Source organism: Rutilus rutilus (assembly GCF_951802725.1).
Source record: "Rutilus rutilus genome assembly, chromosome: 10".
Classification (NCBI taxonomy): Eukaryota; Metazoa; Chordata; class Actinopteri; order Cypriniformes; family Leuciscidae; genus Rutilus; species Rutilus rutilus.
In genome coordinates, this window is record NC_140215.1 from 14,697,559 (window position 1) to 14,758,506 (window position 60,948).

Here is a 60,948-nt window from a genome sequence, read left to right on the forward strand (position 1 = left end):
TCCGCTAATTTTCCTCCATCCGTCCTCTCAGATTGTTTGGCTGAGATTAAAGAATGGTTTACTTCAAATTTTCTAAAACTTAACACCAGTAAAACAGAAATTCTTCTAGTTGGCTTAAAAAACAATTTGTCGAAATCTACATGTTCATCTGTGAAAATTGACAATTTACCAGTCTCTGTATCTAAACAAGTTAAAAGTCTGGGGGTCATTTTGGATAGTACTCTCTCATTTGAAGCACATATAAACAGTGTAATTCGCTCTGCTTATTTTCATATACGCAATATCAATCGACTTCGTCCGGCTCTCTCAGTAAAGAGCACGGCAATTCTAGTCCATGCTCTAGTTACATCTTTTTGATCGTATTGATTTTTGCAACAGTCTTTTTTTTGGATTGCCTTCAAAGGTACTCAACAAACTCCAACTAGTACAGAACTCGGCTGCCCGAATCATCAGCAGAACTCCCCTAGCTGAACACATTACTCCCGTACTACAACACTTGCACTGGCTCCCGGTAAAATATCGTACTAATTTTAAAATGATTCTTCTTACTTACAAAGCACTTAATAACCTTGCCCCTTCATACTTATTAGACCTTCTTCATATTTATACTCCCTCTCGGACTTTAAGATCGTCTTCTTCACTCACACTTGTTCTCCCTAGAACTCGCACTACTTCTATGGGGTCCCGAGCTTTTAGTCATGCAGCTCCTTATTTATGGAACCTGCTGCCACAGGATGTGCGAAACAGTGAAAGTCTTCATGTTTTTAAATCTCGCCTTGAGACCCATCTTTTCCGGCAGGCTTTTCTGTGAATATTTTATTTATTTTAATACTGGTATCCAAGGTTTTAATAATGAGTATTTGATTACTGTTGATTGTTTTATTGTGTTTGTAAGGTGTCCTTGAGTGTCATGTAAGGCGCCTATAAATAAAATGTATTATTATTATTATTATTATTATTATTTGCTGTCTTTTTTATCCTGTTTCTTGTTTGTGAAGAGCGATGATATCTTCTCTTAACTTTTTGGACAATTCCTTTGACTTAGCCATTCAGTCAAACGTGACATTAGCCAGTTCAGATATTTTATGTGTTCTAGCTCAAGCACACCTGGTGCAACTAATGAAGCCCCTGATTAGTAGCATCAGGTGTGCTTGAGACAACACCTGTTTTGCAGATTTGTGCTGTTGTGAGGGACTCCTATCAGGGGGTTGAATAATTTTGCTACTGCAGAAGTCAATAAAAGTTGCATTTTCAGTTGAATTTGGGGAAACTATTTGTTGTGTTGAGCTATTTCTATTACTTTTGTTTGATTTGTTCATTGCAAATAGCTTAAAGTTAATGTAAATTTTGCCAATAAACCTGATTTGCAAAGGGGGTTGAATAATTTTGATTACAACTGTATAGATTTTAAAATATATTAAGACAAATATATATTTTGAGAAGTTTTAATTACATTTCCTTTATATTTATACAGGTATTTGACTATCAAATATATTTAAATACATTTATATTTTTAAAAATACATTGTAATATTTATATAATATTTCTATTTTTATTCAAGACTGGAAATATATTTTCTTGCACCCTGAAATACATTTTGTAATTTATTTCGACATTTGAAGGTTAAACCAGAACCATTTTTCATTTTGAAAGCTGCACTGTTCTTTTTAAATGCTTTATTTTGTTAAACTTCCACGACCGCTGTCATAGTGAACAGCAGTCAGAACAAAGTCCCCCAAAATATTTTTGTCCAATGTTGCAGGTGGAAGTATTTCTCTCCACCTCACAAAGACCTCCAGAGCAGCTATGAAGACTAAACAGTACATTAGCATTATGCTAACATAGCCCAGGATTAAGGAACATAAAAGGCAGTAAAGCCTTGGTAAGACGGTCTTCAGCAGTTGGCAGCAGGAGAAATCAATGTCAGAAAGACAAGCAAGGCAAGTCTACTTGAGACACTCTAACAGGAAGAAGAATAGCTGGGCCACACAGAAAGAGAACCTCCTTTTCTTAAAACACTACATTGCACATAGTAGAAACTCAATAAAATACATCCAAAAAGTGTGTATTTCAGCCTCTGATGAATCAATAAATATCATCATAAATGCACAATTAGGGAGAAATTTAAGCAAACTTTTTTAAAAATCTCAGGGATTGGCTGCCATTCAGTGCTTTTCACCTGTCAATTTTGACATTTCTTAATTTTTTGATGCTTTCACTACTTTTCTCCACTCCACAATCCTCTACGGATGTTTCTACTGCAGCCTCTATAGGGAAAGAATTGAAAACACTTATTTCTGCTGAGTATTTTATTTTATTAAATTTTATTTGATGGAATGCTAAAAAGAAGGTTTTCGAAAGTGATGTGAAAGTGTCTTGAGATCACATGCATCTCTGCAAAAAAAAAAAAAAAAAGCAGATGAGTGTGCTTTCTGACACAGCTACATGGCCTGGCTGCAATATTGAGACAAGTGCACGGCATATGAATGCGGATCACCCACTGAAACGCCTACAGCACAAAACATTCCTACACCTTCATGCCCGTCTAAACAAAATAAATCAATCATGTTAAAAACCCACACAGAAACAAGCCATGTCAACACTAGGCCTGATATTAGATGGATCGTAATTTTCTAAGTAGATTTTCATGTTACATCCTTGGCCATTACAACAGAACACAAATACAGTGGTGAGCTTTGATCCCAGCATGGTGAAAAATTTATGAAGAACAAGATGGCTAAGGGATACCAGATCGAGGTATCAGTAGGCAGGACAGAAGGTTCTTGGATGTGCACAAAAATGTGCCGTCACACTTGTCTGCTGCCAAGAGAGAGATGAAGGGCTTCCAAAAAACCTTTAAATCACAAGCTGTAGGAACAAGACACATTTGAGACATTAAATACCTTAACACAATCTGGACGTTAGGTTTTTGCAGTTCAGTAAATTCATGTTCCATTTGTTTATATTCGATGATAAAATGTGTGTGTGTGTGTATATATATATAGTGTCAAACGTTTTGTTTTTACGTGGCCGCATAAATAAAAAAAAAATGTACGCATCCATTTTCTGATTCCCTTTCTTCTATAATATGGGTGGCAGTAAGCGCAAATATATGCATTTAAAATGAGTATTAGGAATGGAAGTGTTTCATATACTTACATACTTTAAAATTTGGGTTTTGGGTCAGACAAAAACAAACAACAAAAAAGGTTATTGGAGATTTTGAGTTGATGAGCAGCCCTCATGCATTCAGTTCCACTTGGTTCCACACAGATAAGACAGGAATTTTAACACACTCAAGCGTGGACTAATTAAAACCCCACACTCTGTGTTGCCAGAACAGGAATCAATATGCTTATTTAATTAATCTATACATCACACAGGCACACACAAGATCAGCCCCAAAACAGCTCACTTGGCTAAAGAAAAGAAAAAAACAGAAAGAGAAAAGACAAACATTCTTGGCTCTCCATTGTGCTTGACGATAACATTGAATGTTTGAAACTGCTAAAAGTTTGTTCCTTGAGGGCTTACAAAGTCAATTACATACAGAAACACGTATACTGTGCACGCTATATCACAAACATGGGCCCTTTTCACTAATTGAATCGAGTTCAATGGCATTAACAAAAGAATCTCATTATCTATCCTTCTCCAAATGCTTTGCCCTCTGGAACTCTTTCACACTTTCAGGCTGCTCAGAAAACTCGGCTCCGTAAAGCAGGTCCCAGGCCTGTGAGAAGTGCTAATTTGTAAACGTGCCTGTGAAAGAGAACAGAAGGTTATTAATAATTCCCTTGACCTTGTTCGAATCAGATATCACAATGAAGGGTAATGTTCAATAATTGATTTACTCAGGCTCAGTTGTCTCTTTAAGAATGATGATTTTTAAACATGTAGACACTTTCGCTATAGTTAAGGAAACGGTCTTATAAAGGGATACTGGCAAAAACTGCTTGAGATTTAAAACCGAATGTGGGCTTACTTTTCTTGAGGCCTGGATTTGATATTCTAATGCGCAGTTTCTGGCAAATTGCACTGAAACCCCTGAAGGGGTCTTGAGGGGGTGTTCTAAATTCTGTCATTTAAAATGCAAAAGGTTTCAGTTATATATAAAGCAACAGAAAACATCGAAAGCCGATGTACTAATAAACTTTAGACAAAACTGCAGCAGTGATTTAGAGTGCATCTCTTCATATGCCTCAGAGAGTTCCTTTGTAAATGATGAGATGCTAATTTGTTACATTTATTTAAAAAGCAATTCAGAAATCGAAGAATTAAAAGAATACAGTTCTTGAAAAGAAAATCATTAAGCAGTTTGGGGGGAAATTAAAATGGTAAATAACAAATTGAGTTCAGACATACAATGTCATGCAGTGAATGTAAATATTTCACATATATTTGAAAAGATTTATACATCACATTAAAATAAAAGTTTTAAAAACCGCATAAAACAAACAAGAAAAGAGTACATTTCTAAACGTTTTAAAGGATATTTCTTCATTCTTGATTCGTCATAGACCCTCCTACATTGGCTTTGATCTCAAACGAGGATCTCGACCACATATTTTCTCTCTCCTCAGCTGAGACTACAGTTCACTCCCCTTTCACTTTCTCAATTCAGTCTTCCCCTCTGTTATCTAACCCTCGTTTCTTTTATTTCTCCTTTTGTTTTTGGCCTCAAAATCCAATTAGGCTTCATCTGAAACACCAGCAGTGTGGGAACTTTATCCATTCATGAGGGGAGATAACTAAACTAATTAAGCCTAGGTTCCTCTCTGAAGCTCGCTTGAATGTGCAAATTAAAAATGAAGACACAGCCTAGATTAGATTAGATAGGCCATGTAAATAAGAGGAGGACGTTATCTTTAAATGCCACTAAATTGTTTTCTGCTCCCTCTCGGCACCCGTTTTTTACACCTCCTCTCACAGACACTTTTAATGACGCCACGGCGCAGGGAGGGAGGGGAGAGAGGGCAGAAACAGTGAGAGATCTGGAAAGCGGGGCCATCTGGGCACACTGGCTGGGTGTTAGTAGTGCCAAACAGGAGTGAATGAAGGTTGGGGTGATTTTCAGCAACATGTGAAGAAACGCTGGCTGTTTGCTCTAATGGCCTCCTCTCCAGCAGAGTAAACACAAACACTAAGCCTGCTGAGTCCTGTTTACTCCAGTTAGCTGCCCTCTCTAGCCCACAGGACCACCCTGTGCTCTCTAACACACCCACACGCTGCAGCCAGGCCCAAATAAGCTTCCTCTTGGGGCTTATGGCGCGTCCAATCAATGGACGGGGGACTGGACAGAATGCTTCTGTTTGAGAGAATGAAAGGTTGATTAGGAGAAGATCCAACATTGTCTAGCACAATGTGTTCATCAGTCAGTATGTTAACATGCACTATACAACATGACACAATGCGCCATTTAATATTTGAAGGATTAAATGCGTGTCAGGCATTACCTCCAATCCACCAATTGTAGTCTGATTAACAGTGCATACATTGCCATTCAAAAGTTTGGGGTTAGAAAGATTTTGTTTTTGAAAGACGTCTCTTATGCTCACCAAGGCTGTCTTTATTTGAACTAACATACAGCAAAAACAGCAATATTGTGAAATATTATTACAATAATAAAAAATGTTTTCTGATTTAATATAGTTTAAAATGTAATTCATTCCTGTGTTGGCGAAGCTGATTTTTCAGCATCATTACTCTAGTCTTCAGTGTGATCCTTCAGAAATATGCTGATTTGGTGCTCAAGAAACATTTCTCATTATAGTCAATGAGGAAAATAGCTTTGCAGCTTAGTATTTTCATGGAAACCATGATCATTTTTTTCAGGATTTTTCGATTAATAGAATATATATATTTTTTGTTGTTGTAACATTACATACGTCTTTACTGTCACTTTTGATCAATTTAATGCATCCTTGCTGAATAAAATAATTTAGACAATCACATTAGCTAAGTCTATTAGTCCAGACTGGTATGAACTGCAAACGACAATTTTAAAAAGACAAATTATTACTTTTAAACCGCATGTAAAAAATCCTTAATGTGAACAGACACACAGGACCAAGTGTGAAGTCAAACTGTGAAAATGTTAATGTGAGCTTTATATCTATTCAAAATCTTTAGAACTACATTATATTCTTGTTTTCCAGCCCCTGTTTGCTAGGAAATTCTGGGAAAATTCTAATTAATTGCTTTAGAAATGTCCCTTTCACACAATCACAACACGTACTGAAAGCAAAGCCTACCAGCAGAGAGCAACTTAATTTGAAGCTTTGATCAAGTAAAATTAAGAGTATGACAACTGACCATGTTTAATATTACATGGGATACGTACTATCACAGTGAAGAGGCCTAAAAAAAACCATTTACAGCTCTCAAGCATGATCAGATGAACACAGAGTAACATGAAGACCCAGTAGGATGTCAAACACGAAAATCGTGCGTTTCAGAGGCGGATGATTGAGTTCAACGGGACTTGATGACAAGATGATTACAGTTATTATGTTGGCACGCAGAAACATTTCTAACAGGAGATTCAATTAAGCAAGCATCAGTACTAGTAAATTTAACCCACAAACGCAGCACTACAGAGCCGTAAAACAGCAGCTGTATTCGTAGGAACGAGCCTCCGAGGTTTCTTTTCTCTCTCACTAGCCTTACAGGCCTCCTTGATAGTCCTCTGCTCATGTCAGCCACTGTCAAACGAGTATCATCAGGATCATCCTGACTGTTTCACTGCAGAGAGAAAGAGAGGAAATGTGAAGGGTGATGTGCCAATGGAAGGGGTGAGGGAAGAGGAAGTTGTAGCATGAGATAGGCAGCAGGGGGAGCAGCTCTTCTATTGATTGGAGGTAGTGATAGAGGAGGCTTCAAACCTGCTGTGGGGCGGCCGGGCGAGACCGGCCAAAACACCCAACTACGGCTTCACTTCAGCGGGCTCTGGAGGGGCCGTCTACACAATCCTCCTCTGTCTCCCCACTGCTCTTATGTGGAAATCATTGGCTTTGTTGCTAAGCAGGGAACAGATGACAGCGGTGTAAATAAACTTCATCCCGTATCGCCGTCTTCTAAATTGACTAATCAAACATATTGCAGTTTTAGTCAAAAATGGATGCTAGAATTGTGAAAAGAAATTCAAAGACAATTAGCCAATATTTTGACAATTCAAAAGCTGTAATGACTAAAATGGATGTGCATGTGAGTGAGATAAAAACTACATTTCACTGTAAGAAATTAAACAGACTCCTCTGACAAGTCTGCAATTGAGTATTGGACAGCATAGCAACGGAGATATAAATGAGACCATCTGACCACGATTGATACCTGACTCATTCAATTCCTGGAAAGATTTATCTGTTTATTTAGTATAAAGTAAAAGTATTTGTCATTTTAAATTGTGAAGTAAAAGGCACCTGAATGGAAGGGGGAAATTGGCAGAAAAGGTAATTTCCTTTCATTAACTCGTCTGCTCTGGTAAGTGCTTGTTAAATTTAGGGTTCACCAGATCACACTGAGGTGTGTGTGTGTTGTGGCCAAAAACATCTGCTAATGAGAGATTCCTGATGGAAAATTGGCTGGCGGACAGAACTAGGCGCAGCTAAAATCTCAAAATTTCTCGGTGGGAAATTTTCTCTTGGCATGTTTAATTCGGTCACTATGGATTTTAAATGTATTTGCATGCATGTGTATGTGTGTGTGTTTGTTCTGCATCTAGGCCTTTCCCATCCCCATTCATTTTTAGCTATGCAAGGGCATTCAGGCGAGGCCACTCAAGTCAGGAAGTGTTAAACTTGCCAAATACAGACAATTAAGAGCTTTTGACACAAAACCGAGAACTGAGAATCTGCAGAGCTGCTATTGAACGAGGTTTAATACTCTTTCATACTTTCAGAATTACACACACATACACATACCGCAGGGTTGTTCACCTCCTCATCTTTGTGTTAGCCTCTAACCCCAATATTTTAACAACAGGAACGCAAGACTTAAATTGGGTGAAACAATTTTTCCACAGCCGCTAACCATATTAAATCACGGCCCCCGGAAGAGGCTTTGCTTTTGCAGCAGCATCATTAGGGCTTTAAATGTTTTCAAAACATCCCTCATTAGCAACGGCCCTTCCACTCCACCCCACCCCCCCACCCCCACACACACACGTACATCCAGAGTTCCTGGATCTCATTTCATGGTAGGTAAGAATTTGCAACAGCGGCGACGTATCAAAAAAGGCCTAATCTGTTATTCCCAGAGCTGACAGCTAACTGACAACACCTAGTCTTTATAAACACACACATCAGTGCCGATGCCCCTGTGACGGAATGACAGACGTGAGATGAGTCATTTGAGGTGGCTGGAAGAATAGACGTGTGTTGGTGTGTGTATGAAACTCTCCTCACCTTGACCAGCCCACGCGCATGGGGGCACGACACTGACCTTGGCATCTTGGCGATTAATTTGCCCCTGATCTTGTCTCCCATGGTTTGAGTAGCATGTGTGTCAGGTCCGATGAAGGTGACACCTTCTGCTGCCTGCCGAGATAATAAAGGCTTTACCTTTACAGCTCAAGCATATCAGGTAGAAGCAGAGCATGTTCACTCGCGTGTAAATATGCGTGTGTGAGTGTAGGTGGGCAAAGAAATTCCACTATATATGCTCATTCCTACCCATTTTCTTCAGAGCAGCTCGTCGTCATACGAACAAAGCTGGAGATATTAGCTTGAAACAGAACGGTGGGTACCGTGGCAGACTTCCGGGCCCATCTAGATCAGAGAACAGTGGTAGTGACGGGAATGGTTAATTACAGCCTGACGCCTCGAAGAGACTCTGAGCTGAGCAGGAAGGCAGGCCGGTGGAAATGTGATCTGCACACTGAAGATGAAACTGTGGAGAGCACAATGTCTGTCTGCTAATTTCTGCTTGGATGATCCTGCACTCGGACATCCCCAATGCATTTCGGAGGTCATACGGACTGAGAGGAAGTTATACTGTAAATATAAAAATTGACATTACAAGATTACCAAATTACCAAATTATGGCCCGGTTTCACAGATAGGGCTTAGATTAAGCCAGGATTAGGCCTTAGTTCGATTAGGGCATTTAAGTAGCTTTTATAAATGTGACTTTACTGGTGTGCATCTTGAGATAAAACAATGGCACTGACATATTTTAAGATATATCAGTGCAAGTTGCTTTCAGTTAAAACAGCTCAAAAATGCATTTTAGTTTGGGACTAGGCTTAAGCCTTGTCTGTGAAACTGGGGGTAAATACAAGGAATATTTATTTATTTGATTTGTTTACTTAACAGGGAATGCAGAATAATATTGCTACAATTTCAAGCAGCCGATGCTATATATAGAGGCTTCTAGCCTTCTAGGCTTATTTGCAGCCCCAGTCCCTGGTGAGGCTTTAAAAAAAAAAGTAAAAATAACAAGAAGCTGAGACTATCTGCAACCATCAATGTTCACAAACCTGGTTTTGTATGAAACTTTTTTTTTTTGCATTTGCATTTGCATTTTCAGTTCAACTGTTCCAAAGCAGTGCACATTTAATTAAAATAAGGACTGCAAATTTAGTTTTTCTCTTCGATACAATGCAATTCTGATTAGTTGCACCTCTTGTAGTGATCCCCTTATTACTCTGTTTGGATATTAATTGGCAAATGATATCCGGCGCAAGATTGTTTATATTAAAAACATTTTAATAAGAGACTAATTTATAACCTTTTCAAAACTAACAAACTATATTTTTGTAAAATATTACAATGATGCCATCTAATTTATTTCTTGTCCAAAAAGTTTAGTGTTTGTTAATAGTCAATTAATACCAGATTATTTTTGTATTGTTGACGACAGGAGTGATTTCAAAACTTACTGTGTTTTATATTATAAAGAAATATTATCCAGAAACTATTGCACACAGTAAGAAATTAATACAGTATATATATTTTTCTATGATGATGATGATTTTTTATTATTGATTTTAAATGAATTATAAATTAATAAATATCATTATTAATATTATTTACACATAATTAATATTATTTTCTATTTTCTATTAGTTACAGTATATATATATATATATATATATATATATACACACACACACACACACATTTTATATTTATATAATTTTTTTACATTCCCAGAGGAACAATTTCTTCTGCCTCCCACAACAGCGCAGACTTTAGCCAACCGTGATGTTGTGACATCTTACAAATTAACCACAATTAAAAGTTCATGCTCTCCAAAATGTCACTCACTTTCCCTTCACAGGTCTCTATTTACTTAAAACAAACCAGAGAGGGGCTGGAGGGGGTGACAGGAGCTGTTCTTCCACTGAAAACAGGTGTTTTACTGCCAATAACTGTGAACAACCACATTGCAGCACACTCTGGCATTTGTGTGTCTGTGTGTGTGTGTGTGTGTGTGTGTGTGTGTAAACTGTGTCCAATACCACTGTTATCATGCCATTGAGGCCCTGCAGAGGTGGATACATGCCCCCTCCCCAACACACAACCTTTACTTTAACTCACTTTTCCCTCATCCCCATTTACTACAGACTCGTAACATAATAAAGGGAACCTGGAGAAGTAATCCTCAGAAATCTGCTTTCCTCTCTCGACTGCTCCTTCAGGCAATACAGCACGAGAAAACACTTCATTTGAATTCTTAAACTGTACAAACTGTGAATGAGCTCCTTTTAGCTGCAAATGTCATTACATCTCCATTTCCAGGGGAGAGCAGTAGGGGAAAAGAGGCTCTCTCACATTCATGACAAACCCTTTTAAATAGGGCACAATGGGGCAAGGGGGCTGATGAACCCCCCACCCTCAAGAGGCAGGGGCCATAATATCAAATGTATTTACCTGGCACTTATGTTGCAAATGGGGTTCTTTGCTCTTACTCCACAAAACAAATACACACTCTCGAGTGGCGCTGACCCTTTTGAGTGCACTTGTATCGCTGTCAGAATTTAAAAGGATGAAAAATGAAAATTTGGTCATAATTTACTGACCACCACGTTGCTCCAAAAATGTATACATTTCTTTCTTCTATAGAACATAAAAGATCTTTTTTTTCTTTCTTTTTTTTTCTTCATATTATGGAAGTCAATGGTTGCCAAAATGTTTGGGTTACCAACATTCTTCAAAACATGTTTATTTTTTTTTTGAAAAAAGAAAGTCATACAGGTTTGAATCAACATGAGGGTGATTAAATGATGACAAATTTTTCATTTGGGGTGAACTAAACCTTTAAACCATGAATTGTGTCATGTTTAAAATAAATGACAAAAGTAGAAACTCTCTGTGATCATGTTTTTTTTTTTTTTTCACTGCTGAAAGTCTTTATTCTTAAGAAACGGTCGGAAAATCCATTCAAGACTGGTGTGTGCTTGTCACAATGACATGTGAGGTGTCCGTCCATATTCACAAACAGCAGTGAGAAACATTAAACATGACATGAGAGAAATCTTGACAATCCTAAAAGCCGCAAAACACAAGCACAACATCTTGCGGGAAACCAGCCAAACCAAACATGGCATATGGCAGCCATTAAAGTGATCCGGCATCAGAGCCGACTTCAGCCATTAAAAAAGCCACACACAGTATTTCTGCTTGATCATGTCACTTTAGCAGATCTAATTGGCTACGTTCTGTCCATGTTTCACAGCAACAGTAAACCACACTTCCCAGCCGGTCCCTTTCATCTCAGCAGAATTACATTAGCGCAGCTGTGTTCGACAGAGGCCGCAACACATCACGACAGCTAAGAACACTCGGAATGATTAGAAAAGCAATAAATCCCAGCTTTCACGAGCTGTGCATTAGCACGTTATGATATTTAAAATCACAGCCTCATCACTGTCAGCCGTCAGATGGCATTTGAACGCAAGTCTAGGTATTTTGAAAATTATGAAATGTGAAATTTGAGGTTCAGGTTTTCAGCCCATTTTCTGAGCTACGTTGTGAATTAGCACATGCTAGCAGGCAGTCAGGGGCTGAGACGATTAGCGATGCATTGATATTCCCTGAGTGTACGTCCATTCACGACTTCACTCTGTTCACCCTGGTAGCGATCGGATCAAAGGAAACTTTCCTCGAAGCACATCTGATCAAACTCCGCCGTGCTTCAATCATACACAGCCACATTTGTATTCCAACAGTCATTCTACTCAAAGATGCTATTTACAATACTATACTTGTAAACCAGCACAACTGTAGGACTTAAATGTATTTAAAATCACAAGTTCTATATATATATTGAGTCGTTTCTAGATGGAAATCGCCAAATAGCCAGTCATTCAGTGAATCTGAATAGGGCAACACACACACACACACACTCACACATGTTTGACTACCACTGAGCCTGGCACAAAAAAGGAGAAAAAAATGGCAAAGATTAACTTATTGAGGTCTCCATTGCCATAGCAACACAGAATAGTTTTGATGCGTCTCCCTTCACAGTCAATGAGGTTTGAACGTCTCACGGAGCAGATAGCTTTTCCGTGGCTTGTTACTAAGGGGGCTATTTAATGCAGATACTGCTGTGCGTCTGAGCACAGATGGCTGAATACTCGAGCATGGCCACTTTGAAGAGAGCTCCCGTCCACATTTTCAGGGGGCCGCTTTGCAACATTGATCTGAAAGGGGGGAATGGTTGTTAATAATGAATAAATCAACAATGGGGAGAATAGCCCAGGCAGAAGCAGTTAAAATGGAATAGCGTATGACTCTGGAGTGATGCAGAGGATTAAAACATGATGGTTGTCATCGCTCGCTGTACGATCGGGCCGTAGTGATATGACACACCAGAATCAAGTAAATATGGGTTTGGGAGAGATTCTAATCAGGCGGACGTCATCTTAATTGAGCTGTCTGTCAAACTGAATACTGTTGTTCTGTTTTTTGTCACGGCATATTACTGTATTACTCATGCTCGTACTGGACAGCGTAACGGCTTCGTTTAGTCGCTCTGGCGTGGAGGAACACGCTGTGGGTTTGGCCCATTCAAAATAGTGCTCGCTAGCTGTCATGGAATCGTAGTTGAATATTTTATTTCCTCTTTTTGTGGTTTATTTTTGAATATTGTACGAGCAGGGAGAAATATAAGAGAACAAAAATCTCCCTCACATTTTTTGAGTAAACAACGTGCTCATTAACATGCTAATTTTCTCACCAGGAATATGAAAAGTTGTGCAAAATACACTCCATTTGCAAAAACACTTCCGTCCTCACAAAAGAATTTAATTACGCCGTAGGACACAAGCCATTCAGTGCGCACCGGCAGCACTGAGACAAAACAGACACACACCAAGCATATATCCAAAACATAGCAAACACCTGCCCTCACTGAAAATCCCCACACCTGTGAATGTTGCTGTGTGAACATCCATGTTTGACACGTTTTCCGCGGTTGTTCATACACGCACCTGAAGATATTGTTGACCCTGTGGCAGTGCCGCCACCCCTTTCCCGTCGCTCGGGCCTATCCCCCCGACTCTGAAGGACGTGTCCGACAGGTGAGTGTAAACAATTCATCACTACTGTGACACCTCCACATCTGCCAGGCACAACAGGGCCAGGGAAGCTGTCAGTCACCTCAGCCAGCCTGACTCCCCTCAGCCTCGCTGGAGCAGGACCACTATTACAAGCAGATGTTTCCTTTTATGAAAGCCGCATGCAAGACTTTCAGACCCCTTGGAGACCTATAGGAGATCATAATAAATATCATTATTGCATAGATTTACCAAATATCTACACAAATATAAAGTAACACATTATAATACATAATATGTTTTGCTTGAATATACCGTTTCTTTTTTTTCTGTATATAAAGGGACCATAAATTCAAGAAGCACAAGCTATCAAATATATGCAATAATAATAATTGTAATTGTTATTGTAATTATTATGATGTCATTTCTTAGGTACAGTTGTTTAGATTCTATAGCATTAATAAAATAAATACAATCAACAAACATACATTTGTCCTATTGTATTTATTTGATTAATATTACAGTATTTGTTTAGCTAAACTATACCTACATAATCATATTCTAAAAATATTGAAATAATAATAAGTGAAACTCATCAAGTAACATCTAGTTTGTCTATAACTTTAGTAGGTCAGTCGGCGGCTGAATGTATTCTATCTCTGAAAGACATCGACCTCTGCTTGATATGAAAAGCTCTTAATTACAAGTGTCACTTTGTGATGGCCACCATTGTCTAAATACACATAGAGGCCTGAAGGAAAAAGCACCTACAGTGCTGGAACTGTGGCAGGGTAGTATTTTCATACGAATGAGGCTGACTAACAGGTGATGAGTGTCAGACCCACAAGTGGCCCATTGTCACACAGAACAAGGACAATATGAAGCTGAGTTGTTCCATGCCCTCTCCAGCAGGGGCTGGGATCATGTGCGACCACAGCCATCCATCACCCAGGCTTTAACAATAACGCAGAGCTATGTCTCCCCATGTACATGTACTGACCCCCAAACCCCCTTAAATACACAATGATATAGTAAGCAAACTAATACAATTACAGGACATTCCAGATACACACCCTCCGTCGTACGCCAACCTCATAATGCACCTTATTGTTACTTACTGTGGCTTTTTTTTTTATCAATTTTGATGTAAATCAACCCCACATGGTGGTACAACTCAAACTAGATCACGTACTTAAGTACTATACGACAGATTAACAAAACCATTGGCATCAAGGTCTTACAGGTTGAGAAACTCAAGAGCAAATACTCACAGGGGACTCAATAACAATGCTGGGGTCCTGGTGGGCCACAAAGCCCATCGAGGCCTTTTGTTTCCAGAGGAGGGCTTGCATGACAATTACAGACTGACAAGCAGAGCAGGGGGCCAGAGGAACCTGGGACAAGGCCGTATTGTTCCTCTCCCTGTGCACAAGGTGCACCTCCTTCTTACCGACAGGAAACAGAGAGCCGACTAAGAATAATCTGGGCAGGCCAGAGGGTTTTCAAACCAAATTACAACTAAAAAAGGCCTTCATTTAACAGTAGAGCTTACCTGTTTTGGTTTGGGGTGGAGAGTGGAGGAAGGAGAGAATGAGGCAGGGAGTAAGGGAGAAAGAGACAAAAAAGATAGAGAAAGCCACTGTGTGAATTAACCCGCCATTTTCCTACTCTTTAAAAGGTAATAATTATGGAAGCAGCTGGAAACTTTTGCGGCTAGAATGAAAAGCTAAAAGCATAGCGCCCATTTGATTTTTGTTTGTTCTGCCTTGAATAGCCATTGGCTGGCCAGCAGAGGGGTTTCATGGTTGCAGGGGGACTGCTCTTCTTTAAGGCTTTTTTTTTTCATGCCTCAATTTTTTTTCTTATCTAACACATACAAATTGAAGCAAAAGGAAAGACATGTAAATGTTGTGACATACAGAGGGGACTGCGAGTAAACAGAGGTAGGTGAAAATTGGGCAGGGTGGGGTAAAATCCCCTCAGGTAACAGAGGCAAAGATACCCCTCCCCTTTTTTGGAGATTCGCCCCCTTTTCAACAAGCTCGTCAAAATAGCGAATGCGCATACGAAAAGCTGGCATAGATGGTGAGTGTCTGATTATTAACATAAAAGCCAGATATAACAAGTTAACAACCATGGCCAGGAAACACAAAAGAGCCTCTATTAACTGGATGTTTACAGTTATTTACTGCTACAGAGAGTCCTTTCCTCCTGCTTTTCTCTGGACAATAGATGAAAATGGCCTTTTTAACATATGTCAAGAGCAGTGGTGAGGATTTCCACAACTAAACTGCTGAGGGCTTGACCTGAGTCCAGGTTCCCTTTAGACTGCTGGGAGGTTGGACAGCATACTTGGTTAAGATGTGAGAAGCCAGACCAAATTAACCTAGAAGTCGGGCCATCGGCCAAAGACTGCAGCTGCAGACAACAGGTGTCTCCATCAGGGTTGTGTACAATTCAGAACTAAATTGAGAATGGCTTTTAAAGTCAATATCTGAATTTGAATTGAGCTAGCAAATAGGATGTAGAATTAAATATAGAATTAGAAAGTATAATTATAATAAATTGATAGATAGATAGATAGATAGATAGATAGATAGATAGGATTAGTTTCAAAGCTGCACTTGACAGAACAATCTATGCATTCACCAAGAAAGTATACCCATGCATTAAATATAAAAAAAATCAACAGTTAGTGTATCAGACTCAATATCATGATATTTTGTGGCAGACAAAAATCTGGCAGTCGTTTGTAACTGCTAGGCCTTTAGGAAAAATCCTTTCATTATATGAATAACTTTTTAAGCCGGTGATTTTCCATATTGAAATACTTTCCATTGTACTCACAGTTTGACAAACTCCAGTTTCAAAAGCTGTGCTTGCCTCATTTCATACAATGTTTGCCACAATGCTAATCTCACTTGTTGAACTAGGAAGCAAAAACAGAGCCAAGTATTCTAACATTTATGTCATTTTACACTCCAAAAAAAGTATTTGATCCAAATGAGAGTGCTTGGCCTCGGGGAGTTTTTTTTATTTTTTTATCTGAACTAAAAACTAGTGATGTTACATATGACACTGAAGCTTCGATGCGCGTATCACATAAGCGACACAATTTCTAGTGAAGCCCCGTATCGAGGCGTGTGTCGGTTTACTAGAGTCACGTGACCGATGACAAACGAAGCCTCACTTTCTGTCCAGTCACGTGCGTGTTTCGCTTCGGGTGTCATAAGGCTCGAACTTCAGATCGTATTTAACGAGTCATTGTTGCCTCAGTCTGGTTGATATTTTCAATTATTGATATTGACATTTAATAACAGATGATCCTATCAGACAATGTCCTTATTCATTGTGTGTGTGTGTGTGTGGAAAGAAAGAGAGAGAGAGAGAGAGAGAGAGAGAGAGAGAGAGAGAGAGAGAGAGAGAGAGAGAGTAGGCCTACATTAAATTTTATTGAATCATAAGCTTATAAGCTATTATATTTTATTGTCACACTTTAATGGGAAAATGATTTTTTTTTTAATGAACAAATCAAACACAAACATGTAAGGCTTTTATTTGTACACATAACATTGAAACTATGGAGTGTGTTGTGGTTGCTTCATCTGCCAGAGCTTCTAAAACAGGCTTCTGGCTGCTTTATTTTAAATAAGCGCCAGATGGCGCTGTTCTCAGCGCTGTTCTCGACACTCTCGAAGCTTTGAATCTTTTCCCGGAACAGTCAGGGGAAAGCCTCAGTGATTCATGAGGCTTCATTTCCCCATCCCTACTAAAAACTAACGATTTCCGATTCCTGAAAGAATCAAGGCTTGTTCGACTTGAACCGGGGCTGCACAGACCGATCGGTAAATGACATCAAAGTACCGCGAGAACGATTAGAGAGCAGACAGCTCCGTATGCTTTTGAATCGCTCTCGCGGTACTTTGATATCATAAATTGATCGGTCTGTGCAGCGCAGATTCAAGTCGAACAAGCTTTCACTCTTTTGAGTCGAATTGGAATAGCATAACGATCTGAATCGGTTCGCGATTCAGTCTGAGAAATTCATACAGTTACTCTCTGAAATCTTTGGAGTGCTTTCTCACTTCGTATTACCGCGATACTTTTGGAAACAAAGAGATGGCAGGATTAACTATTTACCTACAATTATTTAGCCTACCTTATATAATTGGCTAGTTGCACGTTGCCGCCATGTTTGATTTCCGATCAACGAGTGTGCTGAGACACTTCCGGTTTCGGTTTCGCTATATCACTTAAAATAGCCTTCTACTAAGATCCATATTACTATCACACGAGCCAATGGCAATTAATGCGGATGCTGCATAGGCTATAGTCAGATTAATGAATGAAATACAACTGTTCATGGACAGAAGATTGTTTTGGACTCATGCTGCAGCATAGGCAATTACAATTATGCCTACTGTAAATATAGTTAGCATTCACACGTTTGTCCTGTGATAGGCTAAATGTATCTCTATAAATACTATTTTCTAAATTCTGTGCATATATTTTATACTTACATCAATTGCTCAATCAATATCATCACATATTTTACATTTTTAACTGTAGTTACCACAAACAATTTAATATAGCTAAGTTTGTGTATTTTACACGTAGTAAAATACTGTTTGTGCTGCTTATAAACACCAGACAGATATGATTTATGAAACAGATGCTCTTTACTCATCTCACTTGCACAAAATAAATGCAGCAATAGAAAGCATAGAAAGGCACAGGTGAAATACGCTGAAAATTATAAGCATTTAAAAATTTGGTCGGGTTGAAGTCATCCCTCCGGATCTTCTGCATCCACTCAGTCCGTACCGCAGCGTCAACGGGGAATGCATGAATGCTGACTTCTTTGTTGTAACATGACGAAACGGTACATAACGGAAGTGCTGAGGCTGTCACCCTCTGAAAGGCAAGTCGCTTCTCTTGAATCCTAAAAACACTCCTTGTGAAAAATTATCTCTCTGGTAATGGAACTCGGTCGCTGTTGTGTCTCGCTCTCGCTGTCCGATCACCGGAAGTTTTCACCGGAAGTACTGGCCCACACACTCTTGTGCACTCCGTGCATCCTGTCAGCGACGAAGAAGGTTCGATACTTCTACGTGCAGCTTGTTAACCCCTGTGCTGCAGGTAAGGCTACATTTTCCTACCACAGAGTATAGTAGGCCTATACCAAAACACTAAACACCATTACCATGTTTGGGGTTGCCTGCACTCTTTTTGATAAGTTGTAACTTTGTTTATTATCCGTAAAAAAAAAAAAAAAAAAACTATAGCCTAGGAGTGTGGATTAGAACCCAGAACCTCTGACACGCTTGGAAAAAGTTCTGCCACTGACCATTAAATACACACTTAAAATTGTCGGATCTATTTTTTTATTCATGTGAAAATTCTCAGCACTAACAACATAAATTAGACCCCATTAAACGACAAATTAAACTCAATGTACATTAAACGACAAATTAAACCCAATGAACTATTTAAATTGATTGCTGGACATCGTAATGTTATTGTACATACATCTGATTTATGATTTAGCATTGTGTTAGCAACACTTGTTTATTAAACATTTTTATTTATTTACATTAGTAAGTTACAGGACATCGTCTTTCAAAACATGACCTGCGCAAAAGAGAAAAAAAAAAATTTATGCATCATTGTACCCAGCACTTCTGAAAATGCACTTCCGAATGCGTCTCTGTCCCCAGCACATTTCAAACCAGACTGACTCCCATGGACACAGCCATCTGATCTTCTAACCATATACATATTGGGAACTATATTCTCAGAAGGCGAAGCACTGCTACTTGAGTGATTTGCTCGCAGCACCTGAGAATCCCTGTGGTGAGGAGCGGAGAGTTCACTCAGAGTTGGAGTAAATCACTCCGCAGAAGTAGCTGTGCTTCGCCTTCTGAGAATATAGTTCCCAGTATGTATACGGTTAGAAGATGGCTGTGTCTCATGTGACCTTGTTATTTGCACACGCTGTGACTATACAAATCGTTGGCGTCATTTTTTCACTTATTGCAGTATGCTAGCTGGAGCCGTTTACCTCCAGTCTTTGTGCTAAGCTAGGCTAGCAGTGGGTGCGTCAGACAGAGTTACGGCACACACGGAGATGAAAAGGGTATGTATGGACTTATCTAACTCTGGGGGATACGGTGAATAAGCTAAAGTCCCAAAAAGTCGGTGTCTTCCTTTAAGTATAAAGCACAACTTATGCAAGTAATGCGACGGACTGCTGATATTTACTTCGCCATGATGCACTATGCCACTTCTGACGTCATAAATTTCGTAAATTGCGCATTGGGGCAAGTACACTGCGTATGGCCATTTGGCCGGAAGCTAGAATTTGACTTTGTGACGTGTACATTTTTTTTTTTTTTCTTACACAAACTCATCGTTTTGGTTCAGATGACCTTTATTAACCCACAGGAGCCATTTGGAGTTCGTTTACGATGGATGGATGCACGTTTTTGAGCTTCAATCTGTTGGTTGCAATCTACTGCCATTATAAAACTTGGAAGAGCCAGAATATTTTTTGATATAACTCCCATTCGCCTGAAAGAAGAAAGTCATAGTCATATACACCTAGGATGGCTTGAGGGTGAGTAAATCATGGGCTAATTTTCATTTTAAAGTGAACTAATCCTTTAATGTGCATGTAGGATTTTCCAAATTTTGTGGTCAGACCTTTTTTTTTAACTCGATGGTTGATTGATTGATATCTGTGATGTTTGCTATATTTAAGTCAACATAAAATGGAAGTTGCAAAGGTCTTTTCTTCACTATTGTGATGTGTATCTGAGTGAAATGGCTTTTCAAACAAAACAAAATGTAGGGCAGGCCTCAGGACTTTATTTTGTCCATCAGGAATTAATTGTATTGTTGTCAGCCATTTGGATTGTTGTGGTTTGCTATTGCTGTGATCTCATGTGATTGACAGTTTGTCTTTCTCTCGTGTCGAAAAACACATGACTAGAGGAAGGGGGTGATATGTTAATTCCATAGTGTTTTCAATAGGAAAATACAAGCTTAAAATGTGGTTTGAGTTTCAGATAACAAATGTTTTGGACCCCATTTACACCTGTATTTAGAGCTGACCACTTGAGATTGTATCACCCAAAACGGATGATAATACAATATGTAAATGGACCTAAACCACTAGTTTTTTGTTCCCAACCTGTTAACCAACAGTTGAAGGCAAACCTTGGACAGCCTTACCACCATAATAGTGCTTGTGGTTTGAACAACACAGCATGTACTCCATTAGGAAAAGATTTGCCTCTTGTTAGTAGGAATGTTTAGCAAGCAAGTGACCTTGTATTTGACTAGGACTATTGTCATTGCAATTGTCTTATGATTGGCGTTACCAGTCAGGCCATTGACTTCATTAACACACGAATTGATCAGCCATTTTCGTTTTGTAAGTGCAGTTTATTGGGTATAGCCACAGCTAAATGTTAAATAGAATGACTCATGGGAAAGCATACAAATAGAGCCTCTACTCCTTTGCTACTCCACATCTTCAGGTCATCGGATGAAAGAAGCACCGGTGAGCTCTGAGATAAAAGATAAAGATGACAGAGCTCTTTAGTGCCCTGTTAAAAAGAAAAGAGAACAAGACGCCACTCATCCTCACCAGGCCAGCTTCATTTGCTTAATGGCACACAGCTTGACTAGGACCAGCTCCCCTAATAATGCTCTAACAGTGCAACAAGGCGAGAACTAAGATATGGAAAAATTGAAATTCATATAGGCAGGCTGAAAGCATCTCAGCATTGATCTAGCCTCAGCATGGGTAAAAAGCTGTGCTCCTTTAATCAGGGCAGGCCAGGAGCCTTTGGCTGCACAGAGGTCCCTCTCAAGATAAGCTTGTCCTACTGTACAGCTAGCTGAGATGAGGAAGAGAGAGAGTGAAGCCTGGGGGCCTGAGCAGAGAGGAGAACCAGGACTGAATCTCAAATCAACTCATTATTCCCTACCTGCTGCACCTTTGTCGTGCATGGAGTGTGCATCTGTATTCAAGCACCATTGCAGGACCACAGTTACTTTTTTTTGTTTTTTTTTCTAACCAGGGAACAAATGTGATGTTCCTTTTGTTTTGGGCTAAAGGCATGGCACTAATATTATTTTTGTTGTTTAAAAATGAATTTTCCATGTATACTTGAATACACCTCTTCTAAGATTTAGATTATTATATATTTTCTTTTTGTTAATTTTAATATTTTTTGGTGCAAGTCAAAATGTCAAGGTTATACAACTTTTCTGATATAATAATGAAAAAAAAAAAATATATATAAATAATAGGTTCTGGTTGTATAATGTCATGTTGTGTGACTCCCCAATAACTTGAGGGAAGAAAACTATATTTATGAATTGATGGTATACATTTTGCAATTTACATTACACATGACATTTTCTTAAACTAATGATTAAAATGACATTTTAAAGTCATTAAATAATTTTTTTCTTAACTTATGAAAATGTAATGTAATTTTTTTATATTTTTTTATTTTATGTCATTGACCCTTGTGCCCTTTTGACCAATTTTCTATTAGTTTGGACGAATTGTTCTTTCTTTCCTCCTTTTGACCCTTCCTATTTCTTTTTTCTCCTCTGCATGTGTGCAAATGAAGTTTTCAACCTGGCAATCACACCTTTAATTAAATTAAAACAAAAGGTGCTAAGGCTGTTGATTGTCATGGCAGAGGACGAAGGAGGGGAGGAGAGGGTTGCAGAATGCAATGAATATCAATGTGTGATGAATGACTGGGCTCCCCCAGCTGTCATCTAAAATAAATGAACGTGAATATTCAACTCTTTCCCCTCCACTTAGCTTCCATTTAGCTCTGATGACATTTCATTAGCTTGTCCCATGGTGCTGTGAAACGATAAGTGATCCGCGGAAAGCTGTTTCGCCTTCATGTTTATTCTAAAACAATACTGATTCCGTTCTGCCACGCATTTCCTTTTCTTTCTTAGTTTTGGCGTACGTCCTCACGACCAGCACAGATCAAAGTTTGTGTCATTTTGCTGAGTGTTTTAATTTGTATCGAATTGATTAGCAGAACAGACCTGTTCCTCTGGGACAGAGGGTTTTGCGTTCACTCATTGCAACAGTACTTTGTAATATGTGTAATATTTTGGCATCCAGAGTTTCACTACACATGGGAAAAAGAGATTTTAGCCAAGCTTTAATTGAAATCATACAAATCCGTGCAGTGCTAGAAAACATTGTTGGACTAGCGTCAGGACTTCAGACTGTGACAAAAATAGCTGTAAATATGACAAAAAAAATAAATCTGCAACAGTAATTGAAAAGTCACTTTGAATGATTCTTGTAAAGCTGTCAGTCAAGAAGATTCTCAAACTCACTTTGAATCAGACACACTGAGTCAGGGAATCATTCAGAGCCATTACTAAGTTAACAACTTCACTACAAGCAAGGAGTTGTATATATTAGAGCTGTCAAGCAATTCATTTTTTCTTTTTTTTACCTAATCAACTACATGATGTGCCGATTAATTAATTAATTAATTGCAAATTAATCACACATCAAATTTGGCTGAGAAATTATCCCCAAAAGATAATTCTAAAGTCATTATTGCGTTTAATGAAAAGTATAAAAAGTAGTTTTAGAAAGAAATATTTGATTTGATTCAACATAGAATTTATTACACATAAATGTTTAGGCTACAACGGCCTTGATTTCATTTATCTATTTTTTCACAAGCTGCGTCTGAATTGTTATTTAAATATATTTACAGACCAGAGATGGTTTGGTTACCAACATTATTCAAAATATCATCTTATGTTCCGCAAAAGAAAAAAAAAAAGTCATACAGGTTTGAAATGACATGAGGGTGAGTAAATGTAAATAAACAGAATTTAAATTTTTGGGCAAACTATCCCCAAAATATGTTTATTTTTTAATTTTTTATAAAGTGATACTTTAAATAAGAAACTAAAACTGCCAGTAGGTGTCAGAAAATGTCTAAATGAGTAAGTCATTGAGTCATTCATTCGTTCGATTCGTTCAAACGGCTGATTCATTCAGGAATTAAGTAAATGGCTCTCTTTATGAATGACCATTAAATAATTGGTTTACCGATTGATTTGCACATTCTGAATTCATTCATTCATTTGCGGATTCATTCAGAAATGTGTTGCTCGGAGACGCACAACAGTTCTGCTCTGGCTTTACAGGTAATATTTCTGTTGGCAAAATTTAGACCATAACAAAACAGTAAATACTGTGCCTAAAATAGGCTATAACACAATATTAACTTTGTATTTATTGACCTGTTGTGTAACATCAATATCCCATTTGTACTGGCTAAAAGAAGGTCTGTGGTTAACACAAGTTAACGTTTTATTCTACGGCATAAATATATCAGTATTACCCCACTCGTGATTTTTTTTTAAAGCTGTTATGTGTCTTGAAAAGGTGGTTTCTGACAAGTGGCTAAATGGGGCTACAGAGGCAGTCGTGGAGATTAAACGTCATCATTACGTACAGGTAAACTCCACTTTTACAACCTTGTTATGCTTATGATTGTACTCTTATATATTCTAACTCAACCTTTCTGGAAAAATGTTTTTTAGATAAAAACAGAGTTTTTGGAAGCTTAGGAAATTCACGTACAATGAAGTTGTGGAACTCGTGTAGTTCGTTTATAGACATCCTTTAGCTTTTTACTTCTGGCGACTGTGGCGATTTGTGAAAATCATCTTGATGGACAAAACGTGTTAAAGTATCATAAACTTTTGTTGATCACAGAGCTTGTTTTTTGCAATAATCCCAAAGCCTGTGGAAAAATCCTAGTTGAGGGAACCAGTGTGATGCTAACTGCCGGTTGTAGGCCTATATATATATATTATTTGGAAGTAAGACTGTAAAGTGTGTGACACTATTTTTTTTGTTTTTAGTCTGGCAAATGTAGACATCTATCTTTTGCAGATGCAAGGTACGCTTGAAAGAGCAGCAAACTGTCTTCTTTCTCTCTTCATTTGCTTTCACCTGCTCTTAGCCTATCCGCTCCACCACACCAATGTCAACACATCCTCTTCATGTCAAGACAGATTGGTGCATTATCCCGATGCTAAGCCTTGCATTTCAATCATTGCTTTCCCATTCCTGCGCCACGTATTGATTTTGATAAAAACAACTTGCTAATCCAAATAAACAACATCTCAGTGAGGCATTCAAGCTAACAGAAATATTAGCACAGCATGATCCCTTGGCTGGGCTAGCCCAGGGTCTACCAGAGCTCCTGACCTGGCAGGGGGTTGCAGTGGTGGGTGGGGGCAGTTGTGTGTGTGTGAGGGGGATGCTTTTGCATGAACATCAAACCAGCAGTAGTGGCAGATTCCACTTCATTAATGTACTATAATTTAGTGACTGTCAAATTTGCACATACATTTCTTGGCAGATTTTTATTTTAAGCTGTAAATTGAATTCACTGCCTCCCGAATTAAACGGATAGTTCATCCAAAAAGGAAAATTCTGTCATTGTATTACTCACCCTCTTGTCGAGACTATTTTCTCTGTTGAACACAAATGTGGATATTCTACTCTAAAAAATGCTGGGTTGTTTTAACCCAATGTTGGGTCAAATATGGACTAACCCAACGTTGGGTTAAAAATGCAATTAAAAAATGGACAAACCCAGCCGTTGGGTTACATTTTTAATGTAACCAATGCAATTTGTCCATTTTTTAATTGCATTTTTGTCCATTTTTAAACTGCATTTTGTAACCCAACGTTGGGTTAGTCCATATTTGACCCAACATTGGGTTAAAACAACCCAGCATGAGCCCATATGAATGTCAATGCAACATTGCTAAAACAACATTGAACTATTGATTTTCATCGTATGGACAAAAAAAAATATTATACTGTGACATTTTTCTAAATATCTTTTATGTGCTTCACAGAAGAATGAAAGTAATACAGGTTTGAAACAACATGTGGTTGAGAAAATGATGATAGAATGTTTAATCTGTCAACTGTCCCTTTAAATTCGTGCTCTGAATGAGTTGCACCGAAACTAGCCTGACTTGGCCTCTCATTGCCATCTAAAAACAACATTAATCAACTGTGATAGGCCTACATGACCCTCAAACTCGCCTTACTGCTAGATTTACCTCAGACAAATTCAAGTGATGTTAATTTTAAGTTTAGGCTTCTCCCACCTCCTCCCACAGGCCCTTAGCTGCCCCAGTGACCCCTGGGCTAGTTCCACTCACTGCTGCAGGGGAGCGTGTCAGCTTGGGGGCCATCTCGATCACCCCAGCATGCCATGGGGCAGGCAAGGCTCTGCACAGCATGGGAAAGAGAGCGTCCGTGCCGGTTTTAAGGTCATGCTAATTGCCACACTCCTCTGTCGTGCCGTCACTTAGCGGCGGAGGCTGCATTCAGAGTATGGTGCAGGTGTTGGGTGCCCTTTAAACCTTTAATTAAATATCACTGTAAAAGGTTAATGCAGAAAGCCAGGTATTACAGCCTGCAATGAGCGTGCAACCGTAAAACTCTATTCAAGTCTGTTAGCGTGTGAAGGATTGACCTGACGCTTATTTTATCAAATGAAACGGCAAGACGAGTCAGAATAACACAACTATTTTGTGACGTCTAACAGCATTCTTTTAATCTAATGAGAAAAACCCCTGTTTGAATAAACTGTTGCCTGCACAATTAGATATAATATTCCAGCATAAACGTGTGAACTGGACCATCTGTATGATTTAGATCAAATATTTTTGCTGCTATATAAAGAACAATTGTCACCTTTTGATAATCTAATCAGGATTTTGTGTGACCTTTGATAATGAGATCCATCTGCCAGTGGCTTACAATAATGCAAGCGAGGAAAAAAAAGAAAATACAAATGCAATACAACTTCTTTCACTAGGCTGAATTCTCACCAATTTAGTACATAATTAAAACGTGACAGAAAATAATGCCAAACAATTACGAATTACTAAACCTTCACAAGGACCATAAATTGCAGACTAAGTAAAGAGAGAAACGAGACAAAACCACTGTATGTGAATGAGGAATGATTTGGAAATGTGGCCAACAATTCTTAAATTTTTAGATTCCACCCAGCCACAAATCAATAGACTCAATGTTGCACACTGTGGAAATATTTGGATATATTAGGAAAATATGTCTCTGCCCGAATTCTGAGCTGTGATATGAGACTTTATAAATATTTGCAGAGGAAATTTTACAGTGTCTGTTATTCAGCCTTTTGAGGAGAGCACAGCTGTGATGGAAGAGCATGTATGATTGGTATGACATTAGGTTCCAACACACAATTAACGTAAATAACCCTAATTAACAGCTTTTTTCTGAGATATGGAAATGCTGCCAAAAAAAATATCTACCGTACCTGGATCCTGTTGTCAAATCCACTCGATAAACCTCAAAAAAAAATTCTATAAATTTAAATTAATTAAAGGGATAGTTCATCAAAATATTAAAATTCTGTTGTTTTTTTTTGTCACCCATATTGTCTCAAACTTTAAGGACTTATAAAAGATATTTTGAAATATTATGACATTTATTTTGTCCATCCAATGAAAGTCAATGGAGTCAAATGTTGATTCTGACTTTATACCATTCTTCAAAATATTTTAATTTGTCACACGGCATTGAATGTAAGTAAAGTATTTTCATTTTTGGGTGAGCTATCCCTTTAAATGGTAGCTTTTCAAATCATGATGTAAATATTAAGATATTAATTATGCTAATTAAGTTATTTAGCCAGTAAATTAAATCTGTCAGTCTATTTTTTTTAATCGCGTAATTATCACTTACCTTCTTAGTCTCTCTCTAAAGGCATATCATGAGCATCTTATTGCAGTGTATTCAGTATGCATCGAGTGTCTGGAGGCGTCAGCCATTTTCATATGGTATTTTCATACCATATTTCAGCAAGGCAGAATAATCTCACTTAACATAAGAACGGTCCTTCTCTCTGGTGTGCTGCATTGCCCCCTGCTGTGGTTTTGTTGTTTCTAGTTTTGTTAAATAATTAATTCTTCCTCACAATTCCTTCCATAATCTATAGCTCACCATAACCAGGAGTAACAGTGCCAGAGCCTTATCCACCCTGCCATGACAATGAAAATATGGACTTTGTGTGAACAAACATCTGTGGCATAAAGTATTAAAAAACAATTACTAACGTTTTCATTGCAAAAACATCTTAATTTTTGAGATTTCTATTGTGGCTCCTGGTTTTTCAAGGTTCTTTTGTGGCCCACCAGATCAGGGCATGAAGAGCTCAGTAATTTAATTCTCTTACCATCCACCTCCCAGCCCAACCTCCGGACCACAGCTTCTCTCAATCTCTTGTTTTCTTTTCAAGCCTGTATTTGCCTTCTCCCTCTCTCCCTCTTTCTCTATCTCTATCTGGGCTGAGCTGCCTCCCCGTGGTGAGGGTTGAATCCAGGGGCCACCTGCAGCAGCCGCCGCTAGCGCAGCCAGACGCCGTCGGCCCCCTTTGATATCTGTGCGGCAGCCACCCCAGCCACATTTACGCCCGCGCACCAGCCGCAAAAACCACCAGCTAATGTGGGATATCAAACAACAGTCGCCTTCTCTTTCTCGCCCGTTTTTTGTCTGTCTCTCTCTCTCCCTCAGCCTTCATTCTCTCTTTTTCCCTCTCGTTTTCCGGGGGTTTGAATTTGGAGTATGTTTAAGCCGCCACACCAGCCGGGCTCAGGCCCTTTCAGAGGCACAGCTTGGGCTCCCCGTCTGGCCCATGGCCTCTGTGGCCGCCTCTATATTACACTGGCTTTTGTTAGCGGCGGCCCAGCCAAACAGGACCAGCCATAGGCCGCCATTTTCACCACCACCTGAGAGGAGATGAGAAACGGGGGAAACACACACTCGCACACAATGAAAAGAGCCGCATTTTTCAAGTGAGCTCCTCAGGGAAGCCAAAGCGAAGATGAAAAGAGAGTAAGGAGGGACGGAGAATAAAACGGAAGAAAAAAAATACTTTCATAAATACAAGTCTGACCAATTGTCGACATCAGTGCGCAAAATTAAAAAGAAATTCCGACTATTGCAACATGTTACCCCAGTGAGTGACAGACTAAGGCTATCCCCCCCCCCCCCCCGTGTATATGTTAAGCACCAGTAATTGGCTGAATTGAGAGGATTGGAAATATGGTTCGGTCACGTCTGACAACGTTTATACTTTTCAGACCAAGGAAGCCATGTTCACGGAGGGATACTAGCAGGCACCCCAAGAAGACTGGGCTAATTAAATGAATTGACTAAAAGGATGCAATGAATATCCCTGCACAGCATCAGGTTAAAGCCCACAAAATTGAAGTCTAATATAAAGAGTTTCATATCAATTTACTTGAACAGTAGAATGTATAATATCAACTGTCTCTGTGGTTAATTTCTGTTTGTGATGTATATGTGCGCACTGTTCTCCAACCATACCATACAACCAACCTGATGCTAATAAAAGATATTTTCTAATATGTTCTTGAATACAAACTGCAACAATAGCACAGCTTTCACTTTGACGTGCTATTCATTTCAATGACAACTGGGGGGAAAATCACTATCAGGACAATTGACAAACGTGTGGGCAAGCCCCTCGGTCTTTTACACGTAAACAAAAACATACACATGCTAAAAAATAAACAACTAACAAGTGATGTGTGTGCAAACACCTACTTACAAAGACGCTAACACACCACAGCAAATGCACACGCACACCTGAGGAACATGTGGTGATAAACTTAAGCTAATTAAGTGACAGACAATTGCACACAGGGGAGACATTCCTAGGAATCACTATCAACAACTGGATCAACATGGCAGGGAAGAGAAGGTGTTTATTAGCCAGTTGTTCGTACTTTGCTTCGCACTAAAGTGTCAAAATGACTCATTGTTTCTGCGATCTCGGGTGTCATGAGGAACATTTATATTAGATCCAAGGACAGTTTAGGTGGAACTGCTGGGCTAAGAAGAATAAAAATTAATTTAAAGACATAGTTCACCCAAAAATAAAAAAATCTATCATTTACTCGCTCTCGTGTCATTCCTCACCTGTATCACTTTCTTTTTTTAGTGAAACACGAAAGAAGATATTTTGAAGAATGACAAAAAAACACTAAGACATTTGTCAAAATATCATTGTTTGTGTTCAAACAGGTTTAGAATGATGGCTAATCTAGAACTAGCTGACAGTGGGACTTTCTTGTAATTTTATATTATTAATATACATTTTATCATTTATTTCCTGTCTGTTAGGAAGACTGTTTTTTTCTAGGAAATGCTGCTGTTACTGTTGAGATCAGTCAAACACTTTAAGAAAATCTGTGGCCCTGTGAGTATTTAAGTCGTAGATTGAACAATCATGCTGAAAGTGAGATTTTGTAAAGGTAACTGGGGGGAAAACAGAGAGAGACATTACACAAGGGCTGTCTGATGCAAGAAAGTAGATGATAATTCTGTCAAAGCGGATAGAGTGAAATTAAACTGACATCGTCAAACGTTATCGCCAGAGATTTGAGGAGATATCAAGATAACAAATGCCTGTCAAATCTGTTAAGAGCTGAAAACGTCTGATGAAAGCGCACACCTTTGCGGCTAAAACATCTATCACAAACAATAAATGTTAATTCTACTGCTATCTACCAGATAGATCCCAGATAGATGCAGATCCATTGTGCTACACAGGAGGAGTTTGGAACGCTCTGTGGTTATGGCTCTAATGGCTAGTCGTTAGTAATGCTCAATGATTGTCATTAGGAAAACTCGTGGCTGAGCGTGGAAAAGCATATTACAATACACATCAGGCTGGATGAAATACAGAATAAGGCATGAATGTCTCACAAAGGAACTTCATCTTTTAACAATGTTTTATAGATGTAATGATAAAGTCTTTGATGGATATCTATGGAGGCAGGAGGGCCACTGTCCTGCAAAGTTTAGCTCCAATTAAACACACCTGAACCAGATAATCAAGGTCTCACTAGGCATTCTAGAAACAAAGCCACTTGAACAAGCCTCCAAGGTTAGCGGAAAAAAAAGCGTAACGCCTACTAATGCTACGGTATGCAGGGAAGGAGAAAGAGACCAGAGAAAATTATTTTTAATGGATGTCAATGGAGGAGAGGCTTCACTACGCTGAATAAACTGCTTTTGTGGGAAACCGGCTTTTCATTTAATAACTCGAACAGCCCATCGGCTTATCTTCAACGTGTTTGCTCTTAAACATTAGTTTTGGATTGATATATTTTTTGAGTGTACACCGGAATTTTTTTTCTTGTTTTATAAGAGAAGTTACTGACTATTGCGCAAAAGATATGATTCAGTCTACGCCACATCTCATTCTTTTCTAGGTATCCACGAACAGACAGCTCTGCACAAAATTCAATGACGTCAAGGCTGTAATGGGATTGGTTATCGAGGCACACGTGATCCAATGGTAGAGCCACGAACCCTTGTATCTCCCAATAATAAGACCATATCTGCTGAAACTTCCTGGCAGGTGTGTTGAGGCTAAACTATAAACCCTCCAGGACTGACTTTGGACACCCCTGTCAGAGAAGGAACAATAAGAGCCCTCTGAGTGCCGTGTTCCCGTCACTTCACCTTGAACAAGCATGCCATTATGCTGTCTTTTGTTGTAGACTGTCTACAAAAGCTGTGAAAACCCTAAACTGTCCCACTAAAAGCCCATTTCTAAGACATGACCATGGCTAAATGGATTCAGTTGTAAGAAACTGTGTAAAAGGTTGTAGATTACAGCACAGGAAGTGTTTAAGACTGGCACACTTGATATTTAACAATCGTATTTTGGTTATAGAAGTTATCTCTGTAAATTTAGAATATTTGTAGTGAGAGGATTAATGTTTATGTTAATAAGATCCAGTTACATCAACCATTCTTTCATTTGTTCTCAAAACTGAGATGCACCTGTGCGACATTTCCTGTCATTGCTTAACAATATAGTGGCCTACGTAGCTTAACTAAACAAAGTAGGCTAGAACTAAAGAGCGTACAGCAGTTTAGAGCATGTGAGTTTTTCCTTGGGTCTGCAAAGGTTAAACTCAAGTGGCTGGTAACAACTCTATTATGTGGTGAGTCTCTCGTTGGCAAACAGAAGCGTTGCATGTAAAACTGCAGTGGAGGCCTGTCCCTGGAGACCCCTGTGCACAGCAGGTTAACCTGTCAGTGCTTTTTTAAGGCCTGATTGCTAAGCCCCCTGTAGCTTGAGGTAAACTGACAATTTTCCATCAGCAGGGAGGTTGGCTTTATTAGTGATAGGGTGAAAAAAGTAAATTCGAGCGCAAAGGGTATTGTTCCCTCCGATGGAGGATTAACATATGGTTCAATCTATTATCTTGATGCTAAGAAACACATGAGCCTGGCTAATGAAGAGACATTCAGAAAACTGAATGAGTAGATTTTAAAGATCAAAACATGGTAAACATGTTAGCAATTGTTAAGGATTATGAAATCAACTGAATTGCAAAGAAATCATCACTGAATAACTGGCTAACGTAGCTAAGCTTATTGTAACTATGCTTGTATTTACAAAATATTTGAAAGAATGGAAGAACAACACGCATTTTCCAAATGTAATATGGGATCTTAAATATTAGTGTTGCTTTACAGTGAAGATATGGGCCTTCACACTTAATGGGATAGTTTACCCAAAAATGAAAGTTCTGCCATACAAGTATTGTGCAACAAAAATCTGTGACTTCCAGCATAAAGCCTATTAACTCATCCTCATGTCAGAAAACACAAAAGCAGAAGAATTTTCAAGAATGCTGCTTTCTTTGTGCATACAAACATAGACTTTTTTTCTTTTTGTGTGTGTGTGTTTTCTGCAGCTGAAAGAAATTTATGCGGGTTTGGGAATGACATGAGAATAAGTATGACAATTTTTATTTTTGTATAAACTGTCCCTTTAACTCGGTTACTATTTTTGTAAATAGAGAAGTGTTAGTACATTGAATATGATGGATATGCATTGTTGGTGAGGCACCAATTGATAAATAATTCAAACAACTATATATACATACATACATACATACACACACACACACACACACACACACACACACACACACACACACACACACACACACACACACACACACTCATCCATAAGTCATTAAGGTAGATGCTGACCCTAATAAGAAGACGTTGAGACTGGAGAATGGGGGTAGATTCCTGACAGCATGGGAGCCATTTAATCTAGCCCCTGATTAACTCATCGTCTGTCCACTTGTCCTACAGACATGTGCTAACATGTCATAATCGTCATAATTCTCATCAGCCTCCACTTGCTCCCCTGCTTCCTGATTAGAGTCCTTTTCCCAGAAGTCCCCTGGTTAAAGCTTAATAATTCCCCTTAGCCTCACCCCAGTGTAACGTGGGCCCTTCAATTAAATACAGAATATCTAACACACGCAAACTGACTCAGGATGGACCCTACCTCCAGCTATACGCCATACTAAATGGTCTTCGGTTTGCAGCAATTATTCCCCTCTTATCAAACCCCTGGCACAGAGTGTGCTCTCCAAATATGCTTGCTTGTTTTATTTTGTGAAGTGCCACCACAGTGCATTGTGGACAGGGAGGAGGGATTTGTGCTGCACAGAATTCGGCATTAAAAACACAGCTTGTTGCTCGCTGCACCTTCAAATAGCTTTCCTCCCTTTTTTTTTATGTGCTTTTTTTGTACGACAGGACAATATGTCAGGAGTGCCACTCTTTTAACGCAATTCCCTCTCTTCGACATCATTGTGAACAGCTGTCAACAGTGTTTCCCATTTATTTGTCGAGTGCTAGAAGGATGGGGGCCCAGCAGAATCCCCTAGTTCGTCAGCAAGCCCACCGGGGACCGTCTTCACTCAGACTTCCCACATGAGCTATACACGAGGTGGGAAGTAAATGCACTCGTTTCCCTTCCAGCTAGGCGCTGTTTACTTTTCAACACCTCCTTTGAGGGCCGCATCCCAGAGACCAGACAGCCAAGAGACGGGAGGGATGTCACTACACAACACCAATTTGTGGAGTAGTGCGTTTGGCTCTCCATGTTTATGAAGCCATCATCTGCCTCACAAGCACTCATGTGATGATGAGATGTGCCGCCTCAAATAAGAATGCCTCTGTCAGGACGAGCGACCCGACCATGTCCTTCTCACCATAAATATGACTGCCAGGAGTTCGGGGATGTGCAGCTTTCTCATTGTTTTTGCCACTTGTGATTTGTCAAGAAATCAATATACTCATTATCACCGTGGCTGCCTGAGAGTAGTGAAATAATGTATGTCAGGTGCAGAAATGAAGCACAGAGGAGCATGAATGTGGCTGACACATAGAAAAGTGGGAGTGTTAAGATGACACCTGTGTATAAGATCACAAATGACATCACAGATGAGTGTGAGTGTATGAATCAGCCAAACCAGCCTCTACTGATGTTAACTTAAAGGGACAATTCACCCAAAAATGAATAAATCTGTCCAAACATAATATATATCTCCAATGTTGTTTGGACAGATTTATTCATTTTTGGGTATATATATATATATATATATATATATATAGGACCAGGGTTTGAGCCTGGCCTAGGTCATGTCACTTTCTTACTTTTACGTTCCTGTTGTTTTTCACTGTCCTATTAAATAAAAACATTTATGTATATTTATTAAATGAAATGTATGTAATATTTAATTATAAATACCTGTATATGTTAAATATAAAAAATGTTTAGGGCTGTCAAATCAATTGATCGCGATTAATCTCATCTATGCACACATCTATGCACACTTTCTTATGCACACATATATATATATATATATATATATATATATATATATATATTGTTATTGTTGCTGGGACAATTTCTGTTCTGTTTAAAATGTAAATTAGGTGCGTGGATGGTTAGCTTCAGTTCAGGTGTTTATTCTTTTATTCATTTTTAAGTGTTTTATTATTATTTTATTAATGAGTTGACTATTATAAACATAACGTTCTTTCTAGTGAACGGCAACATCATTTATATTCTTTTGAAATAACACGTCCAAATACATTGACTTTGTTTGAGCTGAGGTCACAGGGGAATCATTAGGTTCAGAACTGTCATTACGATATGTATTTGCACACATAAATTTAAATCTGCTCCATTCATTCAAATCACCATCACTTTGGGCATTAGCTTAGGTTAGCGTGTATTGTTGTTCTAGACATTGACATGTCAGGTGCTACCTGACTAGCCGCTGATGAGCTCACTGACCATGATCGTCGAGACTGTCAGGGGACCCTGGACCTCCAGCATGGAAACTTGACGTTCAGAGTCAATCAAATTAGCTCCTTCCAGTCCACTAGCCTGAGCAATGAACAGCCTGTCCAAACCCAATAGCTTGGAGCTGACGACATCGATGGAGCGATCTCGTGCACCTCATGGGGTACGACATACATTGATAAATAGGGAGGACATGAACAATACCATTTGAAGAGTCTTCATAGCATAACAGTCAGTGCAGCATAATGACAATAAGTCAGAGATATGCTTTCTCTCTCAGTACCATGAGCATTGTTTTGAAGAGAAAGTATCAAATTGGACTAATATTTGCATGAGACATAGATGTTTTTGTAGTATTCAGAGAGCTCCACAGGCGCGCGGCCTCCTCGTGTGACGACCAGACAGTGAAAATAAAAAAAGGATCAGCTCTACAACTTACGGCACAGGAATCCATTCCACACAGACTGCTACTGTTTTGATGTTCATCTTCAACTGTTCCTGGTGTTTTAATAACCTGTGGAGGGCCACTTGTAAACGCTTGATGTGGGCAAAGTCAAAAACTTGTAAGATATTAGATATGCACAGGAATATCAAACCAAATCCTCAGAGCACCAGGGTTTTTTGCTTTCACATTGCTTTTAAGATTTAGTCAAAGGTGCTCAATGAGGAAAGAGACAGCTGGGAAGAAGCTTATCTGCGAGACGTAAGGAGGGTATCTGCGCACTCCTTGATTTTTTGAAAAGAGCCATCAACACTCATTTCTGTCAGCTTGTGTGTAAATTCTCCTGAATGGCGTTTGCCTGCTCTAAGTATCGTTATACGCAAGAATAACAGCAGGAGATAGACGTGGGGCATCTCAGATACAGCTTATCGAAAGTACAAGTTTTCTGAAGACTTTGACTGTCTTCATTAACCGATTGAATTAAGTGCTAAAGCAAATAGATTTTGACTTAAAATGCGTATTTTTCCTCCTCTATATTTTAGTTTCTCACATGTTTTTGAGCTTGGCGGTATCGAGGGTTTTTTTTTATTTGTGAAAACCGCCAGTTGAGTCCAATTACCTTTCCCTCTTTAAAACTGATTTTAAAAACAAATGCTGAAATAAACAGGTAACTCCAAACCGTATGCTGGTTTCCATGACAAATACAACATAAAGGTGGAGAACATGATGGGTTCTGTTCCATTAAGTCATTAAGTCCTTATAAAACCAAACTCTGAGAGCATCTTTAGCCCTGCTGCTGCCCTCAGGCAGAGAACCGCTGTGTTTGAAGATCAAAGTCATAGAGGTGTGACTCTAGGTTTATATGTGCAGGGAAATTGAAAATTTCCCTAAACTGGAGGGGTCTGCATAAAAAAAAGTAGGCCACAGCCCAGTAATAGTTTTCAAAAACACAGGAGTTTTGTCATGACAACTCTCTCTCTGAGTGTTGGGCATAGTAATGGATATTACAATGTTGATATGTTTGGTCTTGGCGGAATAGATTTGCTACGCAGTTGTAGTCCAAGTATGGGACTTGCTACTGCCAAACATAAACAACAAGCTGCTGTGAGCAAGTAAGACATGCTGCTGCTGTACAATACAAGAATGGAATCCATACAGGTGGAAATGGGGAAGGTGGAGGGTTTCTGAAAGCTGATGCACTGCTACAACAAATGCTGGCCAAGTATTTGAAGGTTGAGCAGCGAGCTTATTGGCTGCTGATACAGCAGAAACCAATCATCTGTGTGCTATATTGAATGATATGACAGCAAGCAGATTTAGTTAAGGACCTATCAGTCTGCGCCATCTAGAGTTTCATGACAGAACTTTGTATTTGCACCTTTTTAGCAAGGTTTTAAGGGCTGAATAATACAAAGTGCACCTTCTGAACTGAGTTTTAGTGAGGAACTGGCTTACGCCATTAGACCTCTAGAGTGATTTAAATCTGACGTCCATCTGTAGGTGTGTGAAACCGGTTCTTCCAAATCACCTACCACAATCAAAGATCCATTACAGTAAAAAAAGCAAAACAAAAAAAATCTACCCATAAGCGGCATGTTTTATGTTCTTAACCTTCTATACAATAATTACTGAAATTGTTTTACTGAATATTCTGAATGCGAACTTTCAAGAGAGATTTAACCAGCCAGTTTTCAGAATATCATAATAGTAATACTGGAATATCAAAATGATTTAGATCTGATAAAACATTGTGACTCAAAAGAAGTATGCAGTGTTTATGGTGTGCGCTGTAGCATAAATGTACTTGTAATTCACACTCAACTCCACTTGTGTGACTCTCTAACAAAATGACTCCCATGAGTGAAAAAACACTCATTCAAAGTGATTGTATATAAAAGGGAAAGTGTTTAGCAGGGGAGGTTTTCAATGGCTCGGTCATGTTTGTCCTGAATAGGCGGTGCCAGCTTGGGTTTCCTCCAGGAATTAGGCTTTTTGTTTGTGTCTATAGGCCAGAAGTGACAGCTATTCCTGCTTGCTCAAGTAAGCTTATACATTTGTCATGAGAAAGGCTGTGTCTACGTCCACCTCTCATGACATGAAAGTCTCAGTTCTGTAACAGGAAGCTCAACTGTAGACTTCCACATAAACATACTATAATAGAGGGGTGGTCTAAACAGCCAGGGAGACAGAAAAAGGAAGAGAGAAAAGGCCTGAGCTGTGCTTTGAGTAAAATGACATACCGTGTGATCCCAAAGTAATGTCTTAATTCAATTTATTGTGTGGTATCTATTTGTTTTTGGATTCCTCACAAACTCATTTAGAAACATGATAAATTTGCCACATTATATGACAAATCAGAGACTATTCACTGATAATTATTCAAACTGATATTTGATACATTTCCCTGCCTCTCTGTAACATATATTAACATACAGCAATAGGTACACACTGAAATATATAATTTGCCATGCCTCACACCTGTTTCTGTGTCTTATTTATGAGTTCAGATCATGTATTTTGACCATTTTCAATGTATAATAAATTATAAATGGAACATAACTGTTTTTGGTGTGGGTTATAGACATTTACACAGTTTCTTTAGATTTATCGTTACTACTGTCTGGTTCCTAGCAGAACACAGTTCAACATAAGGAGCACAAATCTCTAAGGCACATTTCCCCAAACATCTCATCATTGTTCGTAAAACGTCAGTAAATAGGTGGACCTTGAACCACTCATAAATAGGCTATATAATGTGCAACTGTTTCTTTCTCACGTTGTCAGAGACAAATGTTTTTTTTGTTAAAATAATCGCCTTTAAAACGATACTCCGCCCGTACATGACAGGCATTGAATGAGTGACAGACAAGACGTTAGTCTACTATAACATCTAGTGCTAAATTATTTTAATCGAGGTATGATATAGGCCTACGTATTAAAACACCTGTTTTAATAAATACATATTGTTAACAAATGAGATTTTAGTGAGTGTTTTCTAAACGAGCACCGGCCACTATCTTTTTTTCTTCATCCTTTTTTTTTTTTAATCATCTTTCTCCGTATAACAGGTTGCATAATTGCAGTTATTGCACACCTTAAACCATCTATGATAGGCTATAACCGTGACATATAGTGAACAACTACAGTGTGGATGCAGTAGTGGCCATTGTAATCTATGTTTGAACATTGTATTTCAGAAGACAACATTTATTTATTTGTTATACATTCAGTAATGTCAGGATTTATTCAGCAATATAGCCTATCAGCTTTATGTGTGATTTCAAGTGAAATTTTTGCGTTTTACTCGCTTTTCTTTTGAACCGAGGCGACAAAAATCTCCAACTCTATTACCCGGGGGAAGATGTGCTTTTAAAGTTATTTTTGCTGTTTTATTTATTCACCGGAAAGAAATATTTCATTTAATGTTTGCATATTATAAAGTAACAAAATGTGTCAACAAATGCCTTTTCCCTAATAAAACTATTTATATTGTTTTTTCTCTCTGCTGTTTTACACTCAAATGTGAGTCCATGAAAATGTAACCAAATTAAAATGTTCTCTCTTTTTTGCGTATAGCTACACCTGATCAAGAGCCCTAGAAATATTGTTTATTTGTCTGTAAATTCGTTATGAAAAATTATTCAGTTATATTCAATCATAATTTTAGGTGGTCCAAATTCCATCAATATTTAATTAAAATGAATGGCAAATATAGTCTACTGTTGAATATTTGCTGTAGACCTCAATTAGAAACCTGTGTCGGATTACTGCAGGTCACATAAGGTTACATGGGCTTTCAGTGTTACAGGCCTATGTGTGTGTTTGTTTGTTTGTTTGTTTGTTTGTTTGTTTGTTTGTTTGTTTGTTTGTTTTTGTTTTTGTCTTCATCACTCTTTAACCCAGCGCAAGACGAACATTTAAAATGTAGAAATTGTAGCATTTAATGTGGATATTTGTGTTTGTTAACCATCTAACCAGCACTTTCTCTCACATTCTTTCACAAAATGATTATTCACTTAGCAGATAACTAATTCATATTTACATAAGTTATGTTATTACTTAGGTGGAATACACGGACGTAGCTAGACATATTATTCAGAGTTAAACGTCAATCACAAGGACAATCACTATTTGATTCGATGCAGGCTGGCACTGTTTTTTAACAAAGAGAACGAAAGACTGTGCGATTTGCGTCAATAAAAATAATATTAATATGAATAAAATTCATTTCAAACATAAAACCTGCATTGATCATGTATTTATATTCATTTCATCTGAGATTTACAGACACATGCTATTAACAAAAATACGTCCGACCTGGCTATTCTGTCTCTTTCCTGACTCAAAGAGGAAGCTGACTGTTACATCAACATTATAATGTTTATGAAGCATTATTCTAGTTATTCAATGGAAATCTGTAAGACTGTAACACAAAACACGTTTGGCACATAACCTACGCTTTGTAAAAAAAAATAAAAAAAATAAATAAATTGCAATATGCGTATTTAAAAAATCTAAATATGAATACAGAATTAACAGGCTAATCATTTAGAATTAATTTTACTTCACAAAAACTGATTAGACAGAGGCACAATACGCCGTAATAATATGAGACCAAAATAGTTCTGGTGATCTGTATTGGATTCTTTTTTTTTTATTCTTTTTTTTTTAATTAATAATAAAAAAAAAAAGATAAATGTTGGAAAAACAATCTGCCAGTTCACTGTTATATCATTCTCTCTCTCTCTCTCTCTCTCTCTCTCTCTCTCTCTCTCTCTCTTTCTTTCTCTGTGTGTGTGTGTGTGTGTGTGTGTGTGAGAGAGAGAGAGAGAGAGAGAGAGAGAGAGAGAGAGAGAGAGAGAGAGAGAGAGAGAGAGAGAGAGAGAGAGAGAGAGAGAGAGTGTGTGTGTGTGCGTGTGCGAGAAAGACACTGCGCATATACGTCTGCGCATATTTCTGCAGGTTTGGATGAAATCGGCTGTAAAATGAAGGCAGCCATTGCTCTAAGCATTGAAAGTGAGGTTATTTCCACCGCCTAGGAACAATTACGGCTCTTGGTTAACATTTTGGTATTAATTAGTGCATGATGGAACTTTTTTTTAATGATTATTTTATAATGTATATTTATTTTACAAATATTTTCTAGTGTCCCTGAAATGTAAATGACGATATTTCGGTAGAAAAATACAATATAATGTAATCCAGTGTTTTGTTCGTTGGTGGCCTCTATCCTCCCAGTCTGTTAAATGGTAAGCTCCGCTGTATGAGCTCTATGAGTGGGAGTTGGCAGCACTCACCAGTGTCATAAATCAAAAAGCAAAGAAGAAAAGTCTTTTAAACGTAAATGCATTTATTCAAGCACACAGTAAAACACTGCAGCAAATTATGCTTTGTACTTTATTATTATTATAGCCTACCTAATTATTGTTATTAGGCCTAATAGTTTAATTTGTACATGCATGTATTAGTAGACGCGTTGTTTTGTTTGTTTCGATTGTTGCATTTTGTTAAAATGCCCTATAAAATAATTATTTGAAGTCACTAACCAGTATATCCTATATATATATATATATAATATTTTTTTTATTTTATTTTTAGAAGAAGAAATTCACAAACATTACGTGTCTGTTTTAAAGTGGAATGTGCGGTCTTGAACAGTTTTTTTTATTATTATTATTATTTTCTTTTCTGTGGGCAGGTTTTTCTACACAGATCAATATCAGAGCAGCATGCGCTGAGAAGGAAACGCCATCCAAGCACCGCAGGACGCTGACCTTTCACTCTCCCTACAGGTCACACCATCCTCCCCTAAACAGGTCAACACACCAACACACAACTATGTCAAAGTATGCCTTAACAGAGAATATTTATATCCAGCGGATAACTAACACAAGCCAAGGAGTGGGCGATTCAGTCAACAGCCGACAACACAAGAAAAGATTGTAGCAGGCCATAAGCAGCTGCACATTAATAATCAGTGTTCTGATGATTTCTGAACGGACCAACTGGCTTTTTGGGGGTGGCTCCAAGTTGTATTTCCTGTGAATAAAATATGTAGGATATACATTTTGTTCATCTCAAAACACTCTGTGGCACCGGGTGGTGATTTTACCGTCAACAACAACAGGAAAAGCGTCTAACAGCCTATCCCTTCCCCCAGGCTTTACACATATGAATATTAATCTGATCCTTCACAGTATAAAGTTTTACACATTGCACTGGAGATTTAACACAGATAGTGACACGATGCGATCGCCCACAGACTCAAGAACCTGTAGTCTGTTAATTACGCACGCTGAAGATTGCTTTCATAACACTTTTCGTGCTGTCACTGATATCATCATACACGAAAAATAGCCTGCGACAATATTCCTTGATGTTGCTGCATAATGTCAAATGCCCCTTTTTACTGTTATTTTATTTTATTCCGCTGAGGGGGGGTATTCATCATCTGGGCTTGGAAAGCACACGAAATTAAATAAATGTTTTTATATGTTGTATTGTTTTTAGTTCTAAATGTGAAGCACTTTGGGCAAACCGTTGCTATTAAATGTGCTATATAAATAAATAAAAGTTGAAGTTGAAGAAAAACCGGATTACGATCGAGCGAACAAGTTGAAGGAACTGCCAGTCACCTCTTAATTCTGCAGGATTTTTCTTTTCTTTTCTTTTTTTTTTTTTTTTTTTAAGAGCTTGTCAAGACTGCCAGAGTCAAGTTCAAGTTCACGGCCACTTGATTTCAAACTCTATTTTATCCCAAGTGTGGAAGGAAGGGCGAGTCCAAAATTAAGCAAGTGCGTTTTAAGAAGAAAATGCAGTATGCCTCTCCAATAGCGAAGAAAAGCTTTATATTATTAGTACTGATATTAAAAGTCAGATCACTTTTCCCGTGTATCTATTGTATTCGTATTGCACTCAGTATGCCTGCGCAGTGTTGCGAAAGCGCTATTAAAATGTTTGTCTTCTGAAAGATCTCTGTCAGTTCTAGGGGTTATTGGTGTTTGAAACGCCGTGATGTTTATGGAAAGATAATTCACACTCTGCCCAGCAACACAACAGCTGAATGCGACTTGCTTTCAGACCACTGTCAAAATTCTGGTTTAAAGTCTATTTAGACTACAAAAAGAAGGCCTACAAGTTGTCAAAGTTTACTAATATAATCTGTAGATAAAATGGAAAGAACACGACGCGTTGTAAAGATTGTACACTTGCACCACGTTTTATTATATCTGTATGCAGTAAAATTTTTATCACAATAATGGAGAAAACACTTCTCAAACTTTGAACAAAACACATATAACAAAACAACTGCCCCTGTTCAGCCCATAATTGTACATATTTATAGTAAAGAAACATTCTTTATAAATATTGTTTCATCTGTAGCAAGTAAATACCATAATTTAATTACAAATGGATAAATATGGCAGTCGATAATATTTACAAAAAGAAGGGTGTAGTTACAGATATTTAACGGCACGACATTAATTTGCCCCACAATCTTCCAAATATATTTCACAATTCAAACTTGCAAAGCACAAAACATCACAAGTTAAGCCCAGCAAACTAAGATATACATTCACAAGCAAATATTGTGTCTGTCTTTGTTAAATGTTGACTTTGGCACTCTTTCCAGTTAATAGTTGTTTAGTTTACAATCAGTTTGCCTTAATTGGATCACAATATTCATTATGATAATACAACTTTATGGTAAGGTAATATGTGCACTAAAAAGTCCAGTTAGAGAAATAGCTACCATTGAAGGAACATCTATACACCAAAAAACCGACAAAATCTATTACAACCATTGGGAAAGAGAGCGCGTAGTATGTACAAAAAAAAAGAAAAGAAAAAAAAAGGATTATGTTTAGTGCTTTTTGCGCACGTTTCTTCTGTCGCTGTGGGAATGTTAAATCCTGCTGGACAAGCGCATAATATAGGAGCGTTCGTTTTGTACAAGCTGTATATGGATCTCCTGGTTTTCTGAAATGGTTCCTCCTGGGATGGCACAGTCTTAAACATACCATTCACTGAAATTGGACGATAAACTGCTGTGGTTGTTGGAACTGTGGACCGCTGATGAAGGCGACAGATTGTTGTTGCTTTGGGTCTCAGTGGAGGGGGACACCAGACCAGGGGGTGTTGAGGACTCATAACCAGAACTTGCCGCTGGCGACGAGTCAGATGCAGGTGGGGATGCCTCGTGAACCTAAACACACACACACACACACAAATAAATAATTAACGATTCTCGCAATGAATCACGAATAGCGTGTATTGGTAAAACTTGTTCATGAGTAGCCTATACATTCTGGACAAATAAATAGTTCCTTCGAATATGACAACATATGCATCAAAATGTCATGCCATTTCAAACAATTTGAAGTTGCAATAGCTAATGATCTGTTAGTGTTTTTAATTAAATGTATCATTGTTATTAATACACGAAGTTGGGCTTTAAACAGCTTAGTGACAAATAAATGTATATTTCTCATTCTGTGTTCTAGAGGAATTACCTTCATGTGCTTTCGAAGAGAACTGGGGTGAGTGTAGGACTTGTCACACATTTTGCACAGATACGGTTTGTCTGACGTGTGAACGTGCATGTGCTTCTTTCGGTCACTGCTGTTCGCGAAGCGCCGATCACATCCCTCATACTCACACTGAAATGGTTTCTCCCCTGAGAAGAAAAAACGATAGAAACATTCACACGATTAGTGATTAAGGTTTAATTCAGTTTTTACACACCACAAAATAGCCCTGTTACAACATATAATAAATCTGCAATTCAGGTATAGGTTCAAGAGAATATATAAATGTATTTATTTTATATATATATAACAAATGTACAGATTGTGTAGCATTTTAAATGAATTGAAATGAAATCACTCAAGGGGTTATCATGCACGTAGTTGTAATACAGAGCTGTACGCCTTACAACGACACAGGGGGTCACACTGCCTCATCTAGCCTTTCAAATATGAGCAGTGTAAAAGTAACAAGAAAAATAGATATATCAATTCTAATTCTGCTGATAATTACATTTGCAAGAATTTCCTTTTTTCAGCTATCTGTCCAAACAAAATTAAATTAAAAGAAGGGGGAATCGGTCAGAAATTTCAACGTTCAGCTTTTGTCAGCCCCACACAAAACTTAGCCATTTGCTTAGAAATAATCAAAATGCAATTAACACCTTGACAAATAGATGGCTCAATACCTCAGTGTATTCTAAAGAGGAAATTGCTCAAATGTGCAACCCTGGTAATGGCCTGTCTAACACATAGACTGTCAATGCAATGGAAAGAATAACAATAGGCCCACATATCGCCCATTCCTATTGGAAATATAGCCTATTCTTATTTTTATGTCGTCCTTTTTGTGTTGGAAATGGTCTGCATTCATTTTATAATTCTTATATATGTAGGCCTATACATGCATATGAATATGTGTAGCTCTGCGCTACGTATATAGGCTACACTTTGTAATCGTTGTTTTGAAATATAAAGTGTATTATTGTAAAAATATAAAGTGTATTATTAAATAATATAGTGTATTATTTAAATATAAGTGTATTACTCCGTTATGTGGCGAAAAACCATACAAAATAAACTAGAGTAAATTTCAAAATCCTGACGTAGTCACCCGAGTGCTCGAGCATTGGTCCACGCAAACATTAAACCGGTTGGAGAGATTTACGGCTGCTCTGCGCACGCGACGAGCCCTCAAGTCGCCTTTGACCCGTTTAAAGTTTATGAACCACAAACCCTCGACAGTCTCTTACATAATTCAGCACATTGTTGCAAAACATCGCATTGAGCCTACTCCGTACGGGTTCAAGTATTATCGCTTTCAGCCGCGTTTACTTAAACGAACTGGATATCTGCGCACAAACATCCGTTTTCTTTTAAAGATCTAAATCTGCTTGCGCTCTCAAAGTCTAAAAATACACCATCCTGGCATAATCAGCTTATGTTTGTAAGAACCACTATTTGCGAGACTATTTTGAGGGTTGGTAAAATATACTTTTTTAGCTCCAAAACATATGCAAGACCTAGCCTACAGATGTTAATGTGACAAGCACAAGCTGAAATAAATATCATAATTACCTGTGTGTGTTCTCTTGTGAATCTTCAGGTTTTCTGATCTTGCGAAGACTTTGCCACATCCAGGGAACGGGCAGGGGAAAGGTTTTTCTCCCGTATGCACGCGAATGTGATTGACCAGTTTATATTTGGCTTTAAAGGGCTTGCTTTCCCGGGGACACTCTTCCCAAAAGCAGATGTGATTGCTCTGTTCGGGTCCTCCAACGTGCTCGACCGAGACGTGGGTGACCAGCTCGTGCATGGTGCTGAAAGTTTTATTGCAACTCTTCTTAGGATTACTGAGCTGCTCCGGATCGATCCACTTACAGATGAGCTCTTGCTTAATGCACTGCTGCCTCATGTAGCGAAAGAAGGCACCGGGGTGATGGTGATGCGCTGCCATATTCATCCCCATGTTCATATTCATTGAACCGTACTGGTTGTGCAGCTGGGCGGCTGAGTAAGGGTCGGTCCTCGGGCTGGAGACCTGGTGGTACTGGTCTGATCGCCCGAAAACCTCCCCCGGTAGTCCGAGTCGCATCTGCCCGTTGAGCACGTTTGGGGAGCCGTGGGATCCATGCTGCTCGTGGATGCCAGGGAACAGAATATGGCCTTGGCTGTCTGTGTGAGAGTGATGGAGCGAGCCGGCAGTGGGGCCGAAGAGTGCGTGCTGGCCTCCCGCCGGTGATGATTCCCCGAATCCACGGCTGCGAAAGAGAAAGTCCCGCGTGGAGTTAAACGGCGAGCTCGCGTATGATGTGACATGAGCCGCGTGCGCGCCCAGAGCCGCTGCGGGGTAACCGGGCGCTTGGCTCGTGAATGCAGAACTCTGTCCGGGCGAGAGATCGTGGTTCAGTTTGAAGGCGCCCATGTGCGCCGAGTCGACGAAGCTGTTCTGCGCTAAACTCAAGTCTCTGTCCTGCATCTCACTGGAGGAGTGATGATGCCTGGCAAAGGTGCCCACTCCCAAACCAGGGAACTGATGCCCAGCGTCCAGTAACATGCTTTCGTTGAGTAAAACCAATTCTCTTTCAAGCAGTCTTTGCACGGCGCTTCAACAAAACATATAACAAAATAAAATCGAATGCGCTACGGGAATATTAACTTCCAGTTTTGATAACACGACATGAGGCGATGAAGTTCGATCCGCTCATTGAAAAAAAAAAAGAAGCTTTGCGTATTAAGTTAGGCTATATTTTTCTTGTGGATAACTTGTTACTCAAAATCCCCAATGCAACGAAACGAGAAGATTCCTTTGCGCTTTTCCTTTCAAACTGAGTCGATGTCGTTATTTTCAGAATACACGAAAATACGAGTCATTATCTTACTAAGTCTTCCTTGTTCTTGAAGCATCTCGAATTGGAATGTTTATTTCTTTCGCTTGTCTATGTTTATCTCGGAGGGTCCCTCTTTCTCAGTGGACTGGCACTACCTCCTCTTACGCCCCCTTTAACTGGAGCCCGGTCATTCATTTTACGCGCTCTCATTGGTTGCCGCTCCTCATCAATCCTAGGTGCCCCTCCAATCCAACGCACTCTTTTGGCAACTAATCGCTGATCGCCATCTTCCACCGATAATTACCGCCTACTTTTCGGAGAGCTTTTTCGGCGTATAGGTAGAGAGAAAGCAAAAATACTCGCGTTTAATAAGATCGTTTAATAATTCTAAAATGAATTGCCACGCTGGCTTATAAGTGTAACCCATAATTCTTTGGTGGACATGTAAATCCTTGTGAAACATCAGTATAGTTTGCATACTTCTTTAATGATTTAAAATGTCCGAGGCATTTAGGTTATAGCAAAATCCAGTTAGTTACGTTCGCATACTGTAATGATCCAATAAACAACATTAAATAACATTAAGGTTAGCGTGAATGAAATACAAACTCACAAACCTCGCTCGAGGTGCCTTGACTCAATCTGCACGTGAGTATAACACCACATTTTGTTGATATGAAAAACTAGTTCGCATCCACTTTGTATCAGGACGTGACCATGTCTCCACGAGTGTTGATTGAAACAAACAAACGTGTAGGCTACTCATAAATAAATATAACATTCGCCTATTTAGATATGGAGTGGGCCTGAAAATCAATGTAATGGAAAACTAGGCAGGAGACGTGTCGGCAATATATAGAAGGCTACATTATCGTCATTGCCATCAACATCTTTACATAGAAATACTTGGATTCATACATTGGGTTAAAAAACGCACTTATTCGTTGCTAGCACCAAAACTCTGTTATCTACTCTGAATAACAATGTTCATATTTTATTCCCTTTATAACAGAAACAAAAACTCTATATACGGCTTAAAAACACAGCAAATACAACAACAGTATAAATTTGAGACATAGGCTAGGTATTACTAGGTATTAGGCTACTATCTTTTTTCCTACCACCATAAGCTCATAGCCTATAAACCTAAATGTGCGCACACCGAGTATTCTGAGAATTTTAGCACATCCAAGATCAAAATGGCAATTCATGTATTTTAGCGAGATATGGTTACAATCTCGTGTCAAATAAGCACAATATGATTTACCCTTAAAAAAAAAAATAGTGACGTCATGGACCGAGAGCCTAGTCTTTCCGATTGAATAAATCAGGGAATCTGCATGATTTAAAATCAAGTTCAGTGGTATTTTGTGGTCAGAGAACATGCGTATATGCCAAATTTTTCTAGCCAATGTAGACTACCCTGTACACTCCAGGACAATAACGAAACCGTCCAACTGAAGTTATCCAAGCACATGTGGATGGGGTTACTGCATTACGGATTCCAGGCCAATCTACATAAGACACTCCATGGACCATTTCTGATCTAAGAAAAAGTCCTACATGTAACACCCCAGCGTTTATTTAAATGTTAGCATTAATTTAAAGGAGGTTTACTTACAATTTCATTGAACCTAAGTCCAGAGTCCGTTCCAACGCACAACGCACAACACACTTTGTCTTGTCTTTCCTCTCCTCCGAACGCTTTAAGCTGTAAATAATAGGGCGGAGGATGTATAAAACTTTGGGAATTGTGTGTGCCTCAGCTCAAAGCCATGCTGTTTTAACGTTATGTACCATTCTTCCAAGACTATTTCTACCCTCTCCACAGGAAACACAGGATCTGATCCAAGTTCAAAGTCACGTCTGCCGACCTCTCTAAGAAGTTCTTTATTTCTCCAGAAAACCACAAAAACCTTTCCCCTTTTCAATGGGCAGGGAGAAGAAGAAAGAGAAATTAGACTGAGTGCAGTCGGCCTGGAACACATAGCCGCAGTTTTTGTTCTTCTTTTCTCGTGTAGCAAGGAAGGGAAAAAGTTCGAAAAGGCTAATACCAAACACACACACTCACACACACACACACACACACACACACACACACACACACACACACACACACAGAGTACTGTGGAAACGACTTTGGTTTATTATTAAAAATATACGTCATTTGCCGATCCTGATTTTTTCCTCTTATGTGAAAGCAGAAAATCCCAACTACCTTTAAATTGCCATAGGCTCCCTGAGGATCATAACTCTGTTTACATGAAATATTGCTTTACATTAATGTGTCATGCTCTTAGACAAAGCGACAATTGGCATATTTTTTACTTTGACATTATCAATATGGTGATGCGTTGTTGGTTACTTTTAGTGACCTTGGGTATTTCAAGGGTGTTTGACCTTCGACCCGTGGAGAACACATAAGCTACCCTTTGAACTTATTAAGAAACCCTCTCTGTTCAGAGGTTGTAAGACAAGTGCTGCCCTTCTCTCTCCGTTACGTCGTTTCATAAACAACAGCCAACGAAAATTCAGATTCACCCACAAGCTTTTTTTAAACATTATTTGTGAATTGGCGTCATTAAAAACTTTTATTGGAACTGTTCTCTGCAATTATTACGATTTTATTATTTGATTACTGTCTGTTCGTCTAACACAATTCAGAGGTAAATGTTGGGATGTCGTAAATCTCAATTAGAATGCATAGATTGTAATGCTTCTGTTATATTAACCGGCATACATCGTGGTTCCATTCACCCTAAATTAAGACCCTTGACCAAGCTGACAGGCATGATTATGCAGGAAATTTTCTGTTACTAAAATAATAAAATCTCATAAATAAATTTTTTTTCAACGTTTGATGAATTTGAGTGAGCAGTTTTACACATATCTGACTAAATATTGATATATTTCATATTTATTCAGGATGTTTAAATTATTTTTTAGTATTGTTAGAAAGACATGTGACCTAACAATTGGTAAGTAGAATTGTTATTTTCTATTGTTAAGACAGTTGGTCCTGTTATTCCAGTTTAACCTTTTGCTGTACTTTGGTAATTAGTAAAAAAAATAAAAAAAAATGGAATATGGTAACAACTGCCCTGAAGCATTTTAAAAGATGTCTTTGAATTAAGTCATATTAAATCAATGGCATACAGTTCCTGCTGAGTTCAACATGGACTTTAAAAGGGTGTGGACGTGCATTGTGACACACACATACAGCACACACAAACAAACATGAGATGAAATTGTGTGAATAGTAATGTTTTTTCTTTTTTCTTTTTGGTTTTAAAACACTGAGAAAATAACTTTACATTTAAAGGAAAACGTTTGTTTATAGAATCATGTCACAGAACGCTTATTTGTAGAGGTTATATTTTGTAATATATATATATATATATTATATATATATATATAGTATGTCATGGGGCGCTTTTTTTCTTCTGTACTTTCTACATCGAAATCTATCAGTGTCTGACAGCGCCCAGTGGACCGCAGATCTAAGTGTTCACAAATGCGTTTTTTTACCACAGACAACTAAAATACACTGATTGCATTTTAATGTTTTTTATTTATTTTTTTTATTTAATTGCTAATGTTGATTATATAAAATTACATTACTATAAACTCATCTTGACAAAGCAGGTTAAGAATTTCAAGAACGTAGTTTCTTGCAGTTTCTGTTAAGGCGTAAAGCCTTTTTGATTCATACACAAAAAATATATATTGCTTTATGTATCTAATCATTTAGTTTTACCTAGGCTATACATTGAAACACTTAAAAAAACAAGTTTGGTACAGCATGTATGTATTTATATCCAAATGTTTTTTTTTTTTTTTTTTTTTTTTTTTCATTTTCCCCAATTTATCTTTAATCTGTACATCTGTCAACGTAATAAAACGTAATTAGATCTTTTTAATGCTCGACATCGTTTTAAATATATATATATATATATATATATATATACTTTTTTTTTTTTTTTTTTTTTTTTTTTTATAAATATATTTTAAACGGGGTGTGTGGTGTTTTTGCACAATATGCTCCAGCGTGTGAAGTGTCACTGTTTTGTGCAAAGAAAAAAACAACATCCTTCCACGTGTATGTGTGTGTGTGTGTCTCGGTAAACAGATTTGCCTGTAAGTTTGTGAGCACAACTTTCTGGAGTGAACAGTGATGAAGAGAGTGAGGGGGCGGAACCCCGCTGAGCCTCTGCGCTGAAAGACAGCCAATCGCTTCGTTCTCTTAACTGCCAGTCACCGAAATCTGTCCAATACCCGCAGTGCCATTTCTAAACTCTATTCCCCACTGTGTCCTCCAACTGTTGTATGTTCTGCCAATCGCTTGAGGACAGAGTGGGAAAAGGAGCAAGCAGAGTTAGAGGCAGGACAAAAGAAGTTCTATAGACGGCCATATACATATATTTTAATGGTTTCAGAAGGCCCGTAGTTGGCGAAAACAATAGCGGTGAGCGTGGACATGACAGCGTAGTGATGGAGCCCCCTTTAAGCAAGAGGAATTCGGCGATAAGATTAGCGGATTTGGCATCGACTCAAGCCCTTCCTCATCAGAATATGACAGGCTTCCCGGGGATAGGGGGGCATCACCCGCACTCCCACCATGCCCACCTCCACCCTGGGGAGATGGGCAACGACCCCGGAGTGGCTCTCACTCCATTTGGACCCGAGCACATGGCACAGACCAATGCTCTCAAACTTAGTCCCTCTCAGCCTGTTCAAAGCCATCCCGAAGCCCAGACCGCGGCATCCTTCACGTCTTCTCAGACCACAGTTGGTTTCCCCGTGGCTCACCCCCACACAGGCTACACCACCAACAGGGACTTCATCCTCAGGAGAGAGCTCTCAGCCTCTGCTATGCATGCACTTGGCGACCAGCATAGTTCCGCCTCCTCCCCTCATCACCATGGCATGTTCATTTCCCCAACAGGTGCTTATGGGCACGCGGAAGGTGGTGCCCATCCACTTTTCTCTGGACTGCACGAGCAAGCGGCCCCAGGTGCCCACCACCACCATCACCACCACCATGCCCTCAATGGGCAGATGCGTCTGGGTCTACCGGGGGACATCTACGGCAGGCCAGAGCACTTCGGCCACAGGCCCGAGCACTATGGATCTTCTTCACTTCACAGCTACAACTCCATGAACTTAAATGTGAACCTCGCCACGGCTCCTCACGGAGCCACGGGGGCGTTTTTGCGGTACATGCGGCAGCCCATCAAGCAAGAGCTCATCTGCAAGTGGATTGACCAGGAACAGACGTCCAAGAAACCCTGCTCGAAAACTTACAGCACCATGCACGAGCTCGTCAACCATGTCACGGTGGAGCACGTCGGGGGACCGGAGCAGAGCAGTCACGTCTGCTTCTGGGAAGAGTGTCCGCGCGAGGGAAAGGCGTTTAAAGCCAAGTACAAACTGATCAATCACATTCGCGTGCACACGGGCGAGAAGCCGTTCCCGTGTCCCTTTCCCGGTTGTGGCAAAGTATTCGCACGCTCAGAAAATCTCAAGATTCACAAGAGGACGCACACAGGTTAGTGAAAAGTTAACAAATTCCTTGAAAGCAACTTTAGTCGTGTTCAGGTGTCGCGTATTGAACGTGTTTGCGCTACTTGGCAGATAATCGAATTTTCTTTTTATGCTCAACGTTGGGAACAAAGTCACATTTTGTCCTCCCACCTCATGCTGAAATATCCCCCTTCGCAAAGAACCGAGAGGTTAAATGGGCTGTTTGTTTACAGTGCGTTTTCGCCAAGCTAAAGTATCCCTTGGTGTTGTTTTGCGTCATGCACTTTGAAAATGCTGTGAGATCAACGTGCATATTGCTACTAGTCCATATGGAAAAAAAGTACTCTACAGACACGCTGTTATGAGCAGACCAGTGTATTACGTAGGCTATTATTTTTTTCTAATGCATGCAATGTTATATTAAGGAGTGCAAAAACTCCAAAGTGAAGATATAGCTGCAGTTGCATTTAAATGCTATGTGTGTAAATACTAATAAGCAAATAAACAAATTGTTTTATTAGGCTGAAGGGAAAATAGTAACACGAAGTTTTCGGCACATTTGTGTCTCTTTTAAAGCCACAGGGAATTACAAACAGTGTGTGAATAGATCCACACTAATGTAAATATGGAGAATGTGCCAGCCATATGGCATTTACACATTTTGATTATCCAAACTATGTTGGCATCTTTGCAGAGCGAGGAAGGCCTCTGCTTCTGGTGTTCCTCTCATACCTGTATTCTAAGAAAATGCTACACGTGTGTGCTGTGTAGCTTATCTGTTGCTACATAGGCTATAGATCATATTTTAATAAATATAAAGCTTTTCCTTTACTCAGTGCAAATATGCTCTCACGTGAACATTATACAGTGACAACTTGTTATTGCCAGTTGTTAAGAAGTTGTTTAGGGTCTTTAATTCTATCTACTGTATCATGTTATGCTCTCAACACGTGCTGACGTAAATTGTGCCCTGAATAATGTAGGCTAGCGTGTCAAACCCACCTAGAGTAGCCTACATTTATAATGGTTGTAACAATATGGTTTCTTGAATCAGCAATGAATGTTTGTAAAAAGTCACCTGTTGTATTTTTGTAATAAGGACTTCAATACAATACAAAGAATCAATACAACGTGTGATTTATTTGTGACATTATCTTGTAAAGCCGGGCCAGTTATTTTACTCCACACAATCTGATGCATGTGGTGTGTCGAAATGTTTTATCAGTTGTCATATCCAGTAAAAACAATAAAAAAAATATTTCTTGAGATGATTTGCCAAGCTTCAGTCAGAGAAAATAAGAGCATTTACAGAGTGGTTGCATAAGTCATGTGGTGCGCCTGAACATTCCATATGTAACAGCAGAAAATAAGTACTGTGGGGTTACAGTGGTAATGTTGTGATTTTTCAAACTCTGTTTACTGAAAGAGTATGTGACAGTATATGGAACATTCATTAGGTCTTATTTTCTTGTAAACAAGAACATTTAAAAGATGTATGCGTGATTTCCATATCTAAATGCTCTGTTTTTCTCCTTTGCCAGGTGAGAAGCCGTTCAAATGCGAGTTTGATGGCTGTGACAGGAAATTCGCCAACAGCAGTGACAGGAAGAAGCACTCTCACGTCCACACGAGCGATAAGCCTTACTTCTGTAAAGTGAGGGGCTGTGACAAGTCGTACACACACCCGAGCTCTCTACGCAAACACATGAAGGTTCACTGCAAGTCTCCTCCGCCCACTTCCGCCAACACGGGCTCCACTTACCATCCCTCGTCTACGACTATCGGTGATGCCCTCTCACCAAACCTGGATCCCCACAGGAACCGTTCGTCGAACCTTTCCCCTCAGGTGACCAACCTAAACGAATGGTACGTGTGCCAAGGGAGTGCTGGACCAAACAATCTACACACCCCCTCCAGCGATGTGCCAACGTCGGAATCCGACGACGAGGACTCTTTCAGACACACAGATCCAAGGGCAATGCTCTGATGTGAACAGCAAGGAATATACTCATTGTGAATGGTCCAGATTAACAAAAATAATAATACAAAATTCAAGTGTTGCAATTCGAAGAAGTGGAACACCTATGGATGTCAATGGGTGAAAGATTTTGCCTCCCAGTTTGCCCTTAGGCCTAAAACATGCTCAGAGCATTGATGCAATTTATGTTTCATATAATAATCGCATTTATAAGCATCTGTAATTTGCAACATGAAATATCAGACATGAAGTAAACATCGATTTAAAAAAAAAGAAAGATTTTACCTGACTTGACATAAAATAAATATGAGCTGAAATGATTTACAAATTAGGTTTTAGTTTGTTTTAGTAATACTACATCCCTTTGTTGCACATACATCTTTTATAGAGAATCATTCTACACATTAAATGTCTGAGGGGCAAAAATTGCAGTGACAATAATTTTGAGTTTTTGTATTTTGTCAGTGTCAAAAAAAAAAAAAAAAGAATGGGTGGAGTCTTTGTTAAAGTTTATACAAGATCTGTGGTCAGGACGGTTTTTTTGTGATATTTAAAATATTTAAACCTATATTTTATGCAAAATCAATGTAACTCTGATTAAGGAGTACTAAATATGTCCACTGAGACCCTAAATAATGTATCAATGACAGGCCTGTCCCTGACTGATTTGTAAATAGTATTTGGTATTGATGCTTGTGAATGTTTTCGTAGCGTCTCAACGAGTTTTGTACATTGTAATTTATTTGCTGGTATTAATGTTGGTCTGGAAGTACAGATACACCAAAGAATAATATAATTCTGGTGAAAAGAAGTGATGCTTTTTATCGTGTTCTGTAAAAAGGTCTTACTTGAATAGGCTGTATAATGTGAAGAATATTTCGCATGAACCGTGTAGTAACTCTTTCTGTTGAGGTGCATGATGGTGTTGATGGAAAAAAACGTAAGAAGGTCGTGAAGAAATGTGATGTTTGTGTATAGATATATGGAAAACTTGAATAAAAGGCAGGACGTGTAAATATGGTCTTTTCAATAAAAAAAGGCCTTGATTCATTCATTGATCATTGTGCGCATCTCTTTTAAATTCGACAAACTAAACATTCAATGTGTAACAATATTTCATTTTCTGTAAAACTTGGGGCAGTCAAACTAACCAAACGAAACGGCAATGTCCTACAATACATACTTTCTATACAATATACAAATATTCCCTAGCCATTCAATGTCCGTTCAAAAGGGAACCGTCACTTAACTAATAGTGAAAAGTAGAATAGCACAAAGCCATCAATACATGAATCATTCATGGGAATATAAGACATAAAAGCTGCCTGACAATAAGAAGAAAGTAGTATGGAGAATATGAAACAAAGTGCCCCGTCTTATTTCCTTCATTAAAACGCACAATCACACTTTCAAAGTGCCCCCTGTCCCAGACTATAGACTCAGAATTGACCAGCGCAAGTCCTGCACCACTTCAAAGAGTTCCACATCAGAACGGAAGACTGCACGGTGCGTTAGGATTTCTATGGGTCCCATTTGAATATTTGTGGTAGAAAAACTACTAACTGCCGCTAAATGGTCAATCATCAAAGCAGAAACCTCTCCCACGAACCGTTTTGTCCCTTAAAATCAGCATATTCTTTCATTTCATATAAGCGCAGAAACAGACAAACAGGCATCTTGAACATTTCGTATGGCGGGTGGAAAATGCGCGTGAAGAAAAGTGTATCAAGAAGTTATAAGACTCTTCCTAAGAAAGTTTGATTTTTAATTTCGTGCTAATGAACATCACGTTAACCCCTGTGGAATAAAGCCCACAAGTCGGTGAGTCGTTTGAGATAGTAAATCTAGCGTTTTGTGTCAGTGAAACGCCCCATAAATAGTGTGAAGTTCAAGGGCACATCATAAAGCGTGTGTGTAGCCTATTTACCGGACTCTGGAAAAAGGCCACTTCAATTGGAAACACTCTATTAAGATACAGTCGCACTGACCTTTAGTTTCATGCTACGTTAGAGCAGTCAATTCGCTCTTAATCAGAATCGCTCATATTTTTGTTCCTAAATCTTTGAAATCCCTCGCGCGCATTAACGTTTAATTCGGAAATAAGCGCGCGCTCTGTCCATCTTTTGTCCAAGAACTATTATTTGCTCAAGGAAAGAATGATCTTCTATTTATTTAAAACAAGTGCCCTTTGAATAGTGCAAAATAAACACGGTGAAAAATAACCAAAGAGATAGTCCGGTCCGAGTGAAAAGGGGGGGACTTCATAAAAGCTGCAGCAGTCACAGCTGAATGGGAGACGCTTTGAAGTAGAACTTATTATCTGAGGAATACTTTTCGGTCGTCCTAACGACGCTATTGAATCGAAAAGCTACCCCCTTTGTCAGCGATTTGTTCTCCTTTAGTGCAATGCCCGTGGAAATCACTTACATGGTCTACCTTAACATGCAGCCTGCAAATCAGTAACTCCAAGAGTCAGACTCTCAGACGCCACTTTTCAAAAGACAAAGCAGAAGTCAGTGTGAAAACGCAGCGAGTTCTCTCCCGTTTTGCCTTTATTGGACAGAATGATCACATCAGAGGAGGCTGTTTACTACAGTCTAGTCAGATTTCACACCGTCAGCTTCTCATTATGCGTTTGACGAGGGTTCAAAGTACCCGAGTCATTGTGCACCCTGTTTTAAGCGATGCACCGAGAGCATGTGAAGCACTTGTAATGAAAATAAAACATTACATTTTGCCGCAATTTCCCCATTAGAAAAATGCACTTCACACTTTATCTGTTTGAACGTCGCACATATGTTCAACTCACACTGCCAGATTTCATCTACGAGCTTGCAAAGTCTCAGAGGTAAATTACGGCACTAATGGAATATTTGCCATGATGTTTGAGGGTCTATAGGGAGAGAGTGCATTAAGTAGGCTATTAAACAACACAAATATAATTCCAAAAATGTAGCCTACATGATGTTTATAATTTCTCTTTTGGTTTGGTCAACTTAGGGATAATTAAAACGGTACACTTTTCAACCACGTAGAATTAATCAAGAATTAATCCATTTTTATCAATAAAACGATTAGTGGTATTAGTGTTAACTAAATTATAGGTACATTTTAATCAAATAAATATCATAAAAGAAAATAACACTTTATCTGTAAAATTGTGTGACTGTTTATTAATAGATAATTGTATTATTTAATCATAACTTTAAATCACGTTGAAGAATTGTTACATTGCTAAAATATCAGTCTTGCATAAAAAGCCTTCTTTTTTTCTTTTCTTTTTTCTTCTTCTTTTTTTCCCAGTCGGTCTCTTTAAAGAGAGTCAAGGAAGAAAAAAAAGAAAAAAAAAACATTTTAAAACAACCAAACTTAAACTCTTCTCCTCTGAACTATTTCAAAATAAAAACAACTTCAAGTATGCGAGGTATTATAAACATCCGTTGAGTGTTTTACCACAGTATGCTTTGAAGACAAGAAAACTGGGCACATATTCATTCTCCAGGCACTCTGCCAAACTCTTCCAAGCACCCTACCTGCCTACTATCTTAAGTTTCCCGAATAAGTGAGAAAACACAATCCAGTTGCAGCTGCAGGGCTGCATGTTTCCTCCCTGCACTCCGAGACTGAACCTTAAAAACGGACACCAAAACTTTTGACGCATGGGCGAAAACTCATGGGGTGTGTATACAGTGAAACGTGAGTACATGTTTTATGAGCTCAACTCTGAAGGAAAAAAAAATTGCTGCATGCTTTTATCGTTGTGACTAACAGTCGTTTAGCGCACTTATTGATTAGGTGTCGTGTTTGTCCTTCGTGCATGCGTTTCAAGACGAGGCTGTTGAGAAAGTTTGCCGTCCCCGTCCCATTAAGTTAGAGGCCGGATGAGTAGTTGTTTGCTATTTGCTCTGAAAGCTCGAGCCCGACTCAGACAGCTGTGAGTTCACCTATTAGCCCCGATGTCTTTCCCAAAAGATTGCTTGAGTTAAACATCTGACAATGAGCGCTCAGGGGTGCCGCTCGCATGACCTCCACTCGCTTTTAATAGTTTCATAGGAACTTCATTAAATCAATTACTCCACGAGCACATCATAATTTATTTGAACTTATCTCTCAAAAGATTCTTTGCTAACACTTTCATGAACAAGTCATTAACAAACATTATAAAAAGCGTAACATATAGGCTATCAGAGTAGCCTATGCAACTATGAAAATATATGAATCAAGTGTTACCGATTTTGCAACCACATAATTCCACACAAACAAAAAGTGTTTTATTTTTATTTTTTATTTGTAAGCTTGTTTTTATTTTGTTTTATGTAGTGCAGCCCTATTTGGTTGCAGGACGTTTACGTTCACGGTTGGGATTAAAAGTTTTCTTCGACCCATTTATATTTTATGAAGCTCTCGTAACACTGACAGAGTTTTTTGAATTAGTGAGGAATACCTGCCCGGTATGAGTATGGGGACATATCTAGAGGGTCCGAATAATTATAATAAAACTGTAAATAAATATGAATTAGCAGAAATGTACAGCCTATCAGAACCGACTGCAAAGGTTTGTTTAAAAACAATTGTCTATAATGCACGATTTGTGTCAATGTGTTTGTATATTTCTTATTAAATGTTATTTCAAAAAATGTAAAAAAAAAAATCCTGGTTAATTAGTGATTGCCGTTATCATGTTAGATTTGCCTTTTTTCTCGGCAGATTTGAGAGCAGTGTATATAACATTATTTAAGTGTAGTGGTACATATTGTGGCCATATATCAACTACAAGATAAAAAAAATCTCGATAAAATACAACATGAAATTTGAATTTAAAACTCAACATATGACCCTTTCATCGTTAACACATATGAATCAGCTTGACTGTCTGCATGAGACAACTGTCATAATATCTGGCCTCTCCACAACATCTGTGGGTCTCCAAACTTGGTGCTGGTCCAAATATGGATCCCCAGGATTGGGAGGCTTTCCAAGGCTCTTGGTGATGAGAGCAAGGTCGTCCACGGACATGTCCAAGAGCCAGAGCTCTACACCTGGTCCATTCAGCCTATGCAGCACATAAACCAAACCTCAGAGCCATGCGACCATTTCTCTGCTTGCCTTGTATTTGACAGGTCCTGTTTAAACGGTCCTAAACGCAGGTCTGAACTTCTAATAGAAAAAAACACTTCATCCATGTGGCAAATGTTCAGAAGCTTTTTCAGGCCGCACCTTGACATAGGAAAGGATGTCATGTTTTATATAAAAGCAGTTTGATCTCTCTCTCTATAAATATATACTTCACATATGTTTTGTTTACCAGTATTTTTAGTTGCTGTATACTTTATAAGACAAGTAAATTGAAACATTTACCAGTAACAGTTCCACCTGCCAGGCCATGAATAAGAGTTATTAAATCAAAAATATTCACAAGACAGACTATAGAGAAAGAAAGTTCAAAGTCCTGCAAAAAAAAAAAACAAATAGGTATTTTATCGGTCTGGTGGGATATCACAGGTCAAAAAGTACAATAAAATAAATACATTCATATTTGAATGAATTATAGAAATATTTGGCAGTGAAAACATTTTCTAAACGAAAAATAGGGAGATATTTTGGTGCACAAATAGTGTGCATTCATGTGACATCATCTTTACAGCATTGGCTTCCCATTTTGATTTTACATCCTGTAGATGCTGATCCATTCCACATCTGACGAACTACCATGAGCAGCACATCAGAGTCGTGCCTCTGAATACAGCATCTTTCATAGAGGAAAAGGTCAACATTCAGTGAGAGGAAATCATCCTGCACAGCTGGACAACCACAGTGCTGGATCATCTCAGAAAGAGAAAAGAAGAGAGAGCAAATACAAATATACAACCCTCGAGTGTAAGAAAAGGGATGAGGAAAAAGAAGAGAAGAACAGTTAAAGCCCTCAAAAAAGCCAGTCCATTTCGATGCAATTGACTTTACATCTTTAAAACTCTGATGGTTAGATTGCATATATAGCTTTTCTTTCCAGCGAAGGCCTAATCTGTGTTTAATAAACCTGTAAACTCACCTATAGAATCCCCTGGACTACCCCTAGTGCGTCACCGGCCACCAGAACCTACCGCTGGCTTCACAAGGGTGGCTAGATGTTCTTAAACATCACAAGCCACTTTCACTGTTTCAAGCTGACCTTGGAATGGCCATTAGACATGGCTTTGAACTACTGGAACTATCTCTCATAGACCAGTGTCAAGGGTCCCCCTGAGTTGATAATGACTTGCTTTCATAACTGCTGTGACATTTTGTGAAGGTGCGCTAGGCGTGCTCACAGGCCATATCTCCAGAATGCAATGCTTCCTTTCCCCCTCAGCAGGTGCGAATCTGAGCTGCATAGTCTGCGATTTTCAGTGCTGTGTTTGCGCATCCTGGAATAAGTATAGGCCCGGGCAAACGCATGTCCAGCCTTGATAAGCAATTTGGCTCACTACAGTGTCAACACGAACTACCACAGAATTACCACAGAATGGTCAGTGACTGTTTGATCATTGGCACAGTTCAGAGATGAAGCAAATACATTATATTATGTGTATTTTTGGTATCACAAACCATATGCTACATGCTATTTGTCTCCCTTGGATCAATTGCTTTGGCTGCTATCGTTTTCATTTGTAAATCTTAAAGTGCCTGCTAAACGAATAAACGCAATGCAATGAATAATGCAGTTAAATTGGCCAAAAACGCCATACTCACTAGAACATAGAAATTTGGTTTTAGTTTTAATAGGATTTACACTGTCGAATGGCATACATAAAACAGATTCTTTGAACGTTAATAGCAAATATCTATTCTGCCCTT

At 38.7% G+C, this 60,948-nt stretch overlaps 2 protein-coding genes and 1 long non-coding RNA gene across 6 annotated transcripts; 1 reads left to right on the forward strand and 2 right to left on the reverse strand.

The window, feature by feature from the left end:
* Window positions 1-2,193: 2,193 nt before the first annotated feature.
* LOC311298359 lies at window positions 2,194-48,614 on the reverse strand. Of its 4 annotated transcripts, none has more exons than XR_014628945.1 (5): window positions 48,235-48,602; window positions 8,673-8,993; window positions 8,406-8,537; window positions 3,160-7,019; window positions 2,194-2,868 (listed from the first exon to the last, which is right to left on the reverse strand). It is a non-coding gene; the product is annotated as an uncharacterized lncRNA (long non-coding RNA). The 4 variants fall into 4 exon arrangements; XR_014628947.1 differs by lacking the exon at window positions 2,194-2,868 and having other exon boundaries at window positions 3,036-6,744; window positions 6,885-7,019; window positions 48,235-48,614; XR_014628946.1 differs by lacking the exon at window positions 2,194-2,868 and having other exon boundaries at window positions 3,036-7,019; window positions 8,443-8,537; window positions 48,235-48,614.
* Window positions 40,869-48,214, reverse strand: zic2a (zic family member 2 (odd-paired homolog, Drosophila), a). Its single transcript, XM_084421186.1, has 3 exons — window positions 45,361-48,214; window positions 43,771-43,934; window positions 40,869-43,463 (listed from the first exon to the last, which is right to left on the reverse strand). The coding sequence occupies exons 1-3, from the start codon at window positions 46,337-46,339 to the stop codon at window positions 43,269-43,271; spliced, it is 1,338 nt and encodes a 445-aa protein (XP_084277312.1). The 5' UTR covers window positions 46,340-48,214; the 3' UTR covers window positions 40,869-43,268.
* A 2,245-nt stretch (window positions 48,615-50,859) lies between the features above and the next one.
* On the forward strand, window positions 50,860-55,167 carry zic5 (zic family member 5 (odd-paired homolog, Drosophila)). Its single transcript, XM_084421187.1, has 2 exons — window positions 50,860-52,161; window positions 53,678-55,167. The coding sequence occupies exons 1-2, from the start codon at window positions 51,105-51,107 to the stop codon at window positions 54,121-54,123; spliced, it is 1,503 nt and encodes a 500-aa protein (XP_084277313.1). The 5' UTR covers window positions 50,860-51,104; the 3' UTR covers window positions 54,124-55,167.
* The last annotated feature ends 5,781 nt before the right edge of the window (window positions 55,168-60,948 follow it).

Excerpts from the sequence above, each read along its gene's own strand:
- zic2a (XM_084421186.1), bottom strand. The coding sequence starts at position 46,339 with ATGTTACTGGACGCTGGGCATCAGTTCCCTGGTTTGGGAGTGGGCACC. Across the intron at positions 43,935-45,360 it reads TCACAAGAGAACACACACAG|GGGAGAAACCATTTCAGTGT; the intron begins GTAATTATGATA and ends TTTTCTTCTCAG. Across the intron at positions 43,464-43,770 it reads CTCTTCGAAAGCACATGAAG|GTTCACGAGGCATCCCCACC; the intron begins GTAATTCCTCTA and ends GTGTGTGTTTAG.
- zic5 (XM_084421187.1), top strand. The coding sequence starts at position 51,105 with ATGGAGCCCCCTTTAAGCAAGAGGAATTCGGCGATAAGATTAGCGGAT. Across the intron at positions 52,162-53,677 it reads TCACAAGAGGACGCACACAG|GTGAGAAGCCGTTCAAATGC; the intron begins GTTAGTGAAAAG and ends CTCCTTTGCCAG.